At 31.2% G+C, this 72,089-nt stretch overlaps 2 protein-coding genes across 4 annotated transcripts; one reads left to right on the top strand and one right to left on the bottom strand.

Moving 5' to 3' along the window:
- Positions 1 to 25,529: 25,529 nt before the first annotated feature.
- On the top strand, positions 25,530 to 25,904 carry LOC123219276. Its single transcript, XM_044641166.1, has one exon. It carries the CDS (start codon positions 25,530 to 25,532, stop codon positions 25,902 to 25,904), a length of 375 nt encoding a protein of 124 aa, XP_044497101.1.
- Positions 25,905 to 26,650: 746 nt separating this feature from the next.
- On the bottom strand, positions 26,651 to 41,623 carry LOC123211298 (LMBR1 domain-containing protein 2 homolog A-like). Of its 3 annotated transcripts, none has more exons than XM_044629928.1 (14): positions 41,175 to 41,623; positions 40,854 to 40,942; positions 39,979 to 40,137; positions 39,520 to 39,733; positions 38,523 to 38,609; positions 38,303 to 38,442; positions 30,924 to 31,004; positions 30,755 to 30,819; positions 29,524 to 29,699; positions 28,858 to 28,988; positions 28,665 to 28,752; positions 27,983 to 28,196; positions 27,698 to 27,798; positions 26,651 to 27,476 (listed from the first exon to the last, which is right to left on the bottom strand). In XM_044629928.1, the coding sequence occupies exons 1-14, from the start codon at positions 41,340 to 41,342 to the stop codon at positions 27,015 to 27,017; spliced, it is 2,175 nt and encodes a 724-aa protein (XP_044485863.1). In that variant the 5' UTR covers positions 41,343 to 41,623; the 3' UTR covers positions 26,651 to 27,014. The 3 variants fall into 3 exon arrangements, with proteins under 3 accessions (XP_044485863.1, XP_044485870.1, XP_044485878.1); XM_044629935.1 differs by having other exon boundaries at positions 40,873 to 40,942; positions 41,175 to 41,246; XM_044629943.1 differs by lacking the exon at positions 40,854 to 40,942 and having other exon boundaries at positions 41,175 to 41,305.
- Between the last annotated feature and the right edge of the window lie 30,466 nt (positions 41,624 to 72,089).

Raw genomic sequence — 72,089 nt, 5'->3', positions numbered from 1 at the left:
CCATCATATGACCTATACATAATCATCATATAACACCCACAAGTTTGCCCAAGGATATTTTAGTCTTTTTGGCCTCACTTGTATCCATGTGTGATTAATTAATTATGTGTTTAAATATGTAATGCATGGTCGTGTAGGGGTTGCTACACACGTGTATTGTGACAAACGACAAAATGGTTTTTTTCCATCAATCTATGTAATTTGGCTAAGTTTGGAAGGCATGCATGACTATGTATGAGCAGTACATGGTTGTACATAGTTAGCGTGTTTAAATTTTTTGAATAAGGAGCAGTTTCGTATGAATTTTAAAAACTGTCATTTTTGTGTAATAGCATATACAACGCGTATAAACAGTACATGCTCATGTATCGCTTATTATAATAAAAATGAATCTAAACACGTTTTGATGGATATTCATACCATTTTTTTGAAAAACAAAGAGTTATGAGGAGAAGAGAACTCTTTGGAGCTAAAGAACACACAAGGATTGGAAGGATCAATCTTGCCATATGAAGACTGCACTAGTCTATGGAAGAAAGGTAAGTAGTGTGGCCTTTTACTACAGTTTATGTGTATTCTAAATTTCTGAAATTTTGGATCAAATTATTATAAATAGATATATGTTAATATGAATATAAGGAGTAATAGGTATTGCTTTATCAAGATGAATTAATTGATTTTTAGAGGTATGGATCTTTACACTTCGACCATTCTTATATGTGTAGAATCACCTTAAACCTAATTTTAGCTTAGAATGCATGTTATATTATGCATTACATTATAATAGTAGGTTCGAGATGAGTTATGTTTGCTGATTATTATGAATATTGACTAGGATTTGAGGAAGATTGAGTTAATTGATGGTATGTGTATATAATTGATCGAATTGGCATATATAGATTTGATGTGGAAGTTACACCATTATTCTTTAGTATAATGTGAGAATAAGTTTTGTTTGTGTATGTTGATTGTTTCATCAACTGGAATTAGGAGGGATAGTAATGTTTTGATGATTGAAAACATGAGGAGACATAATTTGGAAATTCTAGAAAATCAATAGCACACGTCCATGTGTCATGTGACACACAACTGTGTAGATTTGAGAAAAATTCTCTCTATGTGTGATGTATACATGAATGTGTGTCAGGAGAGAAAACACCCTGTGTGTAGGGGATACACCCCTATATACTTTTGGGGAAATGGACTTTAGTGATTTAAAAGATAAGAACTTTATACTTGTCTCTAGAAATGACCATTTTAACCCAAGAGGGGACGATTATGAAGGAAAATAGGATATTAGGCCTTAATGAAGGCTATTGACAACGAAAAATATTATAAGGGTGTTTGACTATGTGGACAATGGTATGAACTCAGATCAAAACAGTTTCAAGTCAAAAATACCAATGATACACTATTAAATTCTTACCACCAAACTGTGTGTGGTGTGTATTCCACCAAGCTTAGTATAGTATGTATCAGTCACCAACCTAAGTGTAGTATGACTTGTCACCAAGTTGTTTGCAATGTGATGTAGCTACCGAGTTGTATACGGTGTGGCAGTGAAAGCAAAAGGGTTCGTCTATGTGGCTATTTGTGTGACCCTAACCCTGAGCTTGGCTAGCACAAGTATAAAGTACATCGTATAGGTGACATTGGGAATGTCATGTGATTTCACCAAATGTTGGGAATATCATTGCACATTGTTGGATATAGTCATTGGAGATGACACAAATATTTGAAATAGGCACAGGGTGCTGGATAAATTGAATGGGCATCTGAGACGTTGGAAAAACACCCAAAATACCACAATGTTGATAAATATGGAGCACATGAGGAATAATTAATAATAATATGCTATATGCTTACCTATTTATTGAGTATGTTTCACTCATTATATTCCCTTGTGATTGTATTGGCAGATTCGTAAAGTAATGAAGCGACGACAAAGGTAACAGTTCAATCAAAGAAGTTAAATGATGGCAGGGGCATTTCAATCATTTTGGTCATTTGTCATTATGGACTTTTTTTAATATATATTCATGTTGGGATTGTTTATGCACTATATTTTTATGATTGTTGATGTTTAGATATGTTGTTTTGGATTGGGATATTTATTATATTTATTAATTACAACTTTGGGTCTATGATTGTTTTTATTGGAAATCATGCATTTATTCTTAAGTATTTGTTGCCATAAATGATTTTTTTTTTAAATGTCTCGAGGTTGACAAGTCTCTTCGGGTACCTATTTCAACAAAGATATGCAATTGGAAAGGGATGTTACACATTATTCCATCACAACGTAACCCAACAACATTAGAAGCCAAAAACCTTTCATCCAATGAATATATAATTTAAATATGCATAAGAGTCATCCCATTTACTTAATGGATAGGCTTTTTTTTCTATAGGACTGTCGTCATTTGGATTGCCAGAGAATGTCACCAAAGCTATCACAGAAAGCCAAATGATCAAACTTGAAATCTTTCTCTATCTATGGAAAGTTCATGCGTTTAAGGATGGGAATGAAAATCCTTAAAATATAGCAAACATGTCTTTTAAAAACTAATTCCACATAACGTCACACACAGGTGTGTACCCCTATACACGATCATATGTCACATAATTTAAATTTTCCAGGGATTCTCTTTATCCGATTGATGTGGCAATAATATACAAACATAGTCTCACTATACATGGTGATGTGTCACCCAAAATTCATACATTGATTTTAAATCTGCATTAAATCATCCCTACGTCAATTAAACTCATGCATAAAGACTAGTTTTCCCTTGAGACATAACTGTAGGTGTTGCACTGCTCCATAACAAGTAACAAACTCCATACACATGGTTGAAGATGTTATCAAGGCCCTGTTTTGCACTTTTCCATGATATGACCCCAACAACGAGCATGAAAATGACTTCTAAAGTAGACTTGTAATCATCTACATAACCACCAAAGTCTAAATCAGAATACCCTACTACTTCAATATTCTCAACTCTTATGTATACCAGTTTGAAGTCTTCTGTCATTTGTAAATATCTCTTGACTTTATAGGTTGCAATCTAGTGATCAATACTTAGATTAGAAAGATAAGGACTAGGCATATTCATAATGAATACAATGTTTGAGTTCGTATAGACTTAAGCATATATTAAGCTCTCAATTGTACTAGTATAAGGAACATGAAACATAGATTGTTGTAAGCACATCCAATGAATATATAATTTAAATATGCATAAGAGTCGTCCCATTTACTTAATGGATAGGCTTTTTTTTCTATAGGATTGTCGTCATTTGGATTGCTAGAGAATGTCACCAAAGCTATCACAGAAAGCCAAATGATCAGACTTGAAATCTCTCTATCTATGGAAAGTTCATGTGTTTAAGTATGGGAATGAAAATCCTTAAAATATAGCAAACATGTCTTTTAAAAACTAATTCCACATAACGTCACACACAGGTGTGTACCCCTATACACGATCATATGTCACATAATTTAAATTTTTCAGGGATTCTCTTTATCCGATTGACGTGGCAATAATATACAAACATAGTCTCACTATACATGGTGATGTGTCACCCAAAATTCATACTTTGATTTTAAATCTACATTAAATCATCCCTACTTCAATTAAACTCATGCATAAAGACTAGTTTTCCCTTGAGACATACCTGTGGGTGTTACACTGCTCCATAACAAGCAACAAACTCCATACACATGGTTGAAGATGTTATCAAGGCCCTGTTTTACACTTTTTCATGATATAACCCCAACAACGAGCATGAAAATGACTTCTAAAGTAGACTTGTAATCATCTACATAACCACCAAAGTCTAAATCAGAATACCCTACTACTTCAATATTCTCAACTCTTATGTATGCCAGCTTGAAGTCTTCTGTCATTTGTAAATATCTCTTGACTTTCTAGGTTGTAATCTAGTGATCAGTACTTAGATTAGAAAGATAAGGACTAGGCACATTCATAATGAATGCAATGTTTGACTTAGTATAGACTTAAGCATATATTAAGCTCCTAATTGTACTAGTATAAGGAACATGAAACATATATGCCATCTCCACATCATTCTAAGGATAATACTTAATATTAAGTTTATCTACATCATCACAGGTAACTCGCCACCCTTACAATTGTACATATTAAACCTTTTTAGCACCCTTTCAATGTAAGCCTTTTGTGATAATACTAGTAACCTGTAATCCTTATCATGTTGAATTTCAATACCAATTATAAAAGATGTTTTTCCAAGGTCTATCATATTAAAGGCCTTAGAAAAAAATTGCTTTGACTCATGAAACAAATTACCATCATTACTGATAAACAAAATATTATCAACATAAAAGACCAAAAAGATGAATTTCTTCTCACTAATCTTAATATAGACACGTTGATCAAAATTGTTTTTAACAAACTTATATGAAGTTATTATATTGTCATATCTAAAATACCACTACCGAGAAACATGTTTCAATTTATATATGGACTTCTTTAACCTATATGTCATATGACATTTTTCTTCAACTTTAAAAGCTTTCGGTTGTCTTATATAGACTTCTTCATAAAGATTTTCATTCAAAAAAGTTGTTTTCACATCCATTTGGTGAAGCTCTAAATCAAAGTGAGCACCAAATCCATAATAATTTTAAATGAATTCTTAGTGGAGTGAAGTCTATATATTCTATATGAGTAAAACTCTTAACAACCAATTTGAATTTAGATATATTAGTTTTGCCCTTAGAGTCATTCTTAGTCTTAAAAACTCATTTACAACCAACAAGTCCAAACCTATCAAGCAACTCTACAAGATCTCATACACCATTGCCACTCATAAATTGCATTTTTTCCTTTATAACCTTATACCATTTATCTGACCATGGGCTAGGAATGGTCTCCTTAAAATTCATAAGATATACAATTTAACACAATATCATAACAAAACTTGCCAAAATAGACATAATAATAATTAGAGATAATTGATCATCTTTGTCTAGACGATCTTAAAACTAGAATTTCAATTATAGGCACATCAAATACAATATCAACACATAAGTAGCTAGACTAATAAGGGATTTGAAATAGTATCATTAGTAGTGGCTTCATTCTAAATAGACTCATGTTATGTAGGATACTCTAAATCTTGTTATTTAGGCTCCTCAACAAGAGCAAGTAAAATGCCATTGTATACATCAGGTAATGGCTTCAATCTAGATGACCCTTCTTCAAATTCCCTCAATGGTTAAGAATCACTATCTTCTGTTGAATTCAACTCAAGAAATTTAGTTGTTATTGACTCAAACACTCTAGTGTTATGAGAAGGGCAATAAAATTTGTATCATTAGGTTTTAAAAACTAGAATAATTTTTTTGCAACTAAATTCATTTTAGTTGTTATAGGTCAATTTTTGAAACTATTTTTATTTAGTAATAAAAAAATTAGTTGCTAATTGTATTTTTTTTCTAAGACTTCTCTTAAATCAAATGCCTTTAACACTAACACTTTTAGCATTTAAAGAATAATCAGTACTAATGAAAGCCAAATAAAGTTTATATAAATTATCAGAAAGAAAACAACTTCTAATAGACTGTGAATTAAAGTATAAATCAACTTTTTCATTTTTAAACATAAGTCTTGAACTTCTTACAATTTGTTTTCATATGACCTCTTGTCTCGCAAAAAAAGCATTTTTCTTTCATCCCTACTTTCATTTGAGACAAATCTTAATCCCTTCTTTTAAAAAACTATATGTATTCCTTGCAGCATAAAACTTGAATTTCTTACTATGTCATTTTCCTTAGATTGAATCTTTAGATGAATAAACCATATTTACAATTTCTAGTGTCTTTTATTTCAATTTCTCCACTTCAGCGATGCATCTGGCAATCAAATCATTTACAGTCTAGTTTTCTCTTACAGTATTGTAAACTATTTTAATTTGACCGAACTCTATGGGTAAGGAATTGAGGGTATAATTGACTATATAATTGTCATTAATGGGAATATCATGATTTTTCAGTTTTGATTGTGTCCCCATCTTTAAAATGAATTCCTTAACCCTTTTAGAGTTATCATATCTTGCACTTAATAACTCACTCATCAAGTAGACAACCTTAACATGATTCCAAAGCATAATGTTATAAAGTCATATGAGGATTTTATGAACAAATGATTTTCAAAAGAAACATCCTCTTTGGGCTGATAAACATTTTAGACTAATGTTTATCCTCTCTCTAAAAATAAACACATGTCAATTAAATAAATATAACCATCTTTGGGTGTATTGAATCTATTCATGATCATGAACAATATATTTCATATAATAAACCTTATGCAACCATTAGTCTTAATATACACAATAACCTCCATTGGGTAGAAAATTACATACATTAAAACTAAAAAATGTATTATTACCAGATAAAATATTTCATGAGCCTCAATGAATGCGCCACTTTAGCGGTTAAACATTATAACAACCCACTAATTTATTCCTATGATACTAAGCAAAATTATTCCAATAAAGATTTTATGAGATATCAACCTTTATTATCAAACAACAATTTATAGCAACCTTGTTTTAAAGTTGCATCAAACACAGTAAACAAACAACTATTTGTAGAATTGTAATGCTCAAATGCATATTGTAATCTTAAGATTAAAATTTTGACTTATTTAATACTTGAACCCCTTAAGAGTTATCATAGTCTTACTTGTGCAAGTCATTTAATTGCATATTTCGATTAATAACAAGAAATCTTGCCTACACCTACAATTCACCCTTGGAAGCTCAAGTGAATAATCGGTGCTCACATCTCTATTTTGAATTATTTTGTTTAGTAAATTCCAGCAATGTTAATATATACCTTTATAACTTAAGCTGAGATTAGGTACCAAAACATAACTTCTATTCAACAAATCATTCATTTTTACGCTGTTCTAAGTCTCTGAAACCATCCTTTTATACTGCAGACACGATCGCCACCATCCATACTTGTATTTTGGACGGTGAATGACTCATTTTTTCATACAAATTCATTATAATCGAGATTCAAACATTCTTTTTTTTTAATCTGTCGTTGTGGTTGACTTAGGTTTGAAATCCCTGAACAAGGAAACTTGCCATGGCTCTACCTTAAAATCCCGGGGAATTTTTTGTGGCCAAAGAGCCATTAATTCTTCACCTCAGGTCCTAGGCCAAGGAAAAGCAATAAAAACAGAAGCGCTACTTATAATTAAAATTAGTTAGATGTCTGTGTAAACATATATTTTCTTTGGATTTTATTGAATTAATAGTTATATAATTGCTCATTTGTGAAGTACTCCTAGTAAGTTTATCGAATAAAAAGATATAAAAGATATACCACTACCGTTACAGAAAGAAATAGTACCGGACCTATTAACTTGCTATGCCTACTTGCTTAAAGAAATAGTACCGTTACAGAAAGAAAATCGTGCTTCTAGGCACGTTTTTTGTATTACAAATGAAGAAAAGCATTAAAAAAGTTATCAAAATCATTCTGACGGACTTAAAAAGCTTAAACAATCACTCTACTAATTATACTCCTTAGATTCAATAATATATGGTAAATTTCTTGTAACAAGTGGGGTTGATAATTTTATATATCAACTTGATGTAATATGTATCTATAAGAAATTAGGCCAAGGGGCTGTTTGCCCATCAACTGTATCAACTTTTAGATTGATATATCTGCAAAAATTAAAAACAACAATGTCTCCATCCATCGTGTGTCAATGTCAGAGATCAACTAAGCCATGAGCTAATTACAAATAGGCTCGGCTTAGATTAATTGGAAAATTGTATGTCTAGAAGTGCACAACATTGGCTGCATGTCCCTTTAAGATCATTTATATTTAGCATTTCCACGTGGAGCTTTTTCTAGTAATTAAAGATCAACAATTTGTGACTTAGGCTCTCTTATAATATACTAAGTTGTTATCACAATTAAAAAGATGACATGACAGTACACATAACTTCCTTTTTCGGGTCGTTCAAACTTAACTTCAAGATTCATTATCATTGATTAATTATGATGCAATATTTGATCGGAAATTATGCATAGAAACTTTGTGGTGCTCACTTTTTCTGCTGTCTACATACTCGTATTGGTGGTTGGCAACATTTGATCTGATTATTAATGTGATATGTCTCTTCATTTTTCTTAAGTGGGGGAAAATATTTCTCTTTTTGAATGATTAAGGTTCACATTCAAATAGATAAATTACATGGTTGCCATTGCTATTGCTAAAGTTTCCACATTTGATACTCGTCCATTTTGGCCGCCCAAATTTGGTAATTTGTTTTCATACTTTCTCTATTAATGTAGTAAGTATTTGTATTTTCTATGTTTGAAACTTTTGAAAACATTATACTTTGGATTTTACTAGGCTGCATATATATAGATTTACTTTCGAAATACTTATGAAAGAGATTTATAGTAAATTTGACAATTTTATGAACACATAAAAAAGTATCTAATTTTGAATGTTTAATTAAATATTTATATCATGCATAATTATATAATTAAATAATTTAAAATTAAAAATAAAATAATAAATAATTATATAATAATATATCATTTTAATATTTAATTCATAATATTGCCCAGATATAAGTATGTTTAATGTATCCCCATCCCAATTTGATATGGCTGAAAGTAGAAATTCTTGCCGTAAATTTAAAGTGGAAATTTGACAATCATTTATAAATGTCATTTAATAGATTCATTCATTTTATCATAGTACAACTTCTGACCACGCCTCAGCCAAATTAAATCATCAAAGTTCTGATATGAAGTTATAACAGAATACGTCATAGAATCAAAATTTTAAAAATTTGAAGATTGATGCCGCTCTATATACACTAGACATATTCATGGGTTGGATCTATTCGTAGATAACAGTTAATATTGATATAATTATAAAATTATTTATAATTTGATTGATAAACTACTTATCTTTGTACAAAAGATATCATAAAGAGATTTTTTTTCTTGTTAAATTATTGGAACTTATCTTTATTATAGAACTTTGTCTAATTTTTTTATATTTTTATTCATAAATATTATATATTTCAAGTAAAAATATTGAACATATTTAACAAAATTAATATTGTTATCACTTGACAAATTTTTATTAATAATATCAAATAAATTTTGTAATCTATTAGTTTTTGTTCTAAGATCTAAAATAATAACTGCAGAATAAAATAAAGAAATTTCACTCTATTACTTTTAAAATTTTTGTTTCATTTGCCTAGATATATTCTGAAAGGTATGATAAGAGTCATTAGACCCATATTTTTTAAAAATATACTTATTTTCACTATACTATAAATTATTGAATAAGTGGGTAGAAAATGCACACTGAGTAATGGTTTGTGATTGTCTTCAATGGCTCTAACATGTTCACTAAAGTCATAACTATCTCTCAATTTTGATCTGTCAAAAAAATATGATTTGTCAAATCTTTTAGTTGAGTATTGAAGTACCATATTATAGGAACTTCATACCCTTTGCACGCCTTCAACATAAGGTATATTGAATTTCACCTAGTTTTAATATCTACTCTTAATTTGTTTTCTTCTCAACCCTATTGATTTACATAATTGATGATATGTTTGTACCTATAATGAGGATAATAAAATGTATGTAATAACATGTCTAATTACTTGTATATGTTTTTTTAACCAAACTTAAGCGTTCTTGAGCTATTAAATTAATAACACGATATGTACACCTAATATGAAATAATTTTTCATTAAATGAAGAAGATAAATGATTATACATATATTCAATAACTTTATCATTATTTTTGACATATTCAAAAGTAATTGAGAAAATAAAATTATTAATTATATATTCCTCAAAAATATTTGTTAATGCATGATAAATTATAAAACCATCATACAAATATTCTAACTTTCTAACAACAATAATTTCTTTGCATAACTGTCAATAAGAATTAATATAATGGGCAATTGCACATAGATACCCTATATTTTGATTTATAGCAGTCCATAAATAAGACGTTATTGAAATAATACTATCAAAATTACTTAATTCTCCAATGACTTTTAATTTCATTAATTCATAAATTTTTAGGATGTCTAACCTAAGAGTTGACCTAGGAATTCTTCTAAATGTCAGTTGAATACTATTTTACATCATTCATTTTAAAATTTCAACTTTTGTATAACTAAAAGGTTGATAAGAAGCAACTACATATCTGGCCATGTAGTCCGACTTCTTCATTTGATTGTACATGAAAATTAATATTTCTCTCATGTGTTCGGAACCACTTGGACCTCCTACTGAATGGCATTGGGACAAACATATCACAATCGAGTGAATGCAATTTGTTTTTGTCTTCTGAGCTCATGTGGAGTTTCTTTACAATAATCAATAATCTGTCAGTGAAGATGTCTCGTGCCACTCGTACTTACACATATCAAACAAGAGAACCACAATGTTTACATACTGCTCGACAAATTAGTTTTTCTTCTATTGATTTCTCTATTCGATTGAAGTACTCCTACACCGTTGACATTTGTTTTATTTTTCTCTCTATCGCATGCGAACCTGTACTTGTACCACTTTTACCTATTGGTACTCCATATTTCCATCTTATGCATCGTCAATAATATCATTAGCATCAGTATAATAATATTCAAATTGATTAAATTCATTTAACATTAGATTTATTTGTAATATTTTGTAACGATAAAAATGAAATTAAAAAAAATTGTAAACACAAAGAATTATTATTTATGAATTCAGACAGTTTCTAAAAAAGATGTTATGAGAGAAAATGAGATTTGTAAATAAAATTGGAAATAGAGAAAATTTTGGATTGGTTTATATAAAAGAAAAAAAATTAAACAATGGGTATTGGCCGAAAGCTAGTACCATTAAAGACTTTTGCCTATGTGGTAAAAGCCAACTATCTTTCATTTTTATTATTATTTTTTTTAATTTTTTAATAGTAATAGGTTTATCCATGTGTTTAATATTAAAACTTACAATCCGATTTAAAAAATCCATAGACTAGACCTAAATTTCAAGTTTTGGGTTGAATCTCTATTCGACTTAATCCAATTAATTTGTCTAATACAATTATCATAATATAAAAGGGTTATTCTCATAAGAACCAGGCGATTTGGTAAGTCATTAAATTTGACATTTGAAGAGATTTGCACGTGTTTAAATTGCCTTAAACGTCAATCTTAACAAGTGTCGGTGAACTGTTATCACATTGGCTTGTAAATCAAATTATATTTATATATATACCTATAATATTGGAGTTTCATTTTCACCCATTCTCAACAATATAATAAGGCTGGAAGATCTATTTAGCAAGCATAAAATCTTTTGTTTTGTCATGGAAATTGATATTTAATTAGAATTAAAAAAAAATCTCTGACAAATCATCCTATTGTCTTATAGCAGCCGATCCCAGGTTGATTCTATGGAAATGATCAAATATATACACACACCCATGTGAAGTTCCCCCCAATTTGCATTTAAATATAGAATTTATTGACTTAGGCGGTAGGTTCTCTCTTTAAAATTTTGCTTAATATTTTAGGCAGACAAGACAAGTATAACAAAACAAGCTTAAATAAAATAAAATGAAAATTTAGACTTTTTTGGCAGGGAATCATCACTGGGTATATATGAAATCAATTTTTAATTGCTAATATTTGCATGGGTGATATCAAAGTGGTAATTTACTTGAAAATATCACAAAGCTTACTAAAATATGAATAAGTTAAATTTGAAGATAAATTACTCGTAATGAAGACAAGTAAAAAATTGCTGTGTGGGGTTACGGAAGGAAGACTTGAGTCATCTAAAAGGACAGTTTTACTGTGGGCTGAATATGGGCCCAGGACGACCGGACAGAAGGGCCCCATGAAAGCTAGTGCTGACGCCTCCCAAGATGTTAATTAAGAGTGAGAAGTGAAAGAGAAGGGGGCCAATGGTGTGAAATGGTTGGTGGGAAGTAGAACCCACCATCCACATGTGACCGTGACATTCAAGATTAACATAAATAAAGAACAGGATCTTGGCTTTTGAATCACCTAATAGTTTCTTGGCTTTTATATGTATATATAAAAAATTGGCTGCCTACTCGAATCGAATCCTTATTCATCTCACTCTTCCCACTTGTTTCTTTTATTTTATAATTTATTTAACTATTTATCATAATTTTATGTAATTTTTACCTTGTAATCTCGTCTTTCACACTGTAAACATTATATTTATTTTTATGATTGTATCATTAACTTTTTAACTTTAATAATATATTGTTTATAAATAAATAAGTGTGAAATTTAAGGCTACCGTACAAGGGATATTATAAGTCTCTCTCTCTCAGACACACACTTGTATTTAATTAATTAATTAATTAATTTAATATAATTTTCTTTTTATCTTTAACCTTTCATTGAAACCCTAAAATAAACCTTGTCAAATTTGATCTCAAAGTTAAAATCTAAATTAAACAAAATATTAAATCTAAGTATAAAGATGAATTTTAATTTTAAATGATATTGAATGTGTTTGTTATATACAAAAGTTAGCAAACAATTTTTCAAATTTAGGAAAAATAACAACATGAAATTGCAAAGAGATTACCCATCTTGCGTAATTTTCCTCGGGGGCTATATGTTTTCTTTTTTTAATAAGTAGGGTAAATAAATTTATACACTTTTCTACACTAAGTCTGAAGGGGGTTCATGGAATTTTTTTTCACTAGTACCGAGGGTGTTTATGTAATTTTACATGAGTCATGTATTGTCAGTAAAGTTCCAGGAAGCCCCTTGGCAGGCATGCTAGATTCATGCACAAGCTATCATTTTCTAAAGCACAGATCCCAATGTCATCTGAAGCTACCCCTTGATTTTTGTGCCCATTGTTTGCTTATATTTTCCTTTTTATTTATCACCTCGCCCATTGATTTTCTTGGCTGCCATCCCAATCCCAACCAGCTCCACCTCATATCAATCCTCTTTGTTCTCTTTTTTTTTTTTCTTTATAAATAATTCATCCCTGTTGAACCCAACCACACACTATTCTCCAATAGCGACAACTACAACAAACCCTTTTTCTTTTTTAATTTTATGATAAATTTAACTATAACTACAACTCTATCAAATGCTTGGCCTTTCTAAATAAATAAATAAATAATTCTTTTCATTCTGATTTTTCGAATTCTCCAAATTTTTGTGGAGAAAGTTGAAATAACTGAGGGTTAGTTCACCACTTTGAATGCATTGAGATAGACTCGAATGATCAGCTATCTTTTATTGATAATTTAAACAATATTCTTTTGAAATTCAATTTCATTGATAATTTTCTCTCTCTGTTAAATCAAAATAATCTGTTCCAAGTACAACTGAAATGTGGCTGAAAAAAATTAATTTAAACAGCTGTCTTAAACGATACAGTCGTTGAAATGATAAGTTGCACTAGTGTTTGAAAATCACTTGTGTTGGCCCTACTTTGACAAATAAGTACAAACTGAAATGGTGAAGCCTTCATCACATTCATACTTTTGTCCATTTGTTGAACTTTCTATGAAAATGAACATAGGAAACTTATCCCGTCTCAACACATTTATTGGTCTCATAATGTTGACGAAGTCAATCTGTATTGATACCCTTTTGTTCCACCATCTGATATTACAAAGTTCTTCAGGTAATTTTTTTTCCCATTCAAATCATTTTTCTAAACTTTATTTTATCTAACATGAGCAAAGTGATTACAAGTCCTCAACCTTTATTTATGGTAAAGACACAATACAAACCAAATAAAAAAGCTTCACTATGCAAAGGTTTCTCCGCAGACTTTCTCATTTTCTAAGAATATTGACATGGGCACGCATGGCCAGTGTTGGATATTTGTCAACATTTTATTAACAAAAAATTAATATATATATATATATATATATATATTAGGAATTAGATTATTTTATATTGACAGAGAGGTTCCCTATATATGATTTGATGTGAATGACAGAGGCTTTTACATAAACTATCGTTATTGCACCGAGAATTGATTGACGAATAGTCTAAAATGTTTGAACTTGGGCTTTTTAAGGTTGGGCTTTTGCCAGTCTGTACACTTACCTATTGCTATATTTCTCTCATCTTGTGTTGTTTCACTTGGGCCTGAATGGTGGGAAGTTGACTTTAAGTAAGAATTACACTTGTAATAAAAAGTTTATTAATCTTTTTCTTTTGCCATTTCTATTTTACAGTTTTTATATTTATAATTAGTATTAATTCAATCAATATTATTATCATATAGTCATGAATTATTTTATTTATGAAATTACAACCTCAAAACTCATCATTGATCAAAGAAAAGTAGTGTTATTGCATAATTTTTGTGCATAACTTTATGCATAAACAATAACGTATTCTCATGTAATTAAATAGTTAAAAATTAAAGATAAAATAATATCTAATCACATGGTGATATATCGTTATTTGTGTATAAAGTTGTGTATATAATTTTATTGATAAAGTGTTCACTCTAAATTTCATCTTGGCAATAGAAAATTCTAGTTTTATTCTCATTCAAAAGAAAAACCCATTATCATAAACTTTCATTGAAAATTTTTCTGATGCTCGGGATATTAATTAAAATAGGCAAAATACTTTATGCTTAAACCTTTTTAGTTAAACATTTCATACATTATTGTTTATAAGCAATTTACATGTGATTTACCTATTCTAGCCTTCATATCAAAATCTAATAAAACTTAAAACATTTTCATTTCCAAACATTTTCTTTTAAATCACAATCTCACAGTCAAGAATGTAAAACACAGTACTAGTGACTTTATTTCTTGCATTTTGAACCTCTGACAAACACAATAACATTTGACAATGTTGTTTAAGGTAAGTTTGATTTCTTGTCTTGTTAAGTTTGAAATAGGTTTAGTTGATGATTTATTTGACTTTGCCTTGTTAAGCATTGATGAAAATTGGGAAGGGTGTGGTGGTTTTTGTAGCGCTTAGGTTCACATGGTTTAGGGTTTCAACTGATTTTAGTGTTAGTTTAATTTAGGGTTGTTGGGTTAAACGTTTTGACTGATTTGTGATTATTTATTTAACAAATAGTCATATATTTGACTGGATTTTTGCCTGATTATGTTGTTGTTGATGAAGAAGAAAGCTAGATTTTAGATGCATTCATATTCACAGTCCCTTGCATTCACATTCCAACTATTAACATAATGGTTTTATTTTGTTTTCACAAGATTAACATTCCAGTGTTTGTTTTTCCAAGACTTTCCAATTAATCATCAGGCTAGGGAAAGGTGGCATAACGATGCTCATAGCTTTAGGGTTACTATAAGTGTTCGAATTCATATAGAAATGGTTAAGCACATAAAGACAAAGCTTAGTCGTAGCTAGAAATAGATGTTTCAGGAAAGTTGTTTTAGACAATTTTTTGATCTTAAAGTTCATAAACATAACTCGATGTTGATGCATTATATTCTTTTCCAGTAAGTCAACAGAAGGGTGTCAGGATAGGTAATTTTGTTTAAACTCAATAGGGTCAATTATAGATTTGGCCCTGTTGAGTTTGCTATGATAACGGGGTTGAAATTTAGTAGTTAGATGGATACAAGTGATTACATTATGATGGGGAGAACACAATTGAGAGAGGTGTTTTCCAAGTGTCAAACATGTGTCGTATGGTCATGTGTGCAAAGCTTTCAAATAAAAGGCATGGGAAGATGTGGTGAAATTAGCTACCTTTTATTTGCTCCATTATGGACTAATAAGATCAGATAATAGGAAAGTCATATCGGAATACATCATCAGGCTAGCTGATGATTGGGATGCGTTTAATAGATATCCATAAGGGATAATCGTTTAGAGGATGAGCACAAAGTGTATGAGTCAGGCAATAGAGAAGTGGTATGATAAAGTTTCAAAAAAATATCCATCATAGAAAGAGGATATCCTAGTGTTTTCTTATGGGATGATTAGATTTGCAGTGGCATTTTAGGTAACCTAAGTATAAGATAATGATAATTTTGCTTTTACATTTTATGAATGATTATGTACAACTGACAATGTATTTTTAATGTTGTAGTTGTGGATATATGAAACTTTGAGCAATTTAAGGGGTTTTGCGGTTTGCAAGTCCAAAGATAGTGTTTCCTAGATGTTAAGATAGAGGAGTTTTAAGGGCCTAAGGTGGAAGGATGTTGAAAGGATCTTTAGGGCTTCTCAGGTACATTATTACGATTTAAAACATTATACGTGAAAACAACTATTATTTTTTATAACTTAAAAATTGTCGCATTTAAAAGGATGTCATGACTTCTATTTTGATTTCATTGATGGTCGAAAGGGAATCATCATGATACAAAGATATCATGGATGACATGGGTGATGGAGAAAAACCTAATAATGATCATAGCCCCACAACATCTCCCGCGGAAATCCAATCTCCTTATTTACAACATCAGAGTACACTTGTACCTAAATATCAAATAAGTGCACCTGGACACAGTCCTGTCATGTTATGTCATGTCTAATCTCTTGGTCAACCGAAATAACACCCCCTTACGTTGCTCTCACAACATTCATATTGGTGCTTGAAGATAAAGTTGATCAACTTTAGGAGCTTCTTTAAGGGTTCATGGACAAAATTGATAAGCATCTTAGAAACTTGGACAAGTGTCAAGTGTCGCTCAAAGCTAAATTGGTAGAGCTCTAGTACATGTACTATGTAACCCTTATAGATGAGGTAAGTTTTTCCCAATGATTATTTATTATTTTTCCCTTTAATATGGAACGAATCAACCAAGGTCATAATTGATTTGTCTGACCACGAGGATACAGGTTCCTAGAAGGTTGCCCCTGCTTACAAAACTTTGATACAACCTGTAAGACATTATAAGGAAGGATTATAAAGAAAGGTCGTTCGCTTCTTAGCCCATATATGAATAATTCTTGAGGAGGTGAATAGGATTATCTAAAACTTTTAACCAAATAAAAAATCTTTAAACAAATTTATAAACAATCACATCCAAACAAATAAATTTAATAAGATGTCCAAATAATTAAACACAAACAATATTCAATAATCTATCAAAGCATGCAACACATATATAAACATAAACTTTAATTAACAACTTATCACAAACACAATACAAATATAAAACATAAAATAAAGAAAGTAAGGAAAAGAAATGTTCAATGATTTATAGTGGTTTGGAGCTTTCTCTCCCAAGCCTCATACATCCAGTTCTTCAAGTAATACACTTGAGGTTCTACTATTAAAGAATCCTCTCTTTATAATAGTTCTCCAAGATTTTGCCCACATTCATTAGTTCTTTGGGTTTGCGCTTACCATAATAGTTTTTTGGCTATTTCACTCAAAATTGTAAGAATACAAACAAATGAATGTCAATGCCTTAGCAAGGCTGATACACAAAAATGAGCACAACTGTTACCTCAAATAATTGAGTTATAAGCTTTGGAGAGAAATTAGAGAAAAAAAATGAGTATAGGATTTTATATGTGCAATCTCTAATCAATTCCTAATCAACTAGTGTTCATTTTATAGTCCTAAATGTCTATAATAGCTCATATGACTGTTGGTTGGAAGAATATTAAGCATCGAAACCAACAATTTTTGCAAAAATCTGTGAGATATATGGGCTTGTGTCTAAGGCACACGAACATGTGTCCTTTAACTTTTCACTTTTTGTGCTAGGTCTATCTTTGATCAAAGCTTCCAATGGTTGAATTTTTAAATACTCCACTTGAGGGATGAACCTCTCTATTTTTAAGAATGTTTCAGACATGAAAGGATGAGCAAGAGATAGACACAGTAATGGGCATCCTTTATACATGAGGCATGTGTTTTAAGGCACATGGATGTGTATTTTGTTTGACCATGTTGACTTTGCCCAAAATTGCATGGAAAGATACACTACCACTTTTCCTCATGTTTTAACTTGTTACACGGGTGTGTATTTTGTTTGACCATGTTGACTTTGGCCCAAAACTGCATGGGAAGGATGCATGAGCACTTTTCCTCATGTTTTGGTTTGATACACAGGCGTGTATAACTTGTTTTTGCATTTTTCAATTTGTGTCCATCTGGTAATGTTTTTCGCACATTCCTTAGACAATGTTAGATATTTAAACTTGTGTTTTTAGCATCATCAAAACACCTAGGGGTTCAACAATCTTTCCCTTTTTGATTGACGACAAAAACCAAGTTTGAATAAAAAAATGTGCGATTAAAAATACTCCCTCTAACATTATCTCAAATTTGCACATTTTGCTCAAGCCTAAAAAATGCAATATTCAAACCATTTCTCCCTTTTTTTTGGTATTAATAATAAGTTTAAACTTAAGATTCATTTGAATTTCAATTTTAAGAAAATCAATTGCAATTAATCTATTTCATTTACTCTTTTCATTAACCATTTAGAAAAAACAATTCAAAAAATCATTCCATTTATCATTTCATTTCATAAACCACTTAAAAAAAACTTTTCAAAATCCAAAATATTTTCATCAACATTTCATCAAAAACCAAACTCATTTTTAACTTAACAATATTTCATTATCATTTAAAACAAACCAATCTCTCCCTCTTAGTTGATGACTATATGCTCCCCCTTACTTTAACACATTTTAACAAACTTAATTACCAAATTTTGGTATTGAAGCAAGTTCATTTGGTAAGATTTTAGAAAATTTTTGGCATGGTATCTCCTATATTTTTATAAATCCCTTTTTCAAACAACAAAAATTACACTTCAATATAATCCGTTCAATCCACCCAAACTTCTTTCCAAACACCAAACTTCTATTCATCTCAAACAATCAACTCAATTTCAATCCATAAAATATAACACTTTGGAAGTAATCAATCAATGTCCATCATCAATAAATCCATTCATCAACCAAAAAATAAATAAATAAATAAATAAGGCATAAAAGTCACCATATCATCTCATGTCAAAAGCATCAATGCAATAGATCAAGATGATTAGTAATAATCAAACAAAAATATCATCAATATGTCACAAGCTATGTTAATTAGGTATTTATACTAAGTTTCAAAATTGATACCTAGATATCAATATTATCAATGACTATGAACATCATAAATAACTAAATAAACATAAAAATAAGTTTAAGTACTAAAAATGAATCATGTTCCTAAAAAAAAATGTTTGATATGCAATGAGTAAGATCAAAATGAGATGCTTGAAAAAATGTCATGGCTGAGGTGGGGGAAAATCATCTCGACGTCTCGATACCTGGTCTTGGTAGAAATCCTTTTTAAGATTGATAAGCTGACCTTGAATATCTTGGATCATTGAGTTAATGATATTTTAGGATAGCTCAATTGCATCAAATCTTCTTTCCATCTATTGTATAAGTCAATCCACACAACTAGGAGAAATATCTTCATCAGTCTAGTTTGCCCTTGTTCTTTTACTTTGTCTGGAGCTGGATTCAGGTATTGTAGGAACACTAGGCATAGTAGACATCTCTTGTTCTTCTTCAAACGGCTTTTATCTTCTGGTTGATTTTCTTTCTCATTACCTCTAGCTGAGATCAAACATCATCCTCCACCTTAAGTTTTTTCAATCAATCTCATTTTAAATATTGTCTCGATGTTAATCCATTGATTCACTTTGAATTTTTGTATGAATGTTTTGTCACTTTCTTTGAGAAAAACTTGCAATTTTGTCACTATAAAAGTGACAATCATCCTAAACTGACCTAATCTCAAAAATCTTATAGATAACCATTTTGCCAAATCCAACTGTTTTCCATCCATTATGACCTTTAGTAAAACTAAATCTCATACCGATACATGTCCACTGGTGTTTTTTCTTGCATTCAATGTAAAAGGCAACATTTGGTGCAGAATTCTTATGATTGGATGACTGAATCCCGTTGATTTTGTCAAATTTGCATAGTATGGCTTAAGACCACCCAAATCATGCCATAAAAAATTAAAGGTAAAGGTCCACCTCGTTGAAGTATTCAGAATGCCCTCATTATTATACTCTAACCATTCAGCAAATATTTCAAATATGACAGTATAATCATCACCTCTTATTTTGAAACTCATAATATACTCAATAATATTTTTGTGATTATCCGCAAGCTTTGATAAAGAGCTATAGAATTCATACACCAAGTCTTCACAAACATCCAAATGAATAAGAAATATTTTTTCCCATCTTATCCTTCTAATTATCTATATTAATTCATCACCAACACCAATTTCATTTATAATATTCATATCAAAATAATAGCCATTAATGATACCTCTTGAAGCTTGTGTCATTGATCTAGATCTTTTGTGACAATCCCCAAGTTGTTTTCATATGCCCGAGGTTGAGCAATTGATTTTCTTCTTGGTGCCATTTTCAATTTCTCGAATTTTGAAAGAAATTATGTAATGTGAATGGGAATGAATTACTGAGTCTTGAAGACCAATTACAGACGAAGAATGATGCTTATGGTGGCTAAAAACATGAAGCCCGATGTCAATTTACCCGAAGAATGGAAGAACCCATAAGATGTTCGATGGAGATAAAGACCTGATGACATTAAAGCTTAGTTTAGTGAAGAAAGAAGACAATAATGGTCAGAGAAGCATTTGCCAATACTGATTTGACCGGAGAGACACTATTGGAGTCGGTTCACGGTGGAGGGACACCATGGCTATGGTTTTACGGTGAGTGAAAATGAGAAAAAAAAGAAGCAGATTCTTCTTTAAAAATCAAGATACGGGGTCTTGTATCTACTGAGTACTAAAAATACATGGGTATGTATTTGTTTAAAACTGGAACCTTAAAAAAATCCTAAAAGTACACTGGCATGTACTTCTAATGTATGGTTCTGTGTTTCACATTTTTTAAGGAAAATTGTGCAAAAAGCACATTGGGTGTCTCTAAACTGCAAAAACTTAAATTTGAGAAACTATTAGCATTTTACATAAAATGATTTGCCAAAAATCATGATTAAACATTTATGTAAACAGACACATGATTTTTCAAAATTTTTAAGTTGAAAACCATGCAATGAAACATATGAGTTATGCATCAAATCAAAACACCACATGATATGAATCTTTGATGTCTTGATCTATTTTTGAGGAATATTTATGTAAATCAAGTCATGATTAACTTTGAACATAAGTTTGGATTGATTCGACTCAATTTTTATAATAAGCATTAAACATATTTAGACACTCAAACTTATATTATATATCACAAATTCATATACCATTGAACCATGTCAATCATGGGATATGCAACATATAAAATATATTCATATCGTCACATATTAATCAAGATACATATGAATTCACTCAAACAATTCAAATCTATAATTCAAATATCAAACTAACTTATCAAACAAGAACATATAGATATTGAATTCAAATAAGAGTTTAGGTACTTATTTGACATCCTGAGCTCTCAAATTGAAGAATTTTATTTTTCAAAGTGTCTTGGTGCTTCCATCTCCATTATTCAAATGTGTGCCTTGTATAGCCATTTATTTTGTAACATTTAATGTCAATGTTATAAAACACTTTTAAAAAGAAATTCAAGTTTTCTTTGGTGCCCAAATGGTTTTGGGTCCAATAAGGTTAGTCTTTAATGACCCTTCAGGAATCCAAACTTTTTTTTCCTTTAAATGGTTTGTCATTCTTAATTGGACATTTTCCAATAATGTGACCAACAAAGGCACAAAACTTGCTTTTTAAATGCAATGAATAATCATTTTTCTATGGTCTACATGTTTTAACAAAAGGATTATTTCCATTATATCATAGGCCTTCCTTATTTAATACACATATTTGAGATGCAAGCATCTCATCTTATTTTAATGTGTCTATCTTGAATTTTTTTAAATCTCATTTGAGCTAGTCATTTTTTTAAGCAATGCATCATTTTCACTTCTAAGCTTTTCTAACCCATTTGATGCTAAAATCCTTTTATTTTTAACTAATTCAAATTCTTTATTGATTTTGGCATGCTTACTCATGAGATTTTCATAATCATTTTTAATGCATGTCAATTATTTGGGTTGCTTTAGTTTGAGTTGTGTTATACATTGGGTTAGGTTGGGAAGCGGGGATAATAATTTTCTTTTTTAAATTAAGGATAGACCTTCATCCATATACCTTCAAATATTTTTAAATTTGAGGTTAGAATTGGGTCTACCTTTGTAAAAAATCTAAGTTTGCTTTTAGCTAGAGTTTCATGCGTAATTAAATAAGTAAAATGTAATATTATATGACTTAATAAATGTTTTTATCATTATGTAATTTCTGTTTTTATCATTATGTAATTTCGATAGGGTAGAAGAATAGTTATATTTTGTATATAAACTTCTTTTATATATAAAGAGAGAGAGAAAAAATATTATTGGAATAAAAATAATAATCTATAATTTAAAAAACAATACAATTACATACAAATTTAAGTGTACAAAATGACCTGATGTCACACAAACACATCTATTAAATTTCTTTACCCCGGGATATAAAATGTCACAGGGGTTTTGCCATCCTCACCATTGGATGAGCTTGCTTTATTGGTCTTTATCACCAAAGAAGTTGCGTGATAGGCGCCTGGTCCTCAGATCCATGTTGAAAATTAATACCAAATTTGATTTAAAGTTATAGGTAAAACTCGGTTTAATTATTAAATTAAATTAATATAGAATTAAATTAAGAGAATAATGTTAAATTGTGATTTAACTCTCAGGTTAAACCAATTTTACAATCCTGTTAATGTTAATGTGATATTGCATGATATCGCATAGCTAAAGACTCTTTTAAATTTTAGTTAGGCCAAAAAACTTATTCCTACATAAGGTATTGTGAAAACCAAAATGACTCTCGTTAATTTTATAAAATCTAAATACTCATTCATCTATTAGTTTTAGTTGTTATAATCAAGTGTAAAATTGTTATTTAAAGATTTTTATTCAAATAAAGAAAAATTGATTTTTGTTTAATCGCTTAGTTTTAAATACTAATCATTTTCCTTTAGTTTATTTAAACAAACAAAAAATAATTTCTTTTTTTTCCCTCAATTTTAAAAACTCTTTTTTCACCCCCACTATATATATTTTTAGAGTTTTATATTTTTGAATGAATGTTGCCCCCCTTGAACTTTGAAATATTTCATTTACACCCCAAAAGCTCCATTCCATCTTTCCAACAACCGGTTTTCCTGATATTCCTCCCCGACAGCACATCTCCTCTCTCTTTGGTGGTTTCTTTGTACGAAAACTATCTTAAATCTAATCGAAATGATAGGATTTTCTTGTACGAATCTTAAAAGAATTGTACAGATCCTTATAATAATCTATGCATCAACGATGCACAGATCTGTCAGATGGCATCGCACGGAAGTGGGCATCAACCATACGATGACGTCCAGTTGATTTGTGGGTTGCCAACTCACAGATCGTTGCACTGATCTATATGATTTTTATATAGATCTAAACTCGAAAACAACCATAGAGGGAGAGGAGATATTGTTGGAGAAGAATGTTGGAAAAAACATTCATTGGAAAGATAAAATAAAGTTTTTAGAATATAAATGCAAAATTTTAAATTTTAGATTAGGAGAAAATTGTTAATTTTTTAAATTAAGAGAGAAAAAACTAATTTTTTTATTTAAATAAATATATAAATAACAATTTTATCCATAATTATAATAAGTAAAACTAAAGATAAATAGACATTTAAATATTTGAAAATTTGTAAGGGCCACCTTAGATTTTTACTGTATCTCGGATGGGAATAAGTCATTTGGCCTTTTAATTATGTTTGGAAAACTGAGTCTAAAAACATTGCTCGGCTGGAAAATTAAAAAAAATTATCCCATTTCATCTGAATAAAAAAGCTCAAATGCCAATGTACAAAGACTGCATATATTCTTTGGTATTATCTCTTCCCTGCACTTAGTACACTGTACCCTCACATGTGTAGATAATGTTAAAGATATCTGCTTTGAGATTTTATAAGAATAGATTCATCAAACAACTACGATCTTAGCCGATTGGAATTGGATAAATATTCTTCACTTTTAAAGATTTATGAATTCATATAAATATATGTGAATTAATGCATTTGGTTTTTTTCAAGTATAATATATATTTTAAAACATAAATTTAAAGTGTAAATTTATAAACAAAATAATTACAATTACACAATTTGATTATTTGCCTCCCACTTATTAAATATAAAGGGCCAGGGGACTATTTCCCACCCAAGGATTGTTGTTTTTTCAAGTATCCCTCTTTAACTTTGAAAATCTTAAATATCCGCTCATGAACAATTAAAATTAACAGAACTCTAACCTCTTAAAATTTTATCTCTTTTCCCCCCTAAACTTTAAAAACTAAAAGTTTTCTCTCAACTTAAGTTTTAAAAAATGACAGTTTCCCTCTAGAGTTTGGTTTTCAGATCTTTGACATCAAATCTGATGTCGTTACCAGTTATCTATCCCTCCTGAAGTTTTCTCTCTCTCTAATGGTCTCTCTCCACCCATTTAGATGTTCGATCAGCATCGAATGAGACTTGGAAAACAACAAGAGACGAAGAGTTTTATCGAGAAAGACAAAGCTTTTCGTCTTTCAGAAGAAGATCGATGTCGAACGGGTGTCCAAATGGGTGGAGAGAGACTACCGGAGAGAGAGGAAGCTTCGAGAGGGATAGATGGCCTACAATGTTATCGTATTTAGCACCAGAGATCTGGAAACCAAACCTTAGGGGGAAACTGTTATTTTTTAAAACTTCAGTTGGAGGAAAACTTTTAGTTTTCAAAATTTAGAAGAGGAAGAGGAGATTATATTTTAGTTTATTTTTAATATTATAGATAAAATGATGATTTTATCTTTACTACCGATAATTTTAATTGTTCGTAGGTGGGTATTTGAAATTTTCAAAGTTAAAAAGAGATAATTGGGAAAACATCAATCCTTGGGTGGGAAATAGTCCTTTGGCCAAAAATAAAATCCCAAGTCTTTTAAAGTGATAATTTGGAACTCGAGTCTAAATGTGCGTGCATTGCATGTACATCAATAGAACAAAATCTTATCCTCGTGTGCCCATTTTTTAATATTTATCTGCTGAAATATTCAATTTCAATAAACGTGACTCCACAAACCATATATTCTTCCCACGCCCTACGCCAACCCAATTCACAACTCTCCAATCATAACCCTTCACCTGGCTAACAAATCTTCCATCTTCATCAATTTAATAATTTACCGAATTTAATTTAGGAATAATTTGTTATGTCAATTTGGAATATGTAATATGGTTGGAAAAGTACATTGTTTTATGTGATTTGTCTTTCTATATAATATATACATAAGCAAAAAAAAAAAATAAACAGTTTGAAGAGAAGAAAGAGCAATTAAACTAAAGTTGACAGAGAAATCCAATCGAGAAAATGGGTTGTTCAGAATCACAAGAGACTTGCAGGAAGCATCAAAACCACAAACAAGCTTCCGGGGTTTGTCCATATTGTCTTAGAGAAAGGTTGTCTCTTTTGCAGAAGAAGAAGATCACAATTGTTGCCTCACCTAATTCTTCGAATTGTTCTTCATCATTCAACGATGTGTCGCCTCCTTCTCCGCCTGTGAGTTCGAAGCATCACCGAAAGGTTTCGGAGGTGATGGGGTCGGTATCGTTGATGTGGAGTGATGGTAATGGGTTGAAAAAGAGTAGATCAATTGCTGTCGTTCCAAGAAACTATATGGGAGACGTTGAGAATGCGAAGAAGAAGAAAGGGTTTTGGTCAAAGTTGCTTCATCGGGGTTTATAAATTGTGATTTCTACATTAATTTTTAGAAGTTATTTTGTTTGTTATAATCCTGATATTATGATGAATTAGGTGTGTTTAATCGTTCATGTTTCCTAAATTTCTGATGGTGAATACAGGAAAATTGAGATTTTTTAGGCAGGAGTGGTAATTATATTTGCACTTGATATACATTCTAGTATAGGAGAATAAAATTAATTGAAGGGATTTGCTTGCTTGTTTGGTGAAATTCAGGTAACTTTCTCAGGAATAACAATGGAGTTTGATGATGAGATCTGGATATTTTATAAAATAAATCACAACGTGAAATCAAATAAATTCGATTTGAATCCAACTTTAAAGTATGAAACAAATCTGAACCTAAAAAGTCAATAAGTTAATAATTCTTAACTAAACAGTCTTTGTTTTGCTGAAGTAAATTAACTGACCTTCACATATATTAGTTGTCCAAATTAAGGAGTAAATATAGAGATAGAAACTGAAGCCCAGAGATAGAATGAAGATAAAAATTACATGGATTATTTTCAAAGTATATCACTAAAAGGGTGAAAACACCGTTTTAGTGATAAAAAAGAAGTGTTCAAAAACTTTATCACTTTGATTTTGAATAAAAATAAAATAACAACCACAACACTCACTATTTAAACAAACTGTAAAGTAATAATAAACTCTGCTAATTAGCTATAAATGACATAATTTTTTAGATTCCTTTTTTTTTTTTTTGGTTTACAAATTCATAGAAATTAGAATGCTGCCAAACTTCAGTTCATTTCAGATGTATTTTCTTCAGAAATTGTTGTGTTCTGTTGCCAGAGTCAGCTCCCCAACTAGGGGAGCGTCTGTCAAGTGTGGTTCATTACAGTTTTCCCAAAATTTCCTTTCTATGAATGAAGCTTTTTCAATTTTCTCTTTTCTATCATCTAAAGTTTTTAATTTGTCGATAGGTACACCATCTTACCACAACGGAACATTATCCCCAGCTTCAACTGCAGTTGAGGATTCGGCTACACAAGAACTTTTGGAGCATGCTTCAAGTTAAGCCAATCAGAACCTGTATATGTGCCCATACTTTCCACGAAAAGCAAGTTCATTTTGCATGAGGGAATCTTTAAATTATCTCACGGGGCTTGAAATATCATCATTTTCATCTTCTTCAGCATGTTCATGGTCTGAAGATGATGGTCGTTTCAATCTCTGAAATATCTCGTCAAGGGACTCCAATGAGTTATCATGAGAGATTAAATTAGTTTCTTGTGCTTGGCGTAAAGGAAGAAACTTTTTGGCACCTATATTCGCTCTAATACTTTGGAAACCTGTCTTCATTGAATTCCATTTCAAGGCAAGACTAGATGGTCCTCCAGTTGTGTTGCCAGAGGAGTTTCCTCCATTAAGCAAGGAGACCTTAGAAGATGCATTATTTTGCTCCAATGCTTTCGTACCAGACGATTGTTTACTCTGTTCTCTCACTGCAGCATATTTGTTGTTCATTGCTTCTTTTGAAGATTTTGATGGAGTTCCCTTGTCACCATTAGTTACTAAACTTCTTGTCGCCTTCATATCAAGGGCACTTGAATCCTGAAAATGTTTATTCCAAATTAGAATGTTTAATATTATCAGTACTTGGTCAATTGGAAATAAAATAGATGATGACAATGAAATGATGATGTCAATCATTTTAACCAACTCTTTGCCCCTAAAATTTGAAGAGATTGGAAATTCAAAACAAACAAAATTGAAAGGCTATAAAAACAAGACAAAGGACTGCATCCATCTCTTAAAAGAGTACGTTTACATACTGTGCTATTGCTGCCAATCTCGATATCAGTGCTGTTAAAATTTCTTGCCAGTGGAACAACATTATCACCAACTCTATGCCCTTTTTCAAGCCAAGATTGCTCTGAAAAAGTGTACACATATTTCAAATATTTTAATCAAATTAGCAATACTCAGCACATTAGTTTAGCAACAAAAGCAAAGAAATACACAAATTGTTATGAAATACACATGATATAATAATAGATGGTAATCTTTTATCAAAATGAATTGAATGGGCTACCAAGCAGATATGGGTATGTGCTTACCTTTCTGTAAAATAATTAATCCAGATGGATCAAATCCATCCATTTCCTCTGTCTCCGTTTGAAATCTAAATCTTGTCCAACTCCCAAAGAAATCAATTACCCGGTTGAAAAAATTGCTTGCAACCAACAGGGTGTATATAACCATAATTAGTGGATAAATTTTGTTAAACCCTTTTCCAAAAAAAGGGGCAGCACTATCAATGTTCCCCATCCGCTGCGATTAGAAATTTTTTATTCATGAAGGTAATTAGTAAAATCCCAATGAAATTCCAGTATAAACCAAAAAAAAAAAAAAATTATTTTTAACTTGTGATCATGGAAATGAAATCAGTCACTCATTAAACACATATGAAAAAGAAATAAGTCACTCATTAAACACATCTAATTGAAAACAACTATCATATTTTCCTTTCAATTTTGCGGTGGTATACCAGTTCGGGTAATATGTCTTGGGGTATACAATTTGCATAGTAGTTATTTTCTAATTTCTACACAGGACCACTTTTTGGTGTCCCTGTCCACCAAAAGCAAGAAAAACAAAGCACTAGACCAAAATAAAAATGGTGCTTTATATGCTGTCATACATAGTGACATAGAATTTGAATAATTTAGGAAGAAAGACAAGAAATAAAAGGTTAAAAAAGAAATAGAGAAGCCATCAATATAAAAATGAGAAATTTACCCTTTCAAATATAGTTTTGCGCCCATCACGAAGACTAATAAGATTGAGGAAGTTGTATGAAATTGGAGGAGCATATCGAGCAACCATCCTAACAGAATGTAACAGTAAAATATATGGAATTTCCTTGGTATGAAAAATATTTAATAAGGCAAAGTTTCAAATTATGATGACAAAGTAATGAGGAAACACTTACGAGCATATCATAAGCAAGTTGACTGAACTTGTTTGCCAAGGTGTCAACGAGTAAATCATTAACATTCCAATTTTAAACAATGAGTAATATGTGCAGACACACATATACATCAGAGGTACAAAGGCAAATATCTGGGAAAAAGATAACAGTGTGAGAGATTGAAGAATAAAAAGAAGTAAAATATAACAAAATTTAAGTATGAGAGTAAAATTAAAAATATATCACAAACTAGTAAAATATTAATCATAAGGAATGATCAATGTATATTTCATGATCGTTCAGTACAGAACCAAAAAAGAAAAGAACTCTGTATTATCATTCTTAATTTACAGTTGGAAATTATTGAACACTGCTATGTTGAATAATGTAAAAGAAAATGGAAATGGAAAATGTAAAGGATTTGATAGTCTAGTTGCTATACTTGAACTAGAAACAAGTTTTAGATTTGAAATAAGAAATGCATAGCTTGTAAACTTGGAAAAACATCCAGATTCTTCAAATTGTATAATCTATGATGGATCCTACAGCAAGTTTAGATACGTGACATTAACTTCTGGATAAATATAGAATTGTTACCAATATGCAGCAGAGGCAATATCACATATGACTCATATCTTGTATCTTTAGAAAGAGAGAGAGAGGAAAGATGCAACATAAGAAAATTACCTGAACAAACACCTCTTCTGATTTCACAGAGTTTATAAGTATAGAGAAAAGAGAGAGATCAACTCCACTAGGCAGAAGTGTGGCCTCCGCTAACAGAATAGCAGCTGTCATGGTACCAAATACGATGGCCAAAAGCTTCTCAATTTGTTTTCTTAAAATACATTTCCAAATAAACTCTGCAAAGAACCACCATATATTTAAAGTAAAACATTAGAAGACCTATAGTCAAATAGTTTATCATTGGTCAGGATACAGCACAAAAGCAAAATAACAAAGGAGCACAAATGTAATAAAACAAAGAAGCCAACATATGAGCATTAAAAATGGTAAGAAACTGCAAAACAAGCCAGAAGAAACTGTATATACAATTACAATTACAGCAAAAGTGTGCACAGCAATTTTCATCATACGAATTGATGTATACACAGTGAAAGGATCCAGCTGGTATGTTTAGTTTTGGAACACAAAATTTGAAACAATCAACAGGCCAAGACCAATATCTTTTTTAGAGATACTATCTAAGTAATCGATATTAACTGTGTCTTTATTTTCCATCATTGATGGCAATTCAGGTCTTTCATATTCAAAGGTAAGACCATATTTTAAAAAATAAAATCTGTATGTAAATTTATTTTAACTTAAAAGTGTCATCATAAGTTAGTTTCCTGGATTTATCTTTTCTTGGATTTTAACGTAGCCATCACACACTTTAACAGGTTGCTTAGCCAAAACAGACACCCAAATGAATTTTGGTAGACCTATATCACATAAGTATTTTACTTTCCTAGCATGTTTGAGATCAATAGCTCTTTGACCTATTAAAGACATGGTCGCCTAGTTCCTCTCCTCTTGTTTTGCTCTTTCGCTTAAATTCTCTTCAACTCTGGACAACAGTTCTCAGCAATAAGAGCATGTAAAATATCAAATAAAACAAAAAAAAAAAAAAAACCCAATCCACCAATATCAGAATCACCTTTTAGACCTTTTACAGAAATTCAAGCTCCTCTCCACCTTTGCAAATACAGTAACATAACAACTGTGCTTCTACTGTGTGCATCCATGTATGAAAATTAAAGTATTGTCTTTGAACTTGGGATTCTATTTTTAAAAAACAAAATAACTAGGAATGATTGAAACAACCAAGAGATTCTTCACACATTGAAGCTCAATGATCCACCAATGAGAAGTTACAATTTCAAAAAAACAATGGGGTATATAAACTAGCAATTACCTATTGTATCAAAGACACCCCCAATTTTTCCAGTTCGAACTGGTCTAAAGCTTGAAATATATTTCCTGAAATGACATTAAATTTACATTTAATGTCAACAGGGAGCAAACTAGAACATTTATAAAGGCACATAGAGAAAATTATTATGAGAACATATTTAGGTGCAAACCATCCAGTAGCATTGCGTCGATCATAATTTCTTACTGTATCTTCCAGTTCTAAGGCTTCCATGACACAAGTCATATACTCACTGCAAAACTAATACAAAATGATCAAACAAATACAATCAAGCTGAGTAAAGTAGTGCTGCAAAACTTATTAATATTACCAAATATTTTTCTACCATGAAAAACACCTACAGCCATTGTTAGAACAATTGCACAAAGTTACATCAATAGCATACAGCAGAAAATATTTTCGCATGGAAGCATAAAACCAAATTACCAATAATGTGAAAAATGGAATAAAACAATGTATAATACAAAGAGATTGACATCTCAGGCACAATAAAAGAGAAATACTATTAATAAATATGATCAAGACTGCCAGCATTCTGATTCAAATTACCAAAATGATTGATTGGGTTCTTTCTATAAAACTGATTCATGATTATTGTTATGTCAAAACGCACATTTTGTTTTCCAAATTTATGTTGAATGGAGCAGACAAGAACAATGTTTGATAGACTTCATTCTTATCCCCTTCTACACATTCAAGTATCCCAACACCATATAAGCATTACTAGATGAGATCTAAGGAGGCTTATGCAACCAGTACAACCATATCTCAGTGATCGCTGTCAACCCAGTCACCAACTGGACCATCCAGAGTAGAGGGTTTAACTTTCCAGCACAATAAGTTACAGATCATTGTTTTGATGTAAGTGCATCCACAACCTTCTATTGTGTCAGGACAAAAGAACCCACATTAGATGTCCTATCACATTATATGCATGACTATAACCATGTCATAAATAATACTTTTTACTAGATGCAGCACATAATAGATCACTAGGAATTTCATCATGGGGCATCCCAAAAGCAGTTAGAAAAGTGAGATTGTTAGGTACCTGGAGGGACTCCCAAGGATCGTTGCCAACAGCAATAGGATTACAGGCTAAGGAATCACAAGAAGCAGGCACTGCTGCCTCAACGCAGAAACTCAGGATCCCACAAGAAGATGTAATGAAAATAGCTGAGATAAACTTAAAAGGAAAAACCAATATTCTCAATGTGTAATAAAGAACTATGTATGTTTAGCAAGATGATATAAAAGTCTAATGAAATTACTGGATGAAAAATAAACCGTGTTTTCCGATTACAGAAACTTATAATTCTTAAGCTACTCTCTGGAAACGCCAATTACGGAAATAAAAAACAAACTTAATAATAAGAAAACAGCCTGCAGCCTTCAAGAGGTCTGCTCTTCCCTCAATTCCCCTCCATTCTCTGATTTTTTTCCTTCCCCCTTTTTTCCTCCCTCTTTCTCTTTTATATCCCTTTAACCGTTTCTGCAAAGGTTGTCTGTAGCTCTGTTGTCCTTTGTTGGTTCTAAAGGACTTGGAGCCTGCTGGAGTGACACCTGTCCCCTTGTGCTGTTGCCTTTTGATTTCCTTTCTTCAGAGTGCTTTTTCCTGCGTGTTATGTATACATTAGTCCTAACATTTCCCCTCCCATCGAAAGGTACCTTGTCCTCAAGGTCAAACTGTGGAAAGAGGTTGCTGAAGGTTGTGAATAATTCCCAGGTATTCTCACAGTCAGGGAGGCCTTCCCATTTCACTAGAATTTCCAGTTCCCCATGCTGAGAGTACCGATGTTGTAATATTGCTGATGGCTGCACTTGTAGTTCTCCATCGTCGGTCAAGCATTCAGGGAGAGGTTGGCAGGTTACTGTTGGACCAACTCTTTTCTTCAATTGTGAAACATGGAATACTGAATGAATTTTTGCGGTAGGAGGTAATTTCAAACGGTAAGCTACTGATCCAATCCTCTGTAGTATCTCGAAAGGACCATAATATCTAGGACTGAGTTTTTCATTTGCTCGGCTCGCTAATGATCTGAAACGATATGGTTGGATTTTTAGGAACACATAATCACCCACTGAATATTGGATATCTCTTCTGCCTTTGTCAGCATGTTTTTTCATTCTTTCCTGAGCTTTCCTCAAGTTGTCTTTGAGTTCGTCGAGCACCGCATTCCTTTCTTCAATCATCTTGTTGACTTCTTCTATCTTCGATACCTCTTCGACCCATCTTAGTAATGCCGGTGGTTCTCTGCCATACAATGCCCTAAAGGGTGTCATGCCGGCGGATGCGTTGTAAGATGTATTGAACCAATACTCCGCCCATGGGAGCCATTTTAGCCATCGCTTAGGTTGACGAAAGCAGAAGCACCGCAAGTAGGTTTCTAGGCTTCGATTTACTACTTCCGTCTGCCCGTCGGTTTGAGGGTGGTACGCCGAACTAAACTTGAGTGTGGTACCTGCAGCTTTAAAAATTTCAGCCCAGAATTGGCTCATAAAAAGTCGATCGCGATCAGAAACAATTGATCGAGGAAAACCATGCAACTTCACTATTTCTTGTATGAATTTCCTGGCAACTTCCGCAGCTGTGAAAGGGTGTTTTAGTGCCAAGAAATGTGCATATTTCGTCATCCTGTCAACTGTCACTAAAATGGTGTCTGCATGTGGCGTTTTTGGAAGGCCTGTGATGAAGTCAATAGAAATATCATCCCAGACTTTGGTGGGGATGGGCAGTGGTTGCAGCAGTCCCGCCGGAGATGCTGCTTCGAATTTCATCCGCTGACAAGTTTCACATTCTGATACAAATCTCTTCACAGTAGCTTTCATCCCTTCCCAATAAAGCACACTGGAAATTCGTTTATAGGTGCGAAAAAATCCAGAATGTCCACCGTACGGAGATGCATGGAATTCTGTTAGAAAAACAGGAATGAAGGAAGAAGTTTTTGAAAGGACCAACCTTCCTTGATAAAGTAATCTTCCCTTCTGTAACTTGTAGCCTTCATGGGAGTTGGGATTCGTCAGCAGATCCTGTATTATTCCCCTAAGTTTCTCATCCTCTGAAATTTCCCGTTCAACCTCTTCCAAGCCCATTATTTGTGTTGTGGAGACTGCCCAAATTTCCCCATCCGTCTCTGATTTCCGAGAGAGGGCGTCTGCTGCTTTATTTTCAATTCCTGGTTTGTACAAAATTTCAAAGTTATACCCAAGCATTTTCATTACCCATTTCTGCTGGTCAGCTCCGATAACTCGTTGATCAGTCAGAAACCGAAGACTCCGTTGGTCTGTCTTTACCTTGAAATGCCTTCCTAACAAGTAGTGACGCCATTTCTGGAATGCCATCACAATCGCCATTAGCTCCCTCTCGTATACGGATTTGTTTCTGTTCTGAATCGAAAGCGCCTTACTGATATAAGCTACCGGCCTCTTATCTTGCATAAGAACAGCACCCAATCCCACCCCTGATGCATCTGTTTCTATAACAAATTCTTTCGAAAAATCTGGCAAGGCTAATACAGGAGCTGACGACATCACCTGCTTTAATCTTTCAAATGCCTGGGTGGCTTCGTCACTCCAAACAAAAGAATCTTTTTTTAACAATCTCGTGAGTGGTTCTGCGATTTTTCCATACCCTTGAACGAACCTTCGATAATATCCTGTTAAACCCAGGAATCCTCTCAGCTCTCGTAAGTCTTTCGGAATAGGCCAATTTCTCATTGCTTGAATTTTAAGCGGATCTGCTTCCACCCCTTCTGCCGAAACTATGTGGCCCAAGTAGCTTATTTTCCTCTGCCCAAAAGAACACTTTTTGAAATTTAAAACCAATTGATGGTCCTTCATCAACTCCAGCACTATCCGAAGATGCCTTGTATGTTCCCCAAAATCTTTGCTATAAATCAGAATATCGTCAAAAAAAACAAGAACAAACCGTCTTAAATACGGTCTAAAAATCTCATTCATTACCCCCTGGAAAGTTGCAGGTGCATTTGAGAGACCAAATGGCATCACGAGAAATTCGTAATGCCCATCGTGTGTACGAAAGGCCGTTTTCTCAATATCCTCGTCTCTAACCCGAATCTGGTGGTAGCCTGATTTCAGATCTAGCTTACTAAAAATTACTGCTCTAGCCAATTCGTCGAACAATTCATCAATGGCAGGAATCGGAAATTTGTCTGGAATAGTAACCTTGTTGAGAGCGCGATAGTCGACACAAAATCTCCATCCCCCATCTTTCTTCTTTACTAATAATACGGGACTAGAAAACGGGCTCACACTTGGCCTAATTACCCCTGCTGTAAGCATCTCTTGAACAATTCTTTCTATCTCATTTTTCTGAAAATGTGGGTACCTGTAAGGTCGGATATTTGGGGGCAGAGCATTGGGCAAAAGTCTAATAGCATGATCTTGAGTTCTTCTCGGAGGCAGGTTAGTGGGTTCACGAAAGAGATGTTGGTACCCCTCTATCAGCTCCTTCAGGCATGGTTCTAAATGCTGTGGATTAAATTCTCCCTTCTGCGTCAATCCCCTGAACTCCACCCAATATGCTTCTCCACCTTCCCTCATTGAGTTTACTATAGCCTTCAGGGAGGATTCAACTCTGCATAAAGAGACATCTCCCTTCAGCTCCACACGCCGTCCTCCCCATTCGAATTTCATTGTCTGGGATTTCCAATTAATTTTCACCTCCCCCAATCTACAGAGCCAATCCATTCCTAAGATTACATCTACGCTTCCCAGCTCAAAAGGGAAAAAACTCTGAATTATTTTAATCTCCTGACATTCGATCTCAACTCCGTCGCATCTCCCTAATCCTTGGACCCTTCGTTCATCTCCCAAAGTGACTGTAAACTTCACGGGTGACACCTCTAATGGTAGTTCCATAACCAATTTCTGAGAAATAAAGTTGTGGGTTGCCCCACTATCAAGGAGAATCACAACCTTCCTTCCTTGGATCCTCCCTAAAAATTTGATTGTTTTCGGACTACATATTCCGACTACCGAGCTACTGTTCAAAGACAGCTCCAGCTCCTTTTCTTCTAGAGTCGTCTCCTCCTCTTCTATCAAGTTTTCTGCCTCTATGTCCTCTTCTTCTTCAGACGCCACCATGATTCGGAGTTGTCTAAGTTTGCATCGGTGCCCTGGGAAGAACTTTTCATCACATCGAAAACACTGTCTCTTCTCCAACCTTGATCGGAACTCTTCGTCGGAGAGTCTCCGATATCGGCGTTCCTGTGGCGATTGATTAGCTGACGCAACGGAGCTGGGTGTTCCCTTGATAGACAAATCTGCCCTAATATCTGCTGCTGGAGAGATTTTGGAATTGGATGCGAAATTGGTGTTATTTAGGGGCCGGTTTGATCCGGTCTGTGGGGCGGTCTGGAAGCTTGAAATGGGTCGATCGGTTCGCATGTTGGGCTGCGATGGTGGGCCGTTCGTTTGGGCATGGGTTGGTGTATGGGGTGGTCTTGGATTTGGGCTGGTGAGGTAAGAGCAAGTTGGGTTGGAAGTCCGAGTTCTGTAGTTTAAATGGGTAGTATAGGTTCCGGGTCGGGCGTCAATAATCCGATTTTTCTCCTCAATCTCCTGTGCTCTCAACATCGCCTCCTTCAGCGTCGTCGGGCGAAAGAGTTTTACTTCTGCCCGTATTTCTTTCTTCAGTCCGTTCATGAAGGCTGATAGTAAGACTTCCTCGGCGGCGTCCTCTATTGGTGCAGAAATGGCCTCAAACCAACTTCTATACTCCTCCACTGTTCCCATTTGTCGCAGCGCCATGAGGTCCTCATATAGAGACCCTTCTTGTGCTGGACGAAATCTTAGTAGCATTTCCCTTTTTAGTTCTGTCCAGTTAGCGAACCGTTGCCGGGTTTCGTTCCATTGGAGCCACCTTAACGCCTTGCCATCCATGCATACGCCAGCTGCTATTAGTTTCTCCTGTTCTGAAAGTTGATTGACAGAGAAATAATGCTCCGCTCGAAAAACCCACCCTACCGGGTCGTCTCCGACAAACACCGGTAGCTCCAGACGTCGATGAATCAGTTCACGTCGAACACCTCCTGTATTATCCCCCACTTCAGTCCTCTGCTCTCTGGCTCCTTCGGTTTGTTCTGGCTCTTCTGCCCCCATTGTTGGTGGAGGCGTAACTTCCCTCGTTGGTGATGTATGCGTAGGAGTTGGTGGCGTCTCCATGGTTGCTTTGCCTTTGTCAGATGGTCCACTATCCTTCACCACCAAACGTTCCCTCACTTCCCTCAAGTATTCTTTCATTGTCTCCATTACTGTTTCCACCCCTTGCATTCTGCCTTTAATTTCCTCCACATTACCGCTCATGCTCTCTACTCTTCTGTCAAGCCCTTCCAACCTTCCTTTCATGGACGCCACTTCTTCTTCCAATCCATCTACCCTTGCCTCCATCCTAGTCATTTGCTCTGATACCAAGTTTGTTAGGTACCTGGAGGGACTCCCAAGGATCGTTGCCAACAGCAATAGGATTACAGGCTAAGGAATCACAAGAAGCAGGCACTGCTGCCTCAACGCAGAAACTCAGGATCCCACAAGAAGATGTAATGAAAATAGCTGAGATAAACTTAAAAGGAAAAACCAATATTCTCAATGTGTAATAAAGAACTATGTATGTTTAGCAAGATGATATAAAAGTCTAATGAAATTACTGGATGAAAAATAAACCGTGTTTTCCGATTACAGAAACTTATAATTCTTAAGCTACTCTCTGGAAACGCCAATTACGGAAATAAAAAACAAACTTAATAATAAGAAAACAGCCTGCAGCCTTCAAGAGGTCTGCTCTTCCCTCAATTCCCCTCCATTCTCTGATTTTTTTCCTTCCCCCTTTTTTCCTCCCTCTTTCTCTTTTATATCCCTTTAACCGTTTCTGCAAAGGTTGTCTGTAGCTCTGTTGTCCTTTGTTGGTTCTAAAGGACTTGGAGCCTGCTGGAGTGACACCTGTCCCCTTGTGCTGTTGCCTTTTGATTTCCTTTCTTCAGAGTGCTTTTTCCTGCGTGTTATGTATACATTAGTCCTAACAGAGATCCATCTTTTCTTCACAAAATATTAGTAAAAGAAAATTGAGGAGAACACACAAGGTTACTTTTTTTTTTCTCTAGCTTCAAATTATTTCAAAATCTTTGCTATAAGAAGTTAAATAGAAAGCCCCCTCAAAATTTGACGTCTTCACTGGGACAGATACTCTTTGTTAGAATTTAAACAAGAAAAGAGGCATAAAATTAAGGATAATTTATAGAAGGCTCAAACTTTACCACAACCATGTGTCACATAATGGTTTAAAAAAACATGCACTTCAAATGTACAGGTTTAAACTTGGAATATAACAGATGATGAAGCTATTTTTCATGCACATATAGGAAAATCTAAAGATAGCCCATAACTTGAGGACATTGCAAAGTAGTCTTAGAAGAACATGGTAAGGTATCAAAAGAACAAATATTGACATATAAGGATTTAGAAGGAATTAATGACCACATTGCAAATACTTAACTTTATGATCAAGTATACCTTTTATATCGATAATACTGCTCTCTAGCTCCTCGAAGATGACACCTTAGAGTTGCCATTGATTTCTCATCAGTGTCATAGTCCATATCATTTTCCCCCAATCTTCCACCTTGTGGTTTAAAAGATGGGTCTTGTCTAAACTGGTAATAAAATAGAAATTATTAAAACAAGCACTTTGACGGAACTATTGTTGTTTGAAAATTCTGATAACACGTAATACCATTTGAGTTAACATATTGTCAATAACATTCATGTAAGGTCTAAGAGGATCACGCTTGGACATTTGATTTGATGTTGCTTGAGCTACCTGTTCAGATAAATCATCAATCAAAAAAGAAAAAACCATAGAACAACATATTAATTTGTACAAATAACAAAAAATAGAATGAGTCCTTTTTCCTGATACACCATAAATCGAATTGCTCACCAGTAAGTCCTAAAAAACTATACTAAAAGGCCAAAAAAATTGCTGGCAAGAAGGAACTGAACATAGCTAAATAAAAGAAACTTAGCTAATTGGACAATTTCTTCCCTAGAAACACAAAAACATGCACAAGTGTTTGAAATCTCTTACTATGACCATACATATGTGGTACTTTCAGCTTAGTGGTAGTAATGTCAGATAATTTATCACTGTATTTAATATTAAAGTTTTCCAAATTGTCTTTACGTAGGTCGCAAAATGACACTTTCCACATTTTATAAGAATAAAAGTGAACAAAAAAGTATTAACATGAGAATAAAATGAACAATGGACAAGAAACCTACCTACTTGTAGACAATATAATTTCTATGCGTGTCTATTTAGTAAAAAATTACAAATCCATGCATGACCCATAGATATCTCTGAAGCAAAATGAATTTCAATAGGACTTGAGGATAGTTGCATAAGATGGTTTCACAAAACAAAACTAAAACACAAAGTTCTCGTTTACATGTAATTAATGAATTTAAAACTGACTGCAAAGTGGAAAGATTTACGCCTACAGGCAATATATTCTAGCTGGATGAATGATCATGAAATAAATCAAAAAAAATTAAGAATAGAACATTATCAAGAAAGGCTGAAGATAAGGCAACAGAAAATGAAACTGGACTTTAAAGCCCAGAAAAAAAAAAAAAAAAAAAGAGGTTCTACACTAGAAATATATTTCCATTATATCGTGTAAAAAGGAAAAAGGAAAATCCAGCATAAAAAAATCATATATAGAACTTACTACAATAGCATTTGAAAGATCTTGGTGAGCATCATCAAGTTTCACAGCCATTTTAGCAATTTTATGAGAAAGAATTTTTTGACGGATGGTCCAATCTGCATTTTTCCAGTAGCTTTTGGGAATTTCACTCAAACCAAAACCAAGCAGAAATGCACCAGTAACAAGCCCAAACGTATTTGAGCATGCCATAGCAAAACCAAGAACATCTCCGCTCCTGTTCAATAAGAATATCAACCAAGATATAACATCATATTACACAAGCAAGAAAAGGAAAAACCATATCCAGTGAATATTTTTGGAATCCCTGACTTTCATAGTGCATCCAACATATTTGGTAAAAATTACAGAGAACATAAAGCAATGAGAGTAAATATTTTTATCACAGAAATGGGTGCTAAATTTAGATTAAACCCATCAGACAACAAATAAATCAACTTTAGGAAAAGAAAGAAAATGAACCAATTCTTGTGCATCACAATGAGAAGAATAAGTCCAAAAAGGCCGATGGATCCCACAATTAAATAAAAGACCAAGTTAACATGTACACTAGTCTTCAATCTTTCTGTCACAGTGAAGTCACCAGCATCTTCAAAACCCTGAATAAGTGGCACCACAGCCCTGTTTAGGAAAGGCATAGATTAAAAAAATGAGGAAATGTGCATATATGAGCAGAAGATTAAATAGCAAATTATGTCATGAAGAGATATCAAGAAAACAAGCAATCATACAAGGAAAGAACAAAGGTTAGCATACAACAATGAATCATCCTTCTTTTAACTGGGTAGTTTTATCTTTCATGATAAAGGAACTCAGAACTACATCCTGCTATAGAAGGTTTAAGTACTTTACACACATACAAAGGAAAAGATATTAGCTACATATATGTGCAGATGTGTATACATGAGTTCTTCGATCCTTGTAAACTCAGAGTAGATGAAAAGCAACTTATAAAAAAACATCCTGATCATATCAGCTATGCACTAAGTTTAAAAACACATAGGTTAATTCACTCCAGTTCATATCAAATAACATGTATAATCCATTAAAAAGCACCAAATTATGTTTTTGACTACAACTGGTCAAACAGTTCCTAATTTAGTATGCCACAAAGCTTTGTTCCAAAGTGACTGATAACAACATTTCTGAAAAAAAAACCCAACTCTTTTACCAATTAATGCTGCACAATGCAGTCACATAAAGCTTTTTGACATATTTCAACAATAAAATACATTAAAGCGTTACCAATAATTCTGTAGATTAATTACCCTAAAAGAACACATAGGGATAAACAAAGAAATTTACATACAAAGTATACAAGTTTACATATCGCATACCAAGTAAGTAAAAACGTACTCCAATAAGACCAGCTCCAAAAGAATGAAATGCCTCCATTCCCATTATAATCAGGTGGATGCGATATAGTCTGAAACATGTAAAAAGAGACTAACATAAACAAAACCAAATCAACATATGCGCACATTCTAGAGCTCCCACCTAGAACTCATACAAAATTGAGATAAAAACGCAGACGATTCTAATTAACGCAAAACTCAATCAATTCAACCACAAACAACACGCAAAATAAACAAAATTCTATAAATGCAACCCTAATTAACACAAAATTAAATAAACAAGAACTGCAATTGTCAAGGTACCGTCCAAATATCGGCGGGAACGAGGATGATGATGGAGAGAGAACAAAACCAGGCGTATCCAACGGTGAATAGAACGTAACGAGGGACCTCAGGCCCAGCGAAGTACCTCAACGTGAAAATTACCATGCCTAAGGTTAAAGGCAGCGAGATCAGGTAAAAAACCCACATGTTTGTAGCTTTCTGTAAAATTTTCTTCCGATTTCGTTTTCTTTCTCACGCTCTCTCGGGAGATTTAGAAAGAGCGGATTGGTGGTTAACAAAAAACCTTTGCAGGCGACAAACGCTTTAAAGTGGGACCGACGGAGCTAGGTTGGTGATATCTTGGTTTGGGCTAATACTAATATGGCGTTTTGTGGGTGTGAAAGCACAATGTTGGTCAAAACTCCAGAGACAACGGACGTTTGTAAGGAGAATTGTCCCCTGGTTCAGATCTTTCGTATTAAAATTTTGGCGAAATGACTTATTCCCACCCACGGTATAGTGGAAACCCAAAATGTCCATTAACTTTCAAAAATTCAAGTATTTATTTATTTGTTAATTTTAATTATTACGGTTAATAATAAAATTATTATTTAAATATTTTTATTTAAAAAAAGAAAAATTATTTCTTTTTTCTTGTTTAATTTTAAAAACTAATCATTTCTCTCTAACTCAAACTTTAAAACATTCTATTACACCCTCAAAAACTCTATTTCATCTTTCCAAGAGTCATTCTTCCCATTGTTCCTCTCTGATGGCTCTCCCCTCCCTTTATGGTGGTTTCCCTATATAAAAACTATAAAAAATCTAATCTAAATGGTCGAATTTTTATACACAGATCTGTGCAAAAATCGCATAAATCTGTAAGACAATTTGTGCATCGTCGACACATAAATCAATCGGATAGCATTGCATGGACAACGCTCATATCTATGCAACGTCATCTGACAGATTTGTGCATTGTTGACGCATAGATCGTTGTACGAATCTGTGCAATTTTTGCACAAATTCGTGCATAAAAATTCGGCCATTTCTGCTAGATTTTCGATAGTTTTTGCGTTAAGAAACCACCATGGAGGGAGGGAAAAGTTGTCGGAAAGAAATGCCAGAAAGAATGGTTGTCAGAAAGATGGAATAAAGTTTTTGAAGTATAAATGCAATATTTCAAAATTTGAGGATGTAATAAATAATTAGTTTTTAAAACTAAGTGGTTGAAAAAAATTAGTTTTTCTTTATTTAAATAAAAATATTTAAATAACGATTTTATTCCTGACTGTAACAATGAAAACTAACCGATGAATAGATATTTAAATTTTCAAAAGTTAGTAAGGTTTCGATTTTCACTATACCTTAATTGGAAATAAGTTGTTTGGCCTAAAATTTTTAGGAATATTGTACAATTATATATATATTTGTATTAATTTCATATTTCTTAATTTGTTCCATATGCTATTTTATATATATATATATATATATATATATATATATATATATGTATAGTCTCTTCAAAATCTTGGTTTCTTTTTTGTTTCATTTCGTGAAGTTGCTAAATTCTCATATCTACACATCGATAACCATTATAGAGGTCAAAGTTATTACAACTATACAATTTCATGAAACTTTATTTATTATATATAAATATTATTTAACTAATTATATATAAAAAATCTAATTCTAATTTCTTATAAAATCTTCAACGATTAGAGGCAACAATCTACACATTTAACTGTATCTCATCTAAGTTTATGAACAAAACTCGTTTTAAATTATAGATTAGATAAAAGTATAATTTAAACTTGAAAGTTTAAGATTTCGAATCAAACCATTTATATTTTTAATATATAAATAAGATTTGATTACTTTTCTTCTCAAGCCAAGTGATAAACTTACACCAAATGTTCTTTACATGTCTTTTCTTTTTACATAAAAACTCTTGGACTCATTTTCAGTTCAAATAGATATTTTTTCTTTTTGCTTATGTATTGCTTCTTTTTCTTTCTTCGTGTTACAGTATATGTACTTTCCCTCATTTTCATGAATAGTCTTTCTTTCTCTTAACACATATGGTTAGAAGCTAAGTGACCATTTTTCCTCATTTGTGCTATGTTAAGGACTCATAAAGAAGAGTCCCACATCTAATAAACTTAAGTAAAACGAGTGGTATATAAGTGTTGTGGATTGGACCTTAACATAAGTCAATTGGTTTTGTGTAACATGGGTTTTAATCTACACACTTGTAAGCCCAATTTATATTTCCGACATGGTATCAGAGCGCGAGCCGAACAGCGGGTTTAACAGCCTAAGTGTTCCTAGATACAAGTGACAACGCACCCAGCCAAAAATCGGCTGAGCCAAAAAGGCTAGGTTTAACAGCCTAGGTGCTTGCACTTAAGCGGGGGTGTTAAGGACTCATAAAGAAGAGTCTCACATCTAATAAACTTAAGTAAAATGAGTGGTATATAAGTGTTGTGGATTGGACCTTAACATAAGCCAATTGGTTTTGTGTAACATGGGTTTTAATCTACACACTTGTAAGCCCAATTTATATTTCCGACATGCTATAAAATATTTGAAAAGTCCATATTATTATAGAAGTAAATTCATTATAAAGTGCACAACGAAAAATTTGAACATCTCAATCTGAAAAGACCTAAGTTAAGTCACTGTGTCTCTCATCCACATGATGTACTTATGCACAACTCTAACATAGACAAGTTTTATTGATAATAACTTTGTCATAAGAGTGTTGATAATAGTTTTATCTAAAAACTCAAATTGTCCATCTATATATTTAAGTGATTTGATATTTATGTTCTGTTAAACCTCATAGTTAAACGATTAGATCATTTTCATTGTTCATACATAATAGTATCAGTTTGAGTATTAGTTTTCGTATGTATAAGTGATTCATCTTTTTAAAAGACGTAATCAATATTCGTACACTTTAATTGGAGAAGAATTATTTTCTTTCAAACTTTATAATTATCACTACTTAAATAAGACACATTACAAATATCATCAGGAAAACTCATAGATTGAATAATTGTAAATAAATTAAATATTCATGATTATGTCAAAAAAAATTAGGCAAAGAAATTCATATACCATGTTTTATCAATATAAAAGATAACACCAAAACTATATGTGTGCGCGCGCTTTTGTGTAAAGAAACTATTTAATTATATTTCTTTTCTTAATTTATATTGTTAGATTGTGAAAAATAAATTGTTTTTCACCTTAATTAATCATATAAATATAATAAAAATTATTATAAAATAAAAAATTTATAATTTATAATAATTAATTACAATTTATATAATAGATCTATGTGTGATTTTATGATAATTAATATATAAATTTTTTATATAATAAAGGATGTTGTAGTTATTTTATTATTAATAAAAAATTTATACAAATCACACCATATCTAATCTTATGCATATCATATTTAAGAAATTATATAAATCATAATTAATTTCATTTATTCCTAATCATGCATAAAAGTATCTAAACTTTGAATCATAATAATAATTCAATTCTATAATGAACACTGTATAACTTAGATTAATGAACTTAAATAATCCAAATTTATGAGAAATTTGGATAGCAAATTTCTTACAAAATGCATTTAGTAAAAACGGATTTAAGAAAACTAATACAAATTTGACTAAAAAAAAAAAAATTAAAACAAAACCCAAATTCACTTGGTGTTAAGCATAAGCGAAGAACTACAAAGCCCGAGCATGAGCTGAATTTTCTATTTAATGGAAGAATTGAATGACAAATAGTTTCCATAGACCGTAGGCAGGCCAACGATTGAAAGATTGAAAGATTTTGAAATATATATTCAAAATCAAATTTAACTCTTAAATAGTCTATATAAATCCATTTTTTTTCATTTTCAGTTCATTTAAACAATCAATTTAAACCAAAAGAGCCTAAAATCATTTTTCTCTTTTTAAAGAACAATCAGATCCAATATGAATTCAACAGTAAATCAAGAAAAAAATTAACATAAACTTTGAACATCAAATATTAGACATATTGAATATTCCATTGACGTATAAAATATGAATCAAAATTAAGTTGATAGGAATATAAAAACTATCCTTATCCCTCATCATTAAGTGTTGGACGGACAACAAAGAAGTATCTTTTAGATGAACAATTCATCCAGACTATCAAATTCTGATAAAGAACGTTGTTGCATGGGACTTATGCATTATCTCTATATACATTTTTCCCACCAAAGAACGTAATTGCTTGCAAGAGTGTGTGGAGCAGTTACATGTAGGTGAAAAAGTCAACCACTCCTCTTCTTAATTCAGTTAATTGAGCATGTGTATAATTCAATTCATATAATAAAATCAAATTGAATTGTTAAAAAATTATAATTTAATTTAAGTTACTTTAGGTTAAAAAATTTTCAAATATATTTTTTTTTAATTTGTGCTACAGTTTAAACGATTATCAAATTAAACTAAATTATCAATCGTATATTGTGTGTTATATTATATGATTTTTTTTATAAAAAATAAAATATTAAAATATTAATAAAGAAGTCAGAAGAATCTCCAGCTCATCCATGTAAGTCATCAACTTTTTTGAAGATCATAACTATGATTGAATCCACTTCCTCAAAGCCAAATTAAAATATTATGATAATTTTGTTAGAGTTCAATAAACTTAAAAGTTAATCTAATGACACTATTTTTTATGGGATTTTTTTTTTTGTTTTCAGGTTGCCAAAGATTTCAAGGTAACGTGTTATGCCTTCGAGTTTGAGGAGAGTGAGACATGTTTAAATCCTTTCATTTTATTTGCCAATTACATATAAACAAAATCAGCCGAAGTAGTTGCTGCTATACCCTATTGAAAACTCTCAAATTACCTCAGGGATATTTCAGTTGAGTAACAAAACTCTAGCGCTTGTTACAAGATTCAGCTTTGTTTGGGCTTTGGACTAAAACAACTTACGTTCAAACCCGAGCTCGAATAGGATTTCTACCCAAACTGGGTTCAGATATAAAATTTGATCTATTTGAATCATTTTTCTTGTAATCAAACTTTCGGGTTTGAGTTTATCCAATTCAAAGTGATAGTCCTAGTTCCGTTGCTTGACTCCCCAGTTGCAGCTTTCTACGACACTCTGGTTTGTGTTTTCAATTGTGTTCCAAGAAAATGAGGGGGATAATTGGTGGCTTGAGCAGAATATTTTGGGTGTAGTGGATGAAGTTTGGTGTGTCATATGGTATGGTAGGTTGCTGCTAGCCAAGGGAAGCAGAGGATGGGGTAGAGGGATGATGGATGGGTGCATGGTAAATTACCCTCATGCTCTATCAGAACAAAAATTAATTGATATAATTAGATGATGAGTAGAAAAATGTCGTTTTCAAAATTATAATAGAAAATATCAAATAGATAAATCTTGAATAAGAAAAAATCATTCTACCTTTTTTTTTAACATATATTGAAAATGCAACAAAAGCATGTCTTATGATGCAAGCAAGCATGTTGGACATTAATTATATGAAAAATATGTTAACTACAAAGCTTTATTATTATGTTCATGCATAATAATATTTCCACTATCTTTTACTTTTATAATATAAGGCTAAGCTTAAATTTATTATTATTATTATTATTTTGTGTTAACAGAGTAATATTATATGTATATATTTTTAAGTATATAATTAAACATATAAATGATATTTTATCTTATATTAGATGTTATTTTTTAATTTAAAATTATTAAATTATATAATAATATATTATCTATATACTTAAAAATATATTAATATAATTTGGTCAATAGATAATTTAGATTTAGTTGTTGCGTGGGTGATGAATATGACTTTTCTGTTGAAAGCCCATAGGTGCTGGCAGCCCAAATAATTGAGCATTTTCTAAAGGCCAAAAGACTTATTCCACGGAAGGTATAGTAAAATCTCAAACTCTCATCCATTAACTTTCATAAACATAAATACCTATCCACAATTAATTTTTCATTAAAAATTTCAATTAATATTAGGGGTAAAATCGTTATTTAACAAAAAATTAAAGTTTCATTACAATTTCCTCTCTTATATTTAAAAACTTATATTTTACTCTCAACCCAAGGTTTGAAAAGTGGCAAAACCCCCCTAAGGTTTGTTTCTCTTCCTCCGGTGTCGATTTCTCCTTCCCCGACCGTCGATCGTCCTCCCTTCCCCCCTTATCTCTCCTCTGGTATCTCTCCCTAGCCTCTCCGATCGTCTTCAGTTGAAGACGACTCAAACGAAGACTAACAATCTTTGTTTGAGACGAAGACGTGTCATCTTCATTTGAGACGAAGACGTGTCGTCTTCATTTCAGAAGAAGACCGATAGTCTTCGCCTAAGAGACGAAGACGACGTGTCTTCGTCTGAGATGAAGACGAAATCGTCTTCGTCTCAGACGAAAATGGTCGGAAAGGCTAGGGAGAGAGACTGGAGGAGAGATAAGGGGAGAAGGGACAAATCGGCGCTGGAGGAAGAAGAACAAACCTTAAGGGGGTTTTTGCCACTTTTCAAACCTTGGGTTGGGGGTAAAATATAAGTTTTTAAATATAGGGAAAGAAATGTAATGAAACTTTAATTTTTTGCTAAATGACGATTTTATCCCTAACGTTAATTGAAATTTTTAACAGAAAATTGATTGTGAGTGGGTGTTTGAGTTTTTGAAAGTTAGTGGGTAGAAGTTTGAGATTTCACTATATCTCGGTGGGAATAAGTCTTTTGGCCCTTTCTAAATTGTCGGGTGGCCCAAAATGTTCTCAAGAGCTTCCCCGCTGGGAATTACCAGGGGAGAAAACGGTTCACAATTTTATATTATTTTTATGAAGCAACAAAGAAAAAAAAATTTAAGAACCCAATCAAAATGTCCTCACCTGAAAAATTCTATTAAATATAGTTTTACCCACAAAATATTGCCATAAAAAATGGAACAATCACAAATATATGAATTAAAAAACATTTTTTGTTTTTTTTTTCAAAATAAAAAAAAGAAATCCGTTAAACAAAAAAAAAAGCGGTCAAAGGTAGCTAAATGCAATTAGAATGAACCGGGAAAATGGTGTCAATTACAACATGGCCTTTGCATGTGTACTGCGTTTTGGAAGATTTAAACGCAAACATAAATATATAAAAGCGAGGAAACAGCAAGATAATGCAATCTAATCAGTAATGGATTGGTTGTATTTAATCAAAATTATACTAGAAATATGTTTAGTGTGGCCTGCTGAATTTGGGAGAAAAGCTTGGAGACGTTTTCTGTTCAAATTTGTGCTTGAGGAACTAGAAGGCCTGAATCCACACGATGTTCTTCCCAGACAAATCCATCCATCTCAAGATTAGAATTTCGCCTACCATCTGTTCATACAATTATCCATTTCTTGAATTCAGTCATGGCTAGATGGGTACGTATACAAAACCCCTATAAGTTTGTCAAATGTTGATAATACTAAGACTTGTAATTTTTTATGCCCATAGCATTAAGAATTCAACAGTTAATCAAAACCCTTGTAATATGTGATAAATTCATGAATATTAGATAAGTTTGCCAAAATAGATTAATATTTCTTTCTTCATCATTTTTGGAGTTGCTATTTTGTGTGCAAGATGTCAAGTTTGCTGAAGCCCTTTTGTTTTTTTTGGCTAACTTTATGTTAAGGGCTTTGAATCTAGAGCCCGTAATGAATGTGTTTGGATATGACTAAGTGAATAGACTGATCCTTGTCTATCTCTTGTTTTATAACTAGGAGCCCATTAACTTTTCATCCTCTGCCAACATGACTCATGAGAGCTGTTCTTCAAATTTACTCAAAATTTTATTAACCCATTAATTTGAATTAAGTATGTATCTTCTGGATCATCCATCCATAATTCAAGCTCGCAGGGTTTTGACAAAGATAAATTGAATATTTGAAGAAATATATTACCATATTGTATATAACAAAAAAAACTATATATACAAATAATAAATATAAATTTGTGTATAAATAATAACATATCACTATATAATTGAATAATTTTGAATTAGAGATAAAACAATACTTAATTGTATAATAATAAAATTAGTTTATATATAAAGATAGAAAGAGTCTACCCCTCATGTATATACTTTTAACCATTTATCCAAAATAGTGCTGTAAACTTCTTCTAAGCTAAAAAACCTCAAATTCAAATCTGTGTCAGTGTGTCTTATTAGAATTGCCTTGAGAGATTTCTATTTTAAGCCATAGGCATAGGGCCACAACACCCATGATATGTAGAAAGCCCTATAAATTTTATAAATTGGAAGCTTCCCTCAGTCTCTTGTTTTCACCGTCTATATGGGCAGCTTTATGTTGCCTTCCTCCTTATCCTTCTTTTGACTCTTTTAAAGTTACAATAATGATTATTATTGCTTTAGAAGATTCTCATTTCATTTGTGCACACACTTGCTTTGTTTCTTATGTGTTTTTTTCAGCCAGCTTTATTTACCTTTATTTCAGTACCTCTCTTTTCCAACCCCACACCCAATTGCTCTACTATTTCTCCTTTTCACTACCATCACTCCACCAATAACTTTTGCCCTCCTAAAATTTGTCTTCATAAAAATGATTTTTGTAACATATGCATGCATGACATCACATTACTTTTATTGGGTAATGTTATGGATATCCAGTTTTGTGTACTTAATTGTATACTTAAATGATATATCATCATATGATTAAATGTTACTTTATTCATAATTTAAAATCTTTCAATCACATAATAACACATCATATAGGTACTCAACTAAATACTCAAAATTGAGTACACATAATTTTATTGACTTGTATATATTTGAAAATGCCATCTATAATATGCATTTTTCTTTTGTGTTGTGATAGTATATGTTCAACTTTTGTTCATGATATGGAAAGCCATGACATGTTCAAGACAAAGGATGCAATAATACAAACTGCTTTTAACCTAATAAAGCTAAAGAAATAATTGACTTGAAAATCAGAAAGGGTAAAGTGAAGCCATACTTCATACATTTGGAGGTTTGTTTGAAAACTAGAATAGAAAGCACTTCATTTTTCCTCGTGAATTTCATATATGCTTGACAAATGCAGTTTAGAGAATTGACATTCAACAACTCCCCACTAGCCCCAGCATTTCCTTTTCATTATTAATTAATTTGCACCACCACCACATAAAATTTAATGCAAAATAATATACCCAAGAAAACTATTACTCTCAAGATTTTCAAATCCAACTTTAATGGAATCCTAAGCCATAAATAAAACAAATGCACTCAACTGTTGAAACATATGTAGTTCAATCCACTTTTCAACCATCATGTTTTCATTCATATAGTACCACTCTAGGTAGCATAAATATATATATATATATATATATCACAGATATTATCGTGAAAAATCAATTAAAAAAGAAAACATTTCACATCCAAAATACGTATTATCTGGTATAGTAATATTATCCAAAAATCGGTACACTGTTTACGGCCATGTGATGTGAGCACACATCAATTGTATATTGTTGTGAGAATCTGGTTCTGGTGTCCATTATTGTCTTAAACCCAATTTATCTTCTTAATTAAGCAAGACAATCTTCGTTATGAATGAATTTGTCTTCGTTTCGTTAAACCCGCATAACAAGGATTATTTAAGATTCCATTCAACTCATTTGTCCCTTTTACCCAATTTATCGCAGGTTATAATTATTGAACTAACAATTATTGAGACAAATAATTTAAATAATAAAATTATGTGTGAATAATTTTAATATATAATTTAGATATATAAATAATAAATTATCGTATAATTAGATAATTTTAAATAAAGATAAAGTAATACTCAACTATATGATTATACATCATCTGTATATTTAAATTATGTACCAAAAGTATGTATATATATTATTACTCTAAAGTAAATTATAGTTAGTAAAAATATGAATTATTCGCATTTTAAACACTTTGCTCCAAATTTTTAAACTTAAAGCATATTAAACATGTATTTTATCCGTTTCCATAATTAAACACGCATTTTTGCTTTTTTTATTAAACGTTTTTCATTTTTTATGAATTTTTTTAAGTACACAAATGTTCTTTGTATTTTTAATTAATTATCATAATGTCATACTTATATAAAACAAAAAACCTAATTTTTTGTCATCCAAATCCCTAATCTCTCATGATAATTTTTTGTGATTATTGAATCTTGATTATATATTATGTTATATTAATTTTAATAGTTAATTAGATATTTTACATTTGAATTATTAACCAGAAGATTTATGAAAAGTGTTAAAATTATTATTGATATACCCATATTTTTAAAAATGTATTATTGATTATGTGTCATATTAAACTCGTATATATACGTTTTGTATCTTTTCCATATTTGAATTTTATGACATTTTTTTTACAAACGTATTTTTTACCATTTATTGTATTATATCCGTGTAATTCTCTTACTATTTTTTTTCTTATTTCCATATTTACTAAATAGGAACTAAATTCAAAGTATATACACTATTTTTTTAACATTGCAAACTATTGATGTAGAAAATTACATCAACATAATTATGTAATTATCTGACAATACTATGTGAGAGGTATAATCGAAGTGCTATGGAAAATGTCCATGTAATTAACAAAAATAATAAGCAATAAAATATAAAGAGAGAGTTTTTAAAGTAGTTCGGTTGCTTAAGCAAAATCTATGTTTACTGTAATGTTATTTACTCTTTTTTTACATTGTAGTCACAAGGAACAATTTTAAAGAGTGATCAAGAATCTTTTGCAATGAATGGAGAGAATGTATTTTGTGTGAACTTAAGAGGATGTTTATAAGATAATGAGAAATCTTAGAGTGAAAGCTAGTAGTTTCAAAAGATCCTTTCTTATATTTTGTTCATTGGTTTATATATTTGGAATGAAATGATGTTGTTTTCACTTAGAGGCACATGGAATCTAGAGACTTTACTAAGCTTGTATGTTTGTTTAATTGATAAAGTACGTGTACTGTCAAGATCGTTACATGTTAAAGGAGGTTTGGAGTAGCATTACCACTTTTCATTACATGCGATATGTATTGTCTGAATGGCTTAAGTCTTTTTGCATATAATACCTTTCTTTTGTATTAAATGTGACACAACTAATTTGGTTGGTAAGGTGTTAATTATATCTAGCTACCTACTTTGACTATTTGAATATCTTGCTTATTGATGGACATATGGTTATGATTAAGCATCTTAAACGTTTTCTTACTTGAAGAGAAAGTATCTACATTATATGAATACACTCGTGTAAATGATATAAGTTATTTACACATTCTTAGCATGAGTTGTATGTACATCTATAGTAAGATGCTATATCTTTGAGCTGTTAGGTGCACATCAAGGATCTTCCACCTAACAATTGGTGTTGCCCGATTTACAATTATTGAGTGTTAAGTTCTACCTATGTAACATAAACTAAATTTTAGTAAATTATTATACTAAGAAGTCATGTTTTTCTCTTTCAATCTAATTTATTATTTTACTTCTTTTTTTTTTAAGTTAGTGGCATTAGATACATGACAATTATAAAAGCTAAAAGGAAATAAATTTAAAAAGTCACCCAATAGTGAAAAATTAAGAAAAATATAATACCACTATAAGTAGTTTGATGAAATACTAATATTTACATGTTAAAATGTTTAATACTAACTCCATATAAATACCATACAAATTGTTGTTAAGTGTAAGAATATGAAGAGACACACAAAAGAAAATGAAAAGTCAATTTTTAACATGATTCAGTTGAATAATACCAATAACCTACATTCAAGGTATTGTTATTGTCTAAGCAATGGGAGTCAGTAATACTAAAACAAATATTGAATACTATTGTCCCTATCCCCTTTCCATTGTTAAGAATTTATAGTAATGGAAGTGAGAGTCACATGTACAATTGTCTTATTAAATATTAAAGTTAATGGCTTGATAAATGTTGTTGTGATCTTGATATGGAAATAGAGTACTTGCACTTTAATTATGATTGCTAAAATTGAGGAGAGTGACTCTGAGACAATGGAAAACAATTATTTAATGCTCGATAGATTATTGAGTCATATGGATTTGACCGTTGTTTCTTATCCATGGATTCTAAAAGAAATCATATATTGTTTGAGGCTTCTTCTTTTTTGGGTTGTGAGTTGAAGTAATTTTTTATCCACTAGTCACTAGACACCCTTATATAGTCTCACCTATGAGTTTGACAACATAATAACTGCACTTAGTTTATGAAGTATAGGTAGTATTGCAAAAACTCTTTATCTCTTTACATAGATGAACACCATGTGGATAGTTAGGATTCTTTAATCACTAACATGATAATAGATACTAAGTATTTAATGTGTTGTATGCACGAGCCCTGTACTTCTCGAGTCGATTCAGATGCTCATGATGTCTTAAAAGTTACATTTCATGCCTATGAATGATTGATGACACATGTTCTAGTGTTGTCTTGGATGGCTTGGATCATTTCTTTCTATTTCCTAAAATGCTTATATGAAAGTTATTCAGTCCATATGTAGTTTATGTAAATTTCCTTAAGCAAACATCTCCATTCAAGAAGGTCTCTAATAGCTTAACATTTTCTATTATGCGCATTTTGTCAAGTTCTCTTCAAAGTGAGGCTTTTTTGTCTCCTTAACTGTTTTATTTGAGTAGATGAATGGGTTAGGGTTTACTTTTCAACTTTTGTTTATAATATGGAAAGTCATGACATGTTCAAGACAAAGGATGCAATAATACAAAAAACTTTTAATCTAAGAAACAGTTTTATTAGGATTCTATAAAACTGTTATACAAACAGTTTTATTTGAGTATAACAAGGATTATTTAGGATTCTATTAAACTCATTTGTCTCATTTACCCAATTTATCACAGGTTAAAATAGACCTGGCCACGGTTTATGAACCGCCGGTTTCGGTTCATGGCCCCGGTTCGGAACCGACAGTTTCGGTTCGAAACCGATATTGAACAGTCAATTCTAATACATGATCTTGATTTAATTTTTAAATTATTAATTACAATAATTGAAAATTAAAAGAAAGGCTTGGACTTAATTACAATAAATAAAATTAATTATATAAATAAATTATATGATTAATTATAAAAGATAATAAAAAAATAATAAATAAAATTAATTATAGAAATAAATTCTATAATTAATTATGAATTGTATAAAAAAAATTAAAATTGAAATTGAAATTAATAAAAAATTAAGAAAGAATTTAATTAAATTTAAGAAAATTTGATTGAATTGAAAAATTGAGAGAGTATTAAGAGTTTAAAGAATGAGAATGAGAGTTTGAAGGATTGAGTGAGAGAGTAGAAAGATTGTAATTTGAGAGAATGGAATTTGGAAGAGTATATATAGGAAAAAACTTTTTTGAAAAAAATTAAAAATAGGGGGGTTGAATTGAGATTCAGAGAAATTGCAGGGGACCAAGTCCCCTGCATTTTCTCTGAAAATTGCAGGGGATTGGTCCCCTGCAATTTTTCCTTCAAAAGGCAACGGTTCCCTGCGCAGGGAACCGTTGCCTTTTTAAATAAAATTAAAAAAAAAATCAAAAAAATTTCAAATTTTTTTCGGTTCAGCACAGTAAACCGCCGGTTCATAAACCGGTGTGAACCGACGGTTCCACAGTTCCAATTTATGTGAACCGGAACCGAACCGTAGAACCACGGTTTCGATTCCTGTTCAGTCCGGTTCCGGGTCTGTCGGTTCCGATTCTAGGTTTATCCGGGCCGGTTTCGGTCCGATTCACGAGCCAAACCGGCCCGTGGCCAGGTCTAGGTTAAAATGATTGAACTAATAATTATTGAGACAAATAATCTAAATAATAAAATTATGTGTGAATAATTTAGATATATAGATGATAAATTATCGTATAATTAGATAATTTTAAATAAAGATAAAATAATATTAAATTATATGATGATACCTCATCGGTATATTTGAATTATGTACCAAAAGTATGTACATATATTATTACTCTATATTTAAATTTCTAAACTAAATCATAGTTAGTAAAAATGTGAATTATTCGCGTTTTAAACATTTCGTTCTGAATTTTTAAACTTAAAACATATTAAACACATATTTTATCCATTTCCATAATTAAACACGTATTTTTGGTTTTTTTTTTTACGTTTTTCCTTTTTTATGAATTTTTTAAGTACTCAAATGTTCCTTGTATTTTTAATTAATTATCATAATGTCATAATTATATAAAATAGAAAACCTAATTTTTTGTCATCCAAATCCCTAATCTCTCATGATAATTTTTTGTGATTATTGAATCTTGATTATATATTATGTTATATTAATTTTAATAGTTAATTAGATATTTTACATTTAAATTATTAACCAAAAGATTGATGAAAAGTGCTAAAATTATTATTGATATACCCATATTTTTAGAAACATATTATTGATGATGTATCATATTAAACTCGTATATATACGTTTCATATCTTTTTCGTATTTGAATTTTATGATCTTTTTTTGCAAACGTATTTTTTACCGTTTATCGTATTATATCCGTGTAATTCTCATACTATTTTTTTTTTCTTATTTTCATATTTACTAAATAGGAACTAAATTCAAAGTATATACACTACTTCTTAAACATTGCAAACTATTGATGTAGAAAATTACATCAACATAATTATGTAATTATATGACAATACCATGTGAGAGGTATAATTGAAGTGCTATGGAAAATGTCCATGTAATTAACAAAAATAATAAACAATAAAATATAAAGAGAGAGTTTTAAAGTAGTTTGGTTGCTTAAACAAAACCTATGTTTACTGTAATGTTATTTACTCTTTTTTTACATTGTAGTCACAAGAAACAATTTTAAAGAGTGATCAAGAATCTTTTGCAAAGAATGGAGAGAATGTATTTTGTGTGAACTTAAGAGGATGTTTATAAGATAATGAGAAATCTTAGAGTGAAAGCTAATAGTTTCAAAAGATCCCTTCTTATATTTTGTTCATTGGTTTATATATTACTCAACCAAGCCTTTCTGAAAATGCCACTAGAATTCAATGTAGTTAATCTCTCCTCTCATTCCTCTTCTTTATCATTTTCTTACTCAACCAAGCCTTTCCGAAAATGCCACTAGAATTCAATGTAGTTAATCTCTCCTCTCATTCCTTTTCTTTATCATTTTCTTACTCAACCAAGCCTTTCCGAAAATGCCACTAGAATTGGAACACAAGCACACCAAAAATGTTCACTTTTCTCTTTTTGTGTTGATAAGAATGCAATAAAATTATGAGATAATAATCCTTTTTTGCTACGTGCCTTTTTAAACTAATTTTATAGTATCGTCATGCATAAGTGTGCGTGCGATCATTTGTCATTTAAATTTTTTTGATGGCACTTATGCAACTCGACTGACGTGGCAAGTAATGCACAAGCTTACATAACTCATGCACATTCATTCATCCCCTAAAATCCTTAATACATAGCTCATTTTTATCTTGGCTTAACCAAAAACATATTCAAACATAATATTTAGTAAGAAATGACTAAATTTTCCTTGAGATGTATTTGTAGGTGTTAAATTTTTATGCCCATTTATGTTTTTAAGTCAATTACAAAGAAAAACATTTAGTGTTGACTTTTTTTCTTACTACTTCTTAAGTGTTTCGTGTTTCCAGCTTGTGGATTCTTCATCCCATTTAGTTGCATAGGTGATATGTCCTATGTCACAATACCTTTTCTATTTGGTATGATTCTTCTTAATTGGGTTTGAGTTGTCCAACATTTTGTACTATTGTATTTGGCATCACTTTTTAAAAGACTAAATTCTATACTTCATCTTTTTGTTGAAGTATTGGGCTACATATCACTAATATATGGCTACTAATATTTTGCCTTTTTTTTATACTCTTTGATCAAGCCTAGTCAAAGGTGCATGAGTAACTTTTTGTCTTTCTCATTGTTGGTATCCTTATAGAGTGGTACCATGTTAACCTCTATAAGAGCCATAACTTCATACCTGTATGTTAATAAGAGAAGAGTTTCTCTTATAAGTGTCTAAGCTATAGTCCAAATTTCCCATAAGATTTTGCAAAGTTTATATACCCAAGCTCTTTTCAAGTTTCAATTTGTGTCTAATGATTTTGTTAACTACTTCGACCTATGCATTAGTCTATAATCGGGAGACTACTAAAAAGCCTTTGGTAATACAAAAATCATTGTAGAATTTTTGGAAGTCATCTTTGTTAAGCTACTTTTTGTTGTATCAAATGATTAAGTTGGATATCAAAAAGTGACAAATTATTAATTTAAAGATGAAGTAATTCAATCTCTCTGTGGTGATGGCAGCTAAAGTTTGATTTCCACTTATTTGGCAAAGTGGTCAAAGACAACCATGACATAGTTGAATGCACCTCTTCCTATAGGTAAAATGCTTATCAAGTCAAATCCCCTAATCACAAATGGTCATGGATTAGTAATTGTAGTTATTTCTTGGGATGGAGCTTCAAATATAATAGCACACCATAACATTTTTAAAACTTTTAAACAAAGTTGATTATGTCTTTATAGATAGTTAGCCAATAATAACCTTGGCAAAAAAAATTTTTGGACTAAGGATTGCCCTTTGCATGATTACCACAAATCCCTTTTTTTTGTGAATTTCTTAAATAATGTAGTCTATTTCATCACTGGTTGTAAAATTTATCATTAATAAGTGTGTATCGGGTAAACTTTGTCTCAAAGAGTGTCTCATCCTTAAGATATACATAAATATGATCCATAAGGTAACCTAGATAAGGTAGCTATGTTGGGCATGTTTAGGAATTCCACTGAGATGACATTTAAGATATCAACTCTCTAGTATAACCTGATCTAGTTTATCATTAGTATTGTTAGAATAGTACCCTAGAGCCAATCAATTTGTCTTATTTATTAATAAATGAATTATATTATTCATTTGTATTAATGTTTTGCATAATATGATCACACGAATAATATACCCTTAGAATCGTAGAATTATGAGGAAAAGATCAAACAACTGATCGTAGAAACCTTATACACACATTAGATGTTTATTCTAGAAATATTCGTAATCCCGATATTACTTTGACCAAAGGCACAAGTAATAGTTATATGATTATCATAGTGTTAAGTGACAATAGGTTTCATGTGTTGAAGTTGTCAGCTGATAGCTTGGTGCAACACATAGGTATATGTTATTGACATGTTTATTAGACTAACTCAATGGAGGATCTCTTTATGGATGGTTACTCTAGTGTCTATAAAATAAATCATCTAACTCACGATTACATGTGATCTTTAGACTTGAGGTCACCAAATCATTTTATACAAGGATCAATATGGTTTAGCACTATCCAACGTGCCATTATAACAGAGGTAACCATAAAGGTAGTGATTGGTTATATCAAGAGCTATATGAAAGCTATGATAGATCAACAAATGATTCATTACTCATTGAGCATGAGAGGTGATATCTCGCATAAGAATATTAAAGACATCATAAACCTATGGCCATAATTAGATTAGGTTAAAGCATGAGCCAAGTTGTTTAGTTATTAATGTGTATTAGTTCATATCAAAGAGTTACTGAGATGGACACTCATCCATATCTTAACCTCAAGAGATATCAATTGACAAATAAACCAAATTGTACATAATTGTCTAGTTAACAAAGCCTAGAATTGTTTGTTGACACTCAAACAATCAGATGGCCAAAATATCTTATTGGAGGCTAATTTTGGTCTGTATTTGAATTCAACTTGAAATTGAATATTATGGTTTGATTGAGATCTTATAGGTCACACACATATACGAGTTAATTCAAACTCTAGAGATATAAAGTTATTTAGTGATAATTTTGGTATAATTAGATTGGGATGAAATTGCAAATGAACTAGGCTAATCCAATATGCTTAAATCAATCCAGTTTGACTTTTCCTTGACTTAGAATGCATGTTCATAAATGATGAACACTCGTTCATTGTGAGTCGGATATGGATAAAGTTTTATCTAAATCAATGTTTGAGAATCTGGATAATTTTTGGATTATAAGGATAAAGATCAAACATGAACGACCGTTCATTATCGTATGAACATTCATTCATGATGTTCTCTATAAAAAAGAACGTGTTTCATGATTTTAGAAGTTTTTTTTTTAAACCCTGGCTGCACAAATGCATGTTCCTTGACACAAGCCACTCATTCACAAAACCTTAGCAGCCTCTAGTGAACAATTTTAGCCTTTTCATCATTCATGTTATGTATGGGTACTAAGACACCGCCTCATTGTGGTTGGAGCATATTCATATAGCCATGTAAAGAATGAATAAGCCATCTAATGCAAGTATATGATTCTCAAACACCATATGTTTGATATTTGCCATGTTCATGAATATACTTAGCTAAAATATGTTCCTCAATGGGATTTTCGAGGCTTGTTTCAATTTTTTTAATTGTATATTATGTTGTCTCGCCAGATTCCAACAACTTGAAAATCCTAACAAGTATGAGCATTCTTGTCACTAAAAACCTGTTTAATTTTGTTATTTTCAAAAGACTTAAGTGTTGCCTTATCTTTTCTAAGTAGGAACCCATTCTGTCTCCTTTTGTCTATACATCATTTATGACTTGAAAGCCGACTAGTTGGGAATCACTAAAGATGTTTGCTAACTTGGCCCTAATTTCTTTTACTAGTTGTAATATTATGAAGAATGTTTTATACTCAACCTTATTGTTGGAGGCTTTGAATCCTAATTTGACCGTATTATGAATTCATTGGCCATCTATGCTATTCAATGGTAGGCATGCTCTAGCTCCAACTTCATTGGACAATCCATTTATATAAATGTCTTATATTGTCCATTTATCTAATTGGTATTTTATTTAAGTGACCTAGTTTTGGGTAGTAATTTACAATTGGGCAAACTCTTGTTTTGGTTGATATGAGAACTCATATATGAAGTCTATAAGTGCTAGTCTTTTTATGATTGTCTAAGATTTGAAGTTGATGTTGGTTTTATCACTAATTTTAATAGCTTTCTTGAAGTTGATCTTGAATTAACGAAACGAGTAATTTGTGAGCACGTCAACTAAATGTGCCTAGAAGTATAAGTGCAGCTTTTTAGAGGTAATGACTAGCATTGGAGCTTGTCACTTCATTTTCGGGTATTGGGTTTCAACATCAAGCAACCACATGTTAATGTAGCAGATGAGTCATTAAAATTTGTCTTCTTTTTTTAGCAAAGGAACACAAATCATGTGTTATGACATTGATATGTATAAGAGAAGAGCTTCATCATCTATTGAATTTGATGCACATTAGAGATTATCTTAGGTATGTCTTGACCTCATAAAAAAGTTTGTTCACATTTTCTCATCCACTCAAACTTTTTCTTTCATTGGAAAGTGTTAAGGAAGGAGATGTAGTAGTTAGTGGAAATGGTCAAAGAAAGAAACGCACTTGTCAGTGGCTCAGGATACAAAGCTACTAAAGGTTATGACCTTAACTGATAGACTTTATTTGTGCTTAGGCTTTGATAGACTCTACACATATGTATGCATTTTTATCTTTTATGGGTTCGGTTCAATACCATGCTAGTTGATTATAAAACCTAAGAATTTCCACGAACTCACTCTAAATGCATATTTAAAGGGCTTGAGCTTTATCTCATACCTTTGGAGGACAACAAACATCTCTTAGAGATGTGCAACTTGGTCTTCGACAAATTTAGATTTAACCAATATATTTTCAATGTATACTTGTATTTTCTTCCCAATTTTTTGGGTGAGCATCATGTTGACTAATCATTGGTATGTAGTTTTGGTGTTCTTAAGCTTGAAAGGTATAACTTTTAGTAATAGAGCTCTTTGTCGATGATGAAAAAGTTATGCTCTTTATTTGCATTGAACATGGGGATTTGATTGTATCATTGGGACATGCCTTATTCAAGTCTATAGGTCATGTAAACAAGTTGATCTTTTCTTGTTGAGGGGAAACTATCATTGGGACATGCCTTATTCAAGTCAATGAAGTCGATACATGTCCTCAACTTGTTATTGAGTTGTGCAACTAGGAAGAGATTAGCTAACCAATTCAGAAAATGAGATTCTTAAATGGAATCAATAGACAAGTGTTTATCTACTTCCTCTTTTAAAGCATTATAGTATTTAATGTCTACAAGTCTTCTTTTTTGTCTGATAGAGCATATCTTGGGATTGATGTTGAGCTGGTGGCACATCACATTTAGGCTAATGCCTACCATGTCAACTATAATCTCTTGCTTAACAAGGGGACATCATAAACACTTGTAACCTTTTGCTTTACAAAAACTATATCATCATGATTAACATTATATATTTCAAAGTCAGATTCTTCAATAACTTTTTTACACATGAAATTGTGAACTATCATAGTTGTTGTATCAATTGAAACTTGATGCTTGAAATTAATGTATGACATTTTGTCCAAAATTTTTCAGTTTTCTGATTAATGTGCCAAAGGTTCTTTCAATCATATATGACAAAGAAGATTATGTCTTATTAAACAACTTATGTACATCAACTAAATCCATATAGAAAAACGGGAAGATGGTATCTCTATACTTCATATAAAGTTATAAATCATATTCTATTTAAGAATTTCTACATCAACTAAATAAAATTAATCTAAAAAAATCGATGAAATCATGGAATTATATATAAAAATGACTTGACAATTGAAGTAGAATAATTTAAATTATATTGTTGGTTAAATACTAATCTCTTTAAGGTTTTAGGAATTTTAAAATTTATCAAGCTATATAATTAAACAAATATAAAAAAAAAATTAATTAAATCCAATAATTCAAAAGAAGCTAATCTTAGTATTTTCCTCGCTTTTGGATTGTAACTATAATACTTGAGAAATATTATTATAATATATAATTAGATTATTCACATAAACTATCTTTTAACATGTCATAATAAATCATTTAATCAAATAATCCAATAATTTAGATGGAATAAGTTATTATAAACTAACAAATCATTTATATCAAATTAAATATTAAAATTACTGCATCTTAATGGGACTTCTGACCTCCTCTTTATTGTCTTGATATGATTCACCATTACATAACCTTTTTACTTGATATATAAAAGGTCAATATAAAATATGCCAATTAATTATTTCCCACCCAAATTTTAATACAAGGATAAACATATATTTGTAAGATTTTAAAAACTTAAACACTTCTCCAAAACCCAATTTTTGTTAAAAATCTTAGTTAGAATTAAAGATAAAACTATCATTTACTAAAAAGATTAAAGTTTTATCATATTTTCTTTCCCAAGTTTAAAAATCTCATAATTCGCTCCTTTCATCCAAAATTTTCAAGTTTTAAAAAATGACCATTCACCCCCAAATACTTAGGTTTTCTTTCTCCTCTCTCCGACGACTATCTAAAGACAAGACAGAGATTCGATGATTATCCCTAGCAGATGAATCTTCATCGATGTCTCTTCTTCTCTTCCTGGACATCAGCGAAGAGACATTTTCTCTTTGTCATCAGAGATGAAGAGACGACACCTCTTCATCTCTGTCTTTATTGACAAAGAGATAACTTCTCTTCATTGAGAGAGAAGAAGATTTGTCTGTCAGCTTTTTATTTCATCTTTATATAGTCGTTGTTGTTGGAGAAAAGAGAAAGAAAATCTAAGAATTTGAGGAATAAAATGATCACTTTTCAAAACTTAAAAACTTTCGATGGAGAAAAATTATAAGATTTTTAAACTTGGAGAAAAAAATATGATAAAATGTTAATTTTTTAAATTTGTTTAGCAAATTATAGTTTTACCTCTAATCCTAACTGAAATTTTTAATAAAAATTATGTTATGGTAGGTGTTTGAGTTTTTAAAACTTTGTGTATATATTTATCTTTACATTAAAACTTTGATGAAAAAATTCTTTAACTTATAAAATAATACCAAAATATTATGTTTACATTAGAACTTTCATGATTTTTGTTTAGACAAATTATCCTACATATATGTTTATGTGTGTGTGTGTATATATATATATAAAATACATGAGAAATTATAAACTTCATCAATCAATTTTAAGTAAATTGACTCATATTTGCTTGAAGACAAATAATAGGAGGTGGTCGAGTCTCGTATGATATGACTAAATTATACATTTCTAATTACATTTTATGTACAATTAAATAAAAGAAATAACAATTTGACACCAGTGAACGTGTAAACATATTTCACATTAAAATTAGAGGTATCGATAATGACAAACGTGTAGCTGTCCCAAACGAAATGGCTTAACTTTTTCTTATTGCCAATAAAATTTGATCCAAACAATGAAATAATCTAGCCCTAGTCACAATCTCACACCTTGGGATCACTCAATTCCATTTTTGAACTAACTTGTTCTGACATTTGGAGAAAACCAATTACACTTGAAGTTTTGATCCAATTGAATGAGTTCGTCAGTGGTCTAACTAGTGTTATCCAAACAATGATCTAAATGTTGGACATTGCTACTTAAAAAACATCTTCAGAGACTTTGGTCCACTCTCAAATAAATCATACATAAATAATAAAATCAATTATAAAATTTACAAGTATCAATATCATATATTTATACTCATTTTCTATATCTAAATTCTTAAAGTTTTTAAATATATCTTCAACAACTCGATTATGCTATATGAAATCTGTCATCACTTAATCTTTTATACACATAATAGTCTTAACCATATTTCTATGTAAATTTTACCTTTTGTAATCCAAGACACATCCACATGTACTAAAAGGTTATTTTAATGCTACAGTAAACACCAAAAGTTTTAGTAAATCACATGCCATAATGTAAAGCATGAGATAAGTTTTTATATGTATTTTCCAATCAAAATATTACTCATAATTTCACTTTCACTCACTTTTACCCATAATTTCAAGTAAATAATCAATACTAATATAATCAGTAAATTTACCAAAATCAGAACTTAAACTTACCGGTTGCTTACGTTTCATCAGATAAATTACTAATGCATTTTGCCTTGAGACGAACCTATTACACTTATTCAAGATTGTGAAGTGTGTTGTGTTGTGTTTTCACATTTAATTTCATGAGCAATATCCATTTCAAACAAAAAATTCTTAACATCTTCTATTGTTAATAATAGAGGCCATAACAAATTTTTCCTTATATCTTTTCACAAAATTTCAACCCTTAAAGGTGTATTTTTTCCAACATTTTAAAAAAAATTTCTTCCATTTGTCTTGAAATAAGTAAAAAAATTCATAATTCCATATTCTTTAAAAAAGGAAAACTAATGTCTTTTATACAATATAAAACTAAATAACTAGTAGGATAGTAAATTCCTAAACAATGATTAGTAGATTTTTTTTTTAACATATTAATTAGAGCATATATAATTTCTCAATCATGTTTAGTCAAATATATCAAATTTTTATACTCTTTTAGTTGTTTATTTAAATATTGGGTTATTGCGGTTTCATATCCTTCACAATAATTTAAAGTTAAATAAGTTGAATTCTAACAAGTTTTAACAACAGTTTATAATTTTTTGATCTCATATATTTACAAATTTCGTGATATATTTGTAGATGTGCATGCAATGATGAATTATAAGTAATAGTATGTCTAATTGTTTCTATTTCATTATCTGCTAAACTCATTTCGTCTTGTGAAATATATCTAACTTGAAATGATTTTCCATCAAAAGGTAAATTTAAATAATTCATCATTAAATCCAAAACCTTATCACTAGATTTAGCATGATCAAATGTAATAGAAAAAAAAAAACTTTTATTTTTTTTTTTATATTCATTGAAGAAGCTAATGTTTTATAAATTATTATATACTATAAAGATATTCTAATACTCTAAATGTAATATTTCTTTTTTTTGCATAATTGCTACTCGGAATTAATAAAAGGCCAAAAGACTTATTCTCACCCAAAATTTAGTCCATTTTCCAATTTTCACACACAAGCTTTCAAAAACCTAAATATCCACCTAATATTCAACTTTTTTTAAAATTATTTGTTAATTATAAGAGTAAAACCATCATTTTATTGGTAATATTAAAATAAATAAAACTTCACCTCATTTTTCCACCTTAATTTTAAAAACTCACAATTTCCCCACATCCTAAGTTTTAAAAAGTTACATTTCCCCCTTAGGGTTTATTTTTTAAAGCCCAACAATTTTCAGCCACTAGAATTGCTTCTAGCCTCCTTCTTTAGACCATTAGACTCTTCCTCCTAATAAGCTATCTCTTCGGCTAGAATGCCCCTTATGTAGCTTCGTTGTGTATGAAGATGAAGAACCAATTTGTCTTCTTGCACGATGGCTTTTCATCTTTGATTTGTTGTCATGAGCCAATGATTGATGAAAAGCCAATGAGAAGACAACCCAAATGTCAACCCAACTTCATGAAGCAACAACGGAGATGGGTGAATTGTGCATAAAAAATGAAGTACCGATAGATGATTCCTCTTCTTTGTTTCTGATAGACAATTCATTCGATTGGCTTTTGGTTTTCAATAGATGATAGTGTCAAGAGAGATATCATCAAGAGGGAAAGAGATTGCACATGGATCATCAGTAAAGGTGGTGAAAAAATGGGAGAAAGAAAAGTAAACCCTAGTAGGGAAAAAATGCAACTTTTCAAACTATTGAATGGGAAAAATTGTTAGTTTTTTAAAATAAAGGGAGAAAATGAGATATAATTTTATTTATTTTAATATTATTAATAAAATAATGATTTTACCCTTACAACCAAGTGAGAATTTTAACAGATGTTCGATGACAAGTGGATATTTGAAATTTTAAAACCTTGTAGGTGGGAATTTGGGAATAAACTAGACCTTGGGTGGGAATAAGTCTTTTGGCCTTAATAAAATAAGTTGTTTCACAAATATACCCTAAATCTTGATTACCAGATATCCATAAATCAAAAGTCATTGAAATAACATCACTAAAACTACGTAGTTCATTTATAGTTTTTATTTTTATTAATTCAAAATTTTAAATTATATTATCTCTTAATTCAACATAAGAAAAGGTTGATCAGTGACAACAACGTGCCTAGCCATATGGGCTCACATTACTTATTGATTATTTGTAAAGTTGGACATTTTTTCCATAGCGAAACCAAATAGATCACCTTAAGAAGATGTACACACTGATTTTGATCTTGCGAAAGCAATTTGTTGTCGTCATCTTAAGTGTTGTGGCATTTTTTTTACAATGTTCATTAATATGCCTATGAAGATGTCTGATGCCCCTTGAACTAGCATGTGCTAAACATGAATCACCGTGTTTGTACACTGCTCGATGAACCAATTTACTACTTATATTTTCTTTAATCTAATCAAAATGCTCCCATACCATTTATTTTTGCTTTCTCTATTTTTTGAGTGGTGCATGCTCATGTAACTGAGGTTCTTCATTGAAAGATAAAGTTTCCTTATTCTCAAAATAATCAAAAGGATTAAATTCATTTTATCTCGAATCTATTTTGACATAAATGAAATAAATATAATAATTAAAAAATTATTAAAATTGAAATGAATAGAATAATTTGGAAATTGAAAATTGATTGAGAGAGTTAAGAACTTGAGAATTGATATAAAGAAATTGAGAATGCGATTTGAGGATGAGAGAGTTGAAAATGAGTTGTGTGAGAAACAATATAAATTAAGGAGGGTATTTATAATAAAATTAAAAAACAAAAAAAAAATGTTATCGTTGGGTTGAACTGTTAAGGGAGTCATTGCCTAACAACACCCCTAATAGTCTTTTCACTTTTTTAATTTTTATTTTTAATATTTTTTGTGGGTCATGTTTGGTCAACCTGTAGGCTTTACCTTCTACATGGTCCACATAGCAATGGGCCTTAGCATGACTCACAAAATTGTGGGCCATGTTTTTTTAAAGGGGTTCAAGCTAGTTCAGCCCATTAGCGTTTCTACTACTAGTAGTTTCAAGGTCATGAACCTCTCACACAACTACCTCTCATCTCTAGCAATAAAGACAATGGCAAGGTGCCTTCGTGTTGAAGGGTTTTTCCCCTCTTCAGTGTATGAAAAAAAAATTATGCAATGAACTTTTCATATCCCATCACAGTGTTGAAATACAACATGAAAGCCTTAACTCAAGTGATGATGTCATTGAACTACGATGTGCAACCTTTAACTTATGTCATGACAAGGCTAATCACCAATGTCTAGAACATATTAAGTGCCTTAGTGGTGTCGACACCAATGTGTTAAAAGTAACTCATATCAAGGTATTGTCAACCAATGACATAAAAACTATAACTTACGTCATGATGACACAAATCAACTATGTGTATAATGTAACTCACACCTCCAAGATGCCAACCTACAACATGCAAATGCTAACTCATGGCACAAGGAAACTAATCCTAGATATGTAGAAGGAAACATATGTTCTAAGGATACCAGCTACTTATTACCACCATGACATGGCTCAAGAAGCATAATCTATAAGTTGTGATGCCCAGGCAACCAAGCTTGAAGACATGACATGTTCAACCATTTGAATGCCCAATGGGCCTTTTTCGAGAAAATGGTCAAACATAACTAAATAGACATCTCGTTATAAGGGCTCAAGCAAGCCTTTAATGCTTTGGTTGCTTGAAAGGATGAGCCAAAAATTGCTGTTAGAGATACCTCATTCTCTCTTATGGATAGTCGTGCACCATTTCCTAACAACTTCAAGGCACCATTAATAGTCACATTTGATAGAGTTAGTGATCCATAAGATCACTTAGATGTCTTCAATGATCTTATAAAACTCTACCAGGTTTTTGAGCTTGCCAAATACAACTGCCTATAGTTATAGTCACTATAGGAGTCAAAATAGGGTCCAACAAGGTACCCACTAGTTCCATAACTTTATCGAAACAATTATCCATCGCATAATTCCTATAGTAAGTTCAGTTGACCAAATGATTCTCTATGCTAATAAATCTTATAAGACCCTATAGTCTTACTTAGAATGTTTCAACATTGAACTCTCCGAAGTGGCATATACTCTAGAAGAATCAATCTTAACAATGATCATGGATGGAGTCCACCAACACATAATTTTGGATGGAACTTCAAGACAAAAGTGCACAACCTTAACTCATTTCCATAAAATGTTTGAAAGGAATTTATGGATATAAAGTTTTGTAGCTCTCTCAAAGCATGTTGATTTAAAACTTCAATCAACGCCTCTCATATGAATGAAAATAAATCAAACACCTCTCTCAAAGCAGGAGTTTGGATTTGTGTTGAATGAATAAGTGAATGATGTTATTCATTTTGTGATTTAGCCTAGAATTTAGGTTAGGCTCAATCCAGTCTGACCTTATAGCGTGTCAGGCCTAACCTATGGACTTTCTGGGTTGGGTTGTGGGCTTTAATATTAGGCCCATGGGTCGGTCGGTCCAACTCGACACTGTTTAACAATTAAAAATAATAATAATAAGATAAAATGGTAGAAGCCTTCAATGGCTACTCCCATTGTTTTATTTTTTTTATTTTTTCTATATAAACCGATCCAAATATTTTATATTTCTAATTTTATTTATAAATCTCTCAATCTCAATTTTTTTTATTATATTTTCAATCTCATTTTCTCTTATCAACTCTTTTTCAGAAACTGTCTGAATTTATAAATAATAATTCTTTCTGTTTATAATTTCATTTTCATTTCAATTTATCATTATAAAATATTACAAATGGATCCAATGTCAAAGAAATTTGGATATTGAGGACAAGTAAAGAAATGATATGATATATATATATATTATTTATGTTTGTAATTATATAATATGTAAATTAATTTATTTGTAGTATTGTATAAACTTATAATATTTTTTGTCATGCAATCACGATATTCCTCCACTACAATTGAAAGATTATAAATAGAATGTTTGGAGTACTGTTCTCAATTTTAATAACTGAAAAATATTTTGTATTTAAATTTTTTATTAAATTTTTTTAAAAAAAATTGGCCAGCCCGATTAAGGCCCGACTCGATCGTACCCCATATATAGGGTTGAGCCTTGGGCCTTAAAAATTACATGGGCCGACTTAGCCCGAAGGCCCATCATTGTATTCTCAATTTCATTTCTTTTATTTACAAATCTCTTAATCTCAATTCCTTCATTATATTCTCAATCTCATTTTATCTTACCAACTCTTTTTCAGAAACTGTCTGAATTCATAAATAATAATTCTTTGTGTTTATAATTTTATTTTCATTTCAATTTTATCATTACAAATTATTACAAATGGATCCAATGTCAAATGAATTCATAAATTTGGATATTGAGGATGAGTAGATAAATAATATATTATATATATTTTATTTATGTTTGTAATTATATAGTATGTAAATTAATTTATTTGTAGTATTGTATAAACTTATAATATTTTTTGTCATACAATCACGATATTCTTTCGCTACAATTGAAAGATTATAAATAAAATATTCAGAGTACTGTTCTCAATTTTAATAATTGAAAAATAATTTATGTTTAAATTTTTTTAAAATAAATTGGCTAGCCCGATTAAGGCCCGACTCGATCGTACCCTATATATAGGGTTGAGGCTTGGGCCTTAAAAATTATGTGGGCTGACCTAACCCGAAGGCCTATCACTGTACGGGTCTAAGGCTCAGCCCAGCCTAACCATGCCTATTTGAGACACCTTTGTGCATGTATTTCAAGTTTTATGTTTCATGCTTTAAATTTGGTTGTATGGTTGCTATAGAAGTTTTAAGTTAACATATCTTTTTAGATCCATATTTTCTCTAGTGTATGTATATAAAAATAAGTGTTACAACCCATTGATTTATAAGTATTGACTTTTTGGATCAATGACCTAAAAGAAATGGATTGAGTGTCAACTCAATCCCACTATACTCATAGATTTTGAAGGTTATTGTCATCCATCAAATTGCATATTGAGATATTTTTTTCCATATCCGAAAATGATGAATCATGTGTTGATCCATACATAACCTTAGTACACTTCTGATTGAAGCCAATAATTACTATTTTGATAGGCCTAAATTAAAGGATTGGTGCATAAAATGCTTTAGTGATCGTAAGTCTAAATATCACATGTAGTACCATTCATTAGATAATTTGTTTCATGGACACTGGAATTACCATCTTCATTAAATTCTTTGTTGTGTTAGTCCAATGAACTTGCATACCGCAGGCACTCACGTGTTGTATTAGACTATCAAGATTCAACTGTGATATGTAAAATATGTCACTACTTTTCAATAGAGTCATACAATACTATGATAGTTGTACCATATTTATTTATTCTTGATCTTGATAATACTATAGTTACTAATGTTTTAGGAATGATTACTTAATATGTTTATATGATCTTCACAATCAACAGACGTTTAATCCTCATATTATGGTTTTATTATTTTAAGGATATTCATATTTAAGATAAAGTATGCATGCAAATAAGACAGAAATAGTCATTTTATTGATACATAAATATGATACATGGTGATTGTATAGCTTAAATGATTGAATCTAAAACATATTCTTCTATAACTGGAAAATCAAAATTTGAAGCTTAATGAAGATAGGTAGGGACTAGGGACAAATTATTAAAAATAATTTTATTTTTTGATTAAAGAATTCCGTGCGTGTGCCCCTTTAGATTTGAATTTGAAACAAAAAAGGAATCGAAAAATGAAAGTGGAAAAGAGAAAAAGGGAGGGAGGAAAAAAAGAAGAGGCGGAGAATATTATATGTGAAATTATTAATTTGGAATGTTATTGTGTAATTTTTTTTTTAAATCATGGGAGCTGATTTGATTAGAACTGTAATTATTTTTTCATCAAAAGTTTGGATTTTAGAAACATGATTTATTCTTTCTCTTAATTTGAAATATTAGTGTTTATTCTAGAAGTAAAATTATAAATGATTTTTTTGGAAAGATGATTTTTTTTTTTATATAGTTAGTGACCCTAACAACTTATTTACTCTTTTCTCAGTTGAATTTCACTCAAACTACTAGGGATTGAAGATTTTGAAATTTATTTGACATAGTAAATAAATAAATAAAAATAAAATGCTAAAATCATAAAATTATAAGATGGGTTAAGCTCATGGGCTAGATTGGATGTGTTGAGAACCTTGGGTCAAGTCTCACAGGTTAGTTTGATAAAAATAATAAAAATTAAAAATAATTAAAAATATTAAAAATTTAAAAATATAAAACATGTAATTTTATGGGTAACCCATAAATACACCCGGATTGACTTGTTAAAGTTTTGTGAAGACACTACTTAGGAGATTTTAAATCGTGTTAAAAAGTTTGTTCAGTTAACAACTCTTGTTAAGTTGTCAATGAAAGATTGAATAAAGAGAATATATGTAAAACAAATATGCAAGTCAAGAGAGAGAATCAAAACATACATTTGTAAAATAGAGAAGTTATAAGCATTTTACTTACTTCATTGCATCTTATATGGATATAGGATGATGAAATGAGTCTTCCAGTTATTAAACCTCCAAAGAAAGTCTACTACCAAACTTTTTCGAGCCTCGGCCAAGTATAGAAGAGAGAAAGGAAAGAGTTCACAACTTTAGTATGAGAATTTTTTTTTTTTAAATAAACTAAATTATTCTTGAATGAGCTAACTTCTTTTTTTTATAATAGTGGATAGTTGTAGGTTTTTAAAATTCTACTTTTGGCCCACCAAAATATTAATTTAAAGATTTGTTATGCATGTATACATTTAATAAATATTTTAGTCACATTAATTTCATCTTATTAACATCTTAA

Source organism: Mangifera indica, chromosome 1 (assembly GCF_011075055.1).
Source record: "Mangifera indica cultivar Alphonso chromosome 1, CATAS_Mindica_2.1, whole genome shotgun sequence".
Classification (NCBI taxonomy): domain Eukaryota; kingdom Viridiplantae; phylum Streptophyta; class Magnoliopsida; order Sapindales; family Anacardiaceae; genus Mangifera; species Mangifera indica.
The sequence above is the reverse complement of the archived record's forward strand: the minus strand, read 5'-3'. Positions and strand labels throughout refer to the sequence as shown.

What these genes read in the sequence shown, in the direction of transcription:
- LOC123219276 (XM_044641166.1), top strand. Translation starts at nt 25,530, where the DNA reads ATGGGTTGTTCAGAATCACAAGAGACTTGCAGGAAGCATCAAAACCAC.
- LOC123211298 (XM_044629928.1), bottom strand. Translation starts at nt 41,342, where the DNA reads ATGTGGGTTTTTTACCTGATCTCGCTGCCTTTAACCTTAGGCATGGTA. An exon ending in AACTTGCTTATGATATGCTC is followed by an intron (nt 28,753 to 28,857) that starts GTAAGTGTTTCC and finishes ACATTCTGTTAG; the next exon opens with GATGGTTGCTCGATATGCTC. An exon ending in ATTAATTATTTTACAGAAAG is followed by an intron (nt 27,799 to 27,982) that starts GTAAGCACATAC and finishes ACACTTTTTCAG; the next exon opens with AGCAATCTTGGCTTGAAAAA.